The 72089-nt window shown below is 42.1% G+C and overlaps 1 protein-coding gene across 1 annotated transcript; it reads left to right on the forward strand.

The window, feature by feature from the left end:
• Window positions 1-36988: 36988 nt before the first annotated feature.
• Window positions 36989-37863, forward strand: LOC124682702 (heavy metal-associated isoprenylated plant protein 23-like). The gene is made up of 3 exons (XM_047217340.1): window positions 36989-37031; window positions 37107-37309; window positions 37402-37863. The coding sequence occupies exons 2-3, from the start codon at window positions 37144-37146 to the stop codon at window positions 37686-37688; spliced, it is 453 nt and encodes a 150-aa protein (XP_047073296.1). The 5' UTR covers window positions 36989-37031; window positions 37107-37143; the 3' UTR covers window positions 37689-37863.
• The last annotated feature ends 34226 nt before the right edge of the window (window positions 37864-72089 follow it).

Here is a 72089-nt window from a genome sequence, read left to right on the forward strand (position 1 = left end):
TATTTATATTCAAGATTTGCCTCAAGGTTTATCATTGCTTCCCTAAATAAAATAGGACTCTCACCTCTTTAGGTTGGATGTAAAACTATTTGGAGTAGAGAAGAATATATATATTTCTAAAGTTGATCTCCTTGTCATGATTCCATGTTTTAAGTGGAATCAATACCATGAGGTGTATGGTAGGATCATGGATTTGTTTTAAGATATGGGAAAGATAAGTGAAGAATGGTTTCTTCATTTTATTGTTACTTGATTTACCATTGAATTGGTGTTCATATTCTATGACAAGGATTCCCATATTATAATCTTTTATAAGATCAAGCAATTGATCATTAAGTAAATTATTGTTGTGTTGAATATTAATTCCATTTGATCTAACCCCTTAGATCAAATCATCTCTACCCAAAACAAGGTTTTAACAAAGTCACATTGAGGTTTATAGTGCTTGACTTGATGAGCTACTTCAATTCCACCAAAGTCAAGTGAAACTTCAGTTACTGTGACTGTTTTACTTTAAAGCGCGAAAATTCTCCAGATTTTCTATGCATGAATGCAATGCACACATCTGTTTCCTCTATTTTTGTAACCCCAATACCTGGGATATTACATCAACACCGTACGTGTGACCAAGTACGGAGGTGCTGCCCGACTGTGGCACCGTCAAGATCTTCTACGCGCTTTTGAAAGCGGCAAGTGATCGACTACATCAACCACGAGATCTAATCTCGTAGGCTTTGGAATCTTCGAGGGTTAGTCTCACATACATCTCGTTGCTACCATCTACTAGATTAGATCTTGGCTTGTTATTCGTTCTTGCGGTAGGAATTTTTTTGTTTTCTATGCTATGAATCCCATCAGTGGTATCAGAGCCGTGTCTATGCATAGATTGGTTGCACGAGTAGAACACAATGGTTTTTGTGGGCGTTGATGTTTTTGTTGTTTTTAGTTAGTGTACTTTGCAACTTGTGGGATGGTGGGATGAAGCGGCCCGGGCTAACTTTACATGACCGCGTTCATGAGACTTGCTCCACGCTCGACATGTAACTTGTATTGCATAAGTGGCTTTGCGGGTGTCTGTCTCTCTCACCATAGTGAAGATTCAATCTACTCTTTCTATTGACAACACTAGTATCTCTGTTGTGGTTCATGTTCGTAGGTAGATTGGATCTCACTCGAAAACCCTAAACCACGTAAAATGTGCAAACCAAATTAGAGGCGTCTAACTTGTTTTTGCAGGGTTTGGTGTTGTGATATGGCCATGATGTGATGATGAATATGTATGAGATGATCATTATTGTATTGTGACAACCGGCAGGAGCCTTATGTTTGTCTTTATATTTCATGTAGTAGTATTATTTCAAAGTAGTTGTAATAGTTGTTACATGTGGTGAACAACAATGAATACGGTGCCATGGACCTTGATGCTACGCCGACGATGATGGAGATCATGCCCGTTGATGATGGAGATCATGTCCGTGCTTTGGAGATGAAGATCAAAGGCGCAAAGACTAAAGGGCCATATCATATCACATATGAATTGCATGTGATGTTAATCCTTTTATGCATCTTGTATTGCTTAGATCACGACGGTAGCATTATAAGATGATCCCTCTCACTAAATATGAAGATAATAATGTGTTCATCCTTAGTATGCACCGTTTCTAAGACTTGTCGTTTCGAAGCATCACGTGATGATCGGGTGTGATAGATTCTACATGTGCATACAACGGGTGCAAGCCAGATTTGCACACGCGGATACTAAGGTTTCCTTGACGAGCCTAGCATGTACATACATGGTCTCGGAACACGGGAACCGAAAGGTAGAGCATGAGTCATATGAATGATATGATCAACACTTTGAGTGTTTGCCTTTGAAGCTACATCTTTTCTCGTGAAGATCGGACTTGGTGTAGTGGATTTGGTTCGTGTGATCACTAAGACAATGCGAGGGATGTTGTTTTGAGTGGGAGTTCACCTAGTTAATTTAAGAATTAATAGTAAACTCAAATTTATCATGAACAAAGTCTAAATTGTATTTGAATTAAAATTTGTAGAATTGGCATCTGTTTTCTACTTTACGCTAGGCTTGTAATTGAGATAGAAATACTGTTAAATCTGACAAGTAACTTTACGGACTGGTACCGTATTGTTAAAGAATCAAGAAATGATTAAGTCCTATAGCAAACTTTTGGTAATCCTCAAATTGCTGATTTGAAAAGCAATGGTTTCAATTAGTATCTAAAATTATCTTGTCTCCGTAAAACTTGATGTTCAAATCCGTTTGAAAAGTAAGGAGCTGAAAAGTTTGTTTTCAGAAATAAGCAAGGTGTGAGATATATGTGATATCTAAGACCTTATTACAAGATAATAGAATATAATTTAGTGAGACTACATAAACTCATAAGTTTTATGGGAATGTACGAAGGTTGAAGACGCTAGGCGTCCCGATCCTCCAACTAGTTGGGCACTAATGTTATTTGCATATCCATGTAAGCCATAGTAGCTTCATCATGAAGTGTCATGATTTAATGGATAAAATTATGAGTGAAATTGTTCATCACACTAAAATTTACTAATAGTGAAACCCGGAACACTTGTCATGTGATGATCAACTTCAAAGTGCGAACCTCAAGGTTATTGGTATTTACCAACAAGCCTAGAAGTTATTGACGTTGAAGTATTTTCAGAAATATGAGGAAAGTCGAAAGAGAAACTACAAAAGGATTTTGGCATAAAGAAAGAAAAGACTAGAAAGTCTAGCTTAGGTGTATATAGATGATATACATGTTATGAATGTATTCTTTGATTGGTCACACAATAGAATTCTTGGGTATAAGTACCATATTGGTTGGTATGAGATGTCATACAACACAATGCAATACAAGAATACAATGGCCTAAGTGACTGATAAAGAATGTGGTAATAATGCACGTCTGGACAAAATAAAGTGTTATTGTGTTCGTCGTTGGCATTCTACCTAGCCCTTCAGATATATAATAAAGAACTTAATAATTGTTATTTAGCTCTGGTCAAATAAAAACAATGAGTTGTTCAAAGTTATGACCGTACTCCATGTACGATGGATAAGTTATTATAAATCTTAATGGTGAAACACACATGCATAACACTGACGCTAAAATGCCATAAGGCAAATGATTTGAATTCCACTTATTTGTGGAACCGCCATTTAGGTCATGTTAGAAAGGAACGCATGAAGAAACTCCATGCAAATGGATTTTTGGAGTCATTTGATTTTTGAATCGTTTGGCACTTGCAAATCTTTTCTAAAGAAAATGACTGAAATACCGTTCATAGGCCAAGAGTTGAACGGGAAACTAATGGAACATACATGATGATATATGTGGTTCATTGGGCATAGTTGTGAGCGGAAGATTCTTCTACTTCATGAAAATTTCCAACAATGAATTGAGTGTATATATATATGGATATATTTATTCGATGAGGAAGAAGTTTGAAACATTTGAATAGATTCAAATAAATTTCATCATGAAGAGGAAATCATCGTAATAGAAAAGTCAAATATCTATAATTGGATCATGGTGAAAATATTTGAATTGCGATTTTTAGCGAACATCTAAGAGAGTTACGAAATTGTTCCACAACTCACGTCTCTAGGAACATGCTGTTGGCGTGGTAGTTGACACACGTCTGTTGGGAACCCCAAGAGGAAGGTGTGATGCGTACAGCAACGAGTTTTCCCTCAGTATGAAACCAAGGTTATCGAACCAGTAGGAGTCAAGGAACACATGAAGGTTGTTGGTGACGGAGTGTACTGCGGCGCACCACCAGGGATTCCGGCGCCAACGTGGAACCTGCACAACACAATCACAATACTTTGCCCCAACTTAACAGTGAGATTGTCAATCTCACCGGCTTGCTGTAAACAAAGGATTAAACGTATGGTGTGGAAAATGATGTTTGTTTGCGAAGAACAAGAAAGAACGAGTTTGAAGTAGATTGTATTTCAGATGTAAAAGAATGGACCGGGGTCCACAGGTTCACTAGTGGTGTCTCTCCCATAAGATAAATAGCATGTTGGGTGAACAAATTACAGCTTGGGCAATTGACAAATAGAGAGGGCATAACAATGCACATACATATCACGATGACTAATATGAGATTTAATTAGGGCATTACGACAAAGTACATAGACCGCTATCCAAGCATGCATCTATGCCTAAAAAGTCCACCTTCGAGGTTAGCATCCGCACCCTTCCAAGTATTAAGTTGCAAACAACGGACAATTGCATTAAGTATGGTGCGTAATGTAATCAACACAAATATCCTTAGACAAAGCATTGATGTTTTATCCCTAGTGGCAACAACGACATCCACAACCTTAGAACTTTCTCGTCACCGTCCCGCATTCAATGGAGGCATGAACCCACTATCGAGCATAAATACTCCCTCTTGGAGTTACAAGTATCAACTTGGCCGAGCCTCTACTAGCAACGGAGAGCATGCAAGAACATAAACAACACATATATGATAGATTGATAATCAACTTGACATAGTATTCCATATTCATCGGATCCCAACAAACACAACATGTTGCATTACAAATAGATGATCTTGATCATGATAGGCAGCTGATGTCTACGGGAGCTTCTATTCTTGTAGACAGTGTTGGGCCTCCAAGAGCAGAGGTTTGTAGAACAGCAGCAAGTTTCCCTTAAGTGGATCACCCAAGGTTTATCGATCTCAGGGAGGAAGAGGTCAAAGATATCCCTCTCATGCAACCCCGCAACCACAAAGCAAGAAGTCTCTTGTGTCCCCAACACACCTAATAGGTGCACTAGTTCGGCGAAGAGATAGTGAAATACAGTGGTATGAATAAGTAGTAGCAACGGCACCGTAAAAGTGCTTTGCCCAGGACAATAAACAAGCAGTAGTAACGCAGCAGTAGTAACGCACAGAGTAACGCAAGAAACAAGTAAACAAGCAGCGATAGCGTATTTAGGAACAAGGCCTAGGGATTAGACTTTCACTAGTGGACACTCTCAACATTGATCACATAACAGAATAGATAAATGCATACTCTACACTCTTGTTGGATGATGAACACATTGCGTAGGATTACACGAACCCTCAATGCCGGAGTTAACAAGCTCCACAATTCAATGTTCATATTTAAATAACCTTAGAGTGCAAGAAAGATCAACACGACTAAACCAAGTACTAACATAGCATGCACACTCGTCACCTTCACGCCACGTAGGAGGAATAGATCATATCAATACTATCATAGCAATAGTTAACTTCACAATCTACAAGAGATCATGATCATAGCATACGCCAAGTACTAACATGGATGCACACACTGTCACCATTACACCGTGCAGGAGGAATAAAACTACTTTAATAACACATCACTAGAGTAGCACATAGATAAATTGTGATACAAAACACATTGCAATCATAAAGAGATATAAATAAGCACTTCACTACGCCATTCATAACAGTGAGTAAGTATTCTGTGAAATATAGCCTAAGAGACCCACACGGTGCACACACTCGTCACCTTTACACACGTGGGACAAGGAGTCTCCGGAGATCACATAAGTAAAACTCTCTTGACTAGCATAGTGACATCTAGATTACAAGCATCATCATATGAATCTCAATCATGTAAGGCAGCTCATGAGATTATTGTATTGAAGTACATAGGAGAGAGATGAACCACATAGCTACCGGTACAGCCCCGAGCCTCGATGGAGAACTACTCCCTCCTCATGGGAGCAGCAGCGGTGATGAAGATGGCGGTGGAGATGGCAGCGGTGTCGATGGAGAAGCCTTCCGGGGCACTTCCCCGCTCCGGCAGGTGCCGGAACGAGACTCCTGTCCCCCGCATCTTGGCTTCGCGATGGCGGCGGCTCCGGAAGGTTTTCCGTATCGTGGTTCTTCGCATCGTGGTTTTCGCGACGGAGGCTTTAAATAGGCGGAAGGGCGGCGTCGGAGGGTCGAAGAGGCGGCGACACCATAGGGCGGCGCGGCCGTGGCCCGGGCCGCGCCAGCCGTATCGTCCGGGGCCCACAGGCCCCCTCCGGTCGGCTTCTCGGGTGTTCCGGATGCTTCCGGTGAAAATAGGAACCCGGGTCTTGATTTCGTCCGATTCCGAGAATATTTCGTTACTAGGATTTCGAAACCAAAAACAGCAGTAAAACAAGAACCGGCACTTCGGCATCTTGTTAATAGGTTAGTTCCGTAAAATGCACGAATATGACATAAAGTGTGCATAAAACATGTAGGTATCATCAATAATATGGCATGGAACATAAGAAATTATCGATACGTCGGAGACGTATCAAGCATCCCCAAGCTTAGTTCTCGCTCGTCCCGAGCAGGTAAAACGATAACAAAGATAATTTCTGAAGTGACATGCCATCATAACCTTGATCATACTATTTGTAAACATATGTAATGAATGCAGCGATCAAAACAATGGTAATGACATGAGTAAACAAGTGAATCATAAAGCAAAGACTTTTCATGAATAGTACTTCAAGACAAGCATCAATAAGTCTTGCATAAGAGTTAACTCATAAAGCAATAAATCAAAGTAAAGGTATTGAAGCAACACAAAGGAAGATTAAGTTTCAGCGGTTGCTTTCAACTTGTAACATGTATATCTCATGGATAATTGTCAACATAGAGTAATATAACAAGTGCAATATGCAAGTATGTAGGAATCAATGCACAGTTCACACAAGTGTTTGCTTCTTGAGGTGGAGAGAGATAGGTGAACCGACTCAACATAAAAGTAAAAAGAATGGTCCTTCAAAGAGGAAAGCATCGATTGCTATATTTGTGCTAGAGCTTTTATTTTGAAAACATGAAACAATTTTGTCAACGGTAGTAATAAAGCATATGAGTTATGTACATTATATCTTACAAGTTGCAAGCCTCATGCATAGTATACTAATAGTGCCCGCACCTTGTCCTAATTAGCTTGGACTACCGGATCTTTGCAATGCACATGTTTTAACCAAGTGTCACAATGGGGTACCTCCATGCCGCCCGTACAAAGGTCTAAGGAGAAAGCTCGCATTTTGGATTTCTCGCTTTTGATTATTCTCAACTTAGACATCCATACCGGGACAACATGGACAACAGATAATGGACTCCTCTTTAATGCATAAGCATGTGGCAACAATTATTATTCTCATATGAGATTGAGGATATATGTCCAAAACTCGAAACTTCCACCATGAATCATGGCTTTAGTTAGCGGCCCAAAGTTCTTCTCTAACAATATGCATGCTCCAACCATAAAGGTGGTAGATCTCTCTTACTTCGTACAAGACGGACATGCATAGCAACTCACATGATATTCAACAAAGAATAGTTGATGGCGTCCCCGTAAACATGGTTATCGCACAACAAGCAACTTAATAAGAGATAAAGTGCATAAGTACATATTCAATACCACAATAGTTTTTAAGCTATTTGTCCCATGAGCTATATATTGCAAAGGTGAATGATGGAATTTTAAAGGTAGCACTCAAGCAATTTACTTTGGAATGGCGGATAAATACCATGTAGTAGGTAGGTATGGTGGACACAAATGGCATAGTGGTTGGCTCAAGGATTTTGGATGCATGAGAAGTATTCCCTCTCGATACAAGGTTTAGGCTAGCAAGGTTATTTGAAACAAACACAAGGATGAACGGTACAGCAAAACTCACATAAAAGACATATTGTAAACATTATAAGACTCCATACCGTCTTCCTTGTTGTTCAAAACTCAATACTAGATGTTATCTAGACTCTAGAGAAACCAAATATGCAAACCAAATTAGCAAGCTCTAAGTGTTTCTTCATTAATGGGTGCAAAGTATATGATGCAAGAGCTTAAACATGAGCACAACAATTGCCAAGTATCAAATTATCCAAGACATTTTAGAATTACTACATGTAGCATTTTCCAATTCCAACCATATAACAATTTAACGAAGAAGAAACTTCGCCATGAATACTATGAGTAGAGCCTAAGGACATATTTGTCCATATGCTACAGACGGAGCGTGTCTCTCTCCCATAAAGTGAATGCTAGGATCCATTTTATTCAAACAAAACAAAAACAAAAACAAACCGACGCTCCAAGCAAAGTACATAAGATGTGACGGAATAAAAATATAGTTTCAGGGGAGGCACCCGATAATGTTGTCGATGAAGAAGGGGATGCCTTGGGCATCCCCAAGCTTAGACGCTTGAGTCTTCTTAGAATATGCAGGGGTGAACCACCGGGGCATCCCCAAGCTTAGAGCTTTCACTCTCCTTGATCATATTGCATCATACTCCTCTCTTGATCCTTGAAAACTTCCTCCACACCAAACTCGAAACAACTCATTAGAGGGTTAGTGCATAATAAAAATTAACATGTTCAGAGGTGACACAATCATTCTTAACACTTCTGGACATTGCATAAAGCTACTGGACATTAATGGATCAAAGAAATTCATCCAACATAGCAAAAGAGGCAATGCGAAATAAAAGGCAGAATCTGTCAAAACAGAACAGTCCGTAAAGATGGATTTTATTAGGCCACCAGACTTGCTCAAATGAAAATGCTCAAATTGAATGAAAGTTGCGTACATATCTGAGGATCATGCACGTAAATTGGCTTAATTTTCTGAGCTACCTACAGGGAGGTAGACCCAGATTCGTGACAAGCAAAGAAATCTGGAACTGCGCAGTAATCCAAATCTAGTACTCAACCTTTACTATCAAAGACTTTACTTGGCACAACAAAACATAAAACTAAGATAAGGAGAGGTTGCTACAGTAGTAAACAACTTCCAAGACTCAAATATAAAACAAAATACTGTAGCAAAATAACACATGGGTTATCTCCCAAGAAGTTCTTTCTTTATAGCCATTAAGATGGGCTCAGCAGCTTTAATGATGCACTCGCAAGAAGATAGTATGTGAAGCAAAAGAGAGCATCAAGAGGCAAATTCAAAACATATTTAAGTCTAACATGCTTCCTATGCATAGGAATCTTGTAAATAAACAAGTTCATGAAGAGCAAAGTAACAAGCATAGGAAGATAAAACAAGTGTAGCTTCAAAAATTTCAGCACATAGAGAGGCATTTTAGTAACATGAAAATTTCTACAACCATATTTTCCTCTCTCATAATAACTTTCAAGTAGCAACATGAGCAAACTCAACAATATAACTATCACATAAAGCATTCTTATCATGAGTCTCATGCATAAAATTATTACTCTCCACATAAGCATAATCAATTTTATTAGTTGTAGTGGGAGCAAATTCAACAAAGTAGCTATCATTATTATTCTCATCAAGTGTAGGAGGCATAGTATAATCACAATAAAATTTACTCTCCATAGTAGGTTGTACCAAAAGACCACTATTATAATCATCATAAATAGGAGGCAAAGTATCATCAAAGAAAATTTTCTCCTCAATGCTTGGGGGACTAAAAAGATCATGAAAACCAGCTTCCCCAAGCTTAGAACTTTCTATATCATTAGCAACAATGGTGTTCAAAGCGTTCATACTAATATTACTACCAAGCATGCAAATAAGATTTCATAGGTTTTTTAATTTTCGCATCAAACAATCCATGTTTTAAATCAGGAAATAGAATAAGAAGCTCATTGTTGTCCATTATGCCAAACTAGTGTAAACAAGAAACAAAAAGATGCAATTGCAGGATCTAAAGGAAATAGCTTCGAGCACAAACACAACGGCGCCGTAAAAGTACTCGTTACTCGGAACCGGAGTATGAGTGCCTTTTACCTTTCCTCCCCGCAACGGCGCCTGTAAAAGTGCTTGATGTCTACGGGAGCTTCTATTCTTGTAGACAGTGTTGGGCCTCCAAGAGCAGAGGTTTGTAGAACAAGCAAGCAAGTTTCCCTTAAGTGGATCACCCAAGGTTTATCGATCTCAGTGGAGGAAGAGGTCAAAGATATCCCTCTCATGCAACCCCGCAACCACAAAGCAAGAAGTCTCTTGTGTCCCCAACACACCTAATAGGTGCACTAGTTCGGCGAAGAGATAGTGAAATACAGGTGGTATGAATAAGTAGTAGCAACGGCACCGTAAAAGTGCTTTGCCCAGGACAATAAACAAGCAGTAGTAACGCAGCAGAGTAGTAACGCAAGAAAACAAGAAACAAGCAGCGATAGCAGTATTTAGGAACAAGGCCTAGGGATTAGACTTTCACTAGTGGACACTCTCAACATTGATCACATAACGTAATAGATAAATGCATACTCTACACTCTTGTTGGATGATGAACACATTGCGTAGGATTACACGAACCCTCAATGCCGGAGTTAACAAGCTCCACAATTCAATGTTCATATTTAAATAACCTTAGAGTGCAAGAAAGATCAACACGACTAAACCAAGTACTAACATAGCATGCACACTCGTCACCTTCACGCCACGTAGGAGGAATAGATCATATCAATACTATCATAGCAATAGTTAACTTCACAATCTACAAGAGATCATGATCATAGCATACGCCAAGTACTAACACGGATGCACACACCGTCACCATTACACCGTGCAGGAGGAATAAAACTACTTTAATAACACATCACTAGAGTAGCACATAGATAAATTGTGATACAAAACACATTGCAATCATAAAGAGATATAAATAAGCACTTCACTACGCCATTCATAACAAGTGAGTAAGTATTCTCGTGAAATATAGCCTAAGAGACCCACACGGTGCACACACGGTCACCTTTACACACGTGGGACAAGGAGTCTCCGGAGATCACATAAGTAAAACTCTCTTGACTAGCATAGTGACATCTAGATTACAAGCATCATCATATGAATCTCAATCATGTAAGGCAGCTCATGAGATTATTGTATTGAAGTACATAGGAGAGAGATGAACCACATAGCTACCGGTACAGCCCCGAGCCTCGATGGAGAACTACTCCCTCCTCATGGGAGCAGCAGCGGTGATGAAGATGGCGGTGGAGATGGCAGCGGTGTCGATGGAGAAGCCTTCCGGGGCACTTCCCCGCTCCGGCAGGGTGCCGGAACGAGACTCCCGTCCCCCGCATCTTGGCTTCGCGATGGCGGCGGCTCCGGAAGGTTTTCCGTATCGTGGTTCTTCGCATCGTGGGTTTCGCGACGGAGGCTTTAAGTAGGCGAAGGGCAGCGTCGGAGGGTCAAAGAGGCGGCCACACCATAGGCCGGCGCGGCCGTGGCCCGTGCCGCGCCACCCTATGATCCGGGGCCCACAGGCCCCCTCCGGCGGCTCTCGGTGTTCCGGATGCTTCCGGTGAAAATAGGAACCCGGGTCTTGATTTCGTCCGATTCCGAGAATATTTCGTTACTAGGATTTCTGAAACCAAAAACAGCATAAAACAAGAACCGGCACTTCGGCATCTTGTTAATAGGTTAGTTCCAGAAAATGCACGAATATGACATAAAGTGTGCATAAAACATGTAGGTATCATCAATAATATGGCATGGAACATAAGAAATTATCGATACGTCGGAGACGTATCAGCAGCTCACAAGATCTAACATGATAGCACAATGAGGAGAAGACAACCATCTAGCTACTGCTATGGACCCATAGTCCAGGGGTGAACTACTCACACATCAATCCGGAGGCGATCATGGTGATGAAGAGTCCTCCGGGAGATGATTCCCCTCTCCGGCAGGTGCCGGAGGCGATCTCCCGAATCCCCCGAGATGGGATAGGCGGCGGCGGCGTCTCTGGAAGGTTTTCCGTATCGTGGCTCTCGGTACTGGGGTTTTCGCGACGAAGGCTATAAGTAGGCGGAAGGGCAGAGTCGGAGGGCTGACGAGGGGTCCACACCATAGGGCGGTGCGGGCCCCTCTGGCCACGCGGCCCTATGGTGGCGGCGCCTCGTCGCCCCACTTCGTATCCCTTTCGGTCTTCTGGAAGCTTCGTGGAAAAATAAGACCCTGGGCGTTGATTTCGTCCAATTCCGAGAATATTTCCTTTGTAGGATTTCTGAAACCAAGAACAGCAGAAAACAGCAACTGGCTCTTCGGCATCTCGCCAATAGGTTAGTGCCGGAAAATGCTAAATAATGACATAAAGTGTGTATAAAACATGTGAGTATCATCATAAAAGTAGCATGGAACATAAGAAATTATAGATACGTTTGAGACGTATCAAGCATCCCCAAGCTTAGTTCCTACTCGCCCTCGAGTAGGTAAACGATAACAAGGATAATTTCTCGAAGTGACATGCTATCATAATCTTGATCAATACTATTGTAAAGCATATGAGATGAATGCAGCGATTCGAAGCAATGGTAAAGACAATGAATAAACAACTCGAATCATATAGCAAAGACTTTTCATGAATAGTACTTTCAAGACAAGCATCAATAAGACTTGCATAAGAGTTAACTCATAAAGCAATAAATTCTTAGTAGAGAGTTTTGAAGCAACACAAAGGAAGATATAAGTTTCAGCAGCTTGCTTTCAACTTCAACATGTTTATCTCATGGATAATTGTCAACACAAAGTAATATAACAAGTGCAATAGGTAAACATGTAAGAATCAATGCACACAGTTCACACAAGTGTTTGCTTCTAAGATAGAAAGAAGTAGGTAAACTGACTCAACAATAAAGTAGAAGAAAGGCCCTTCGCAGAGGGAAGCATGGATTACTATTTTTGTGCTAGAGCTTTTATTTTGAAAACATAGAAACAATTTCGTCAACGGTAGTAATAAATCATATGTATTATGTATAAGACATCTTATAAGTTGCAAGTCTCATGCATAGATTACCTATAGTGCTCGCACCTTGTCCTAATTAGCTTGGATTTACATGGATTATCATTGCATAACATATGTTTCAACCAAGTGTCACAAAGGGGTACCTCTATGCCGCCTGTACAAAGGTCTAAGGAGAGAGATCGCATTTGATTTCTCGTTTTTGATTATTCTCAACTTAGACATCCATACCGGGACAACATAGACAACAGGTAATGGACTCCTCTTTAATGCATAAGCATTCAACAACAGATAATATTCTCATAAGAGATTGAGGATTGATGTCCAAACCGAAACTTCCACCATGATTCATGGCTTTAGTTAGCGGCCCAATGTTCTTCTCTAACAATATGCATACTCAAACCATTTGACCATGATAAATCACCCTTACTTCAGACAAGACGAACATGCATAGCAACTCACATGATATTCAACAAAGGTATAATAGTTGGTGGCGTCCCCAGAAACATGGTTACCGCTCAACAAGCAACTTATAAGAAATAAGACACATAAGCTACATATTCTTTACCACAATAGTTTTTAAGGCTATTTTCCCATGAGATATATATTGCAAACACAAGGAATGAAATAAAAAAGGTAGCACTCAAGTAATTTACTTAGGAATGGCAGAGAAATACCATGTAGTACGTAGGTATGGTGGACACAAATGGCATAGTTTTTGGCTCAAGGATTTGGATGCACGAGAAGTAATTCCTCTCAATACAAGGCTTAGGCTAGCAAGGTTGTTTGAAGCAAACTCAAGTATAAACCGGTACAGCAAAACTTACATAAGAGCATATTGCAAGCATTATAAGACTCTACGCTGTCTCCTTGTTGTTCAAACACCTCACCAGAAAATATCTAGACTCTAGAGAGACCAATCATGCAAACCAAATTTTAACAAGCTATATGTAGTTCTTCATTAATAGGTGCAAAGTACATGATACAAGAGTTTAAACATAATCTATATGAGCACAACAATTGCCAAGTATCAAATTATTCAAGACATTATACCAATTACCACATGAAGCATTTTCTGTTTCCAACCATATAACAATGAACGAAGCAGTTTCAACCTTCGCCATGAACATTAAAAGTAAAGCTAAGAACACATGTGTTCATATGCAACAACGGAGCGTGTCTCTCTCCCAAACAAAGAATGCTAGGATCCGATTTTATTCAAACAAAAACAAAAACAAAAACATATGGACGTTCCAAGTAAAGCACATAAGATGTGACGGAATAAAAATATAGTTTCACTAGAGGTGACCTGATAAGTTGTCGATGAAGAAGGGATGCCTTGGGCATCCCCAAGCTTAGATGCTTGAGTCTTTTTAAAATATGCAGGGATGAACCACGGGGGCATCCCCAAGCTTAGACTTTTCACTCTTCTTGATCATATTGTATCATCCTCCTCTCTTGACCCTTGAAAACTTCCTCCACACCAAACTCAAAACAAACTCATTAGAGGGTTAGTGCATAATCAAAAATTCACATATTCAGAGATGACATAATCATTCTTAAAACTTCTGGACATTTTACAAAGCTACTGAAAGTTAATGGAACAAAGAAATCCATCAAACATAGCAAAACAGTCAATGCGAAATAAAAGGCAGAATCTGTCAAAACAGAACAGTCCGTAAAAACGAAATTTTCTGGGGAACTTAACTTGCTCAGATGAAAAAGCTCAAATTTAATGAAAGTTGCGTACATATCTGAGGATCACGCACGTAAATTGACAGATTTTTCTGAGTTACCTACAGATGGGGCTGCTAAATTTCGTGATAGTAAGAAATCTGTTTCTGCGCAGTAATCCAAATCTAGTATCAACCCTACTATCAAAGACTTTACTTGGCACAACAATGCAATAAAATAAAGATAAGGAGAGGTTTCTACAGTGGTAACAACTTCCAAGACTCAAATATAAAACAAAAGTGCAGAAGTAAAATAATGGGTTGTCTCCCATAAGCGCTTTTCTTTAACGCCTTTCAGCTAGGCGCAGAAAGTGTGAATCAAGTATTATCGAGAGATGAAGCATTAGCATTCTTACCAAGGGCCTTGCGCCTACCCTTCTTACTCTTTGGTTTAGGGAATATATGAACGCATCCGGGCGTAGAGGTAAAATTTAGAGTGCCTTTCCCCACATCTATGATTGCTCCCACGAGTTTCAGCAGGGACCTTCCAAGTGTGATTTGTCCTGTCCCTACACATTCAACAACGAGATAATCAGTGGATACCGTTCTTCCAAGAAAGGTTATGAACACACCTTCAGCTATACCCTTAGGAATTATAACAGAGTTATCAAGTAAGAGTTATTCCTTCTCCTCCTTCAGTAAGTTCCCAAAGTGTCAAAGATTCATAAATTCTTTTAGGCATAAGGCAAAACTCAGACATAATATCACAACGGGCATGAAAAGTTTCACCACAAATAGCAAATTTAATAGTAGGCACCCACATTGAAGGTTCAAAACTTACTGGAACATAATCATAATATTCGCGAATCTGGTTGTACCCTTCTTTTAAACAAGATATATTTGTCTCGAGGATGTTTAATCTATTATGAATGCTAGCAAGAGATGAATCAAAATTATTAGCGGAGCTAGATGATGTAACCACTTTTCTTATGGCATTAAAAGCTTGATCCCCATCACAGTTGAAGGAAATCTCCTCCTACTACACAGCATCTAAGGCATATCTATAGCGAAGAATAAGCCCAAAATAAAAGTTACTAAGAAGCAAACTTAGAGTCATTTTAGGTTCAGTTTTACTATAAGAATCAAAAATTCTAGACCAAGTTTCTTTAAAACTCTCTTCACCACCTTGTTTAAAAGTAAAGATCGATTCCTCAGGTGATAGAGTAACAACTACATGACTAGTCATGATAATAAAATAAAGTAAATGCGAGCAAACAAAGTAGTAAATAAAGTAAAGTAAAGCAAGACAAAAACAAAGTAAAGAGATTGGATGTGGGAGACTCCCCTTGCAGCGTGTCTTGATCTCCCCGGCAACGGCGCCAGAAAAAATCCTTGTTGTTGGCGTGGTAGTTGACACACGTCTGTTGGGAACCCCAAGAGGAAGGTGTGATGCGTACAGCAGCGAGTTTTCCCTCAGTATGAAACCAAGGTTATCGAACCAGTAGGAATCAAGGAACACGTGAAGGTTGTCGGTGACGGAGTGTAGTGCGGCGCAACACCAGGGATTCCGGCGCCAACGTGGAACCTGCACAACACAATCACAATACTTTGCCCCAACTTAACAGTGAGGTTGTCAATCACACCGGCTTGCTGTAAACAAAGGATTAAATGTATGGTGTGGAAAATGATGTTTGTTTGCGAAGAACAGCACAGAACAGAGTTTGCAGTAGATTGTATTTCAGATGTAAAAGAATGGACCGGGGACCACAGTTCACTAGTGGTGTCTCTCCCATAAGATAAATAGCATGTTGGGTGAACAAATTACACTTGGGCAATTGACAAATAGAGAGGGCATAACAATGCACATACATATCACGATGACTACTATGAGATTTAATCAGGGCATTACGACAAAGTACATAGACCACTATCCAGCATGCATCTATGCCTAAAACGTCCACCTTTAGGTTAGCATCCGCACCCCTTCCAGTATTAAGTTGCAAACAACAGACAATTGCATTAAGTATGGTGCGTAATGTAATCAACACAAATATCCTTAGACAAAGCATTGATGTTTTATCCCTAGTGGCAACAAGACATCCACAACCTTAGAACTTTCCATCACCGTCCTGCATTCAATGGAGGCATGAACCCACTATCGAGCATAAATACTCCCTCTAAGAGTTACAAGTATCAACTTGGCCGCAGCCTCTACTAGCAACGGAGAGCATGCAAGAACATAAACAACACATATATGATAGATTGATAATCAACTTGACATAGTATTCCATATTCATCGGATCCCAACAAACACAACATGTAGCATTACAAATAGATGATCTTGATCATGATAGGCAGCTCACAAGATCTAACATGATAGCACAATGAGGAGAAGACAAACATCTAGCTACTGCTATGGACCCATAGTCCAGGGGTGAACTACTCACACATCAATCCGGAGGCGATCATGGTGATGAAGATTCCTCCGGAGATGATTCCCTCCCGGCAGGGTGCCGGAGGCGATCTCCCGAATCCCCCGAGATGGGATTGGCGGCGGTGGCGTCTCCGGAAGGTTTTCCGTATCGTGGCTCTCGGCATCGGGGTTTTCGCGACGAAGGCTATAAGTAGGCGGAAGGGCAGAGTCGGAGGGCCGACGAGGGGCCCACACCATAGGCGGCGCGGGCCCCCTCTGGCTGCGCGGCCCTATGGTGGCGGCGCCTCATCGCCCCACTTCGTATCCCTTTCGGTCTTCTGGAAGCTTCGTGGAAAAATAAGACCCTGGGCGTTGATTTCGTCCAATTCCGAGAATATTTCCTTTGTAGGATTTCTGAAACCAAAAACAGCAGAAAACAACCAATCGGCTCTTCGGCATCTCGTCAATAGGTTAGTGCCGGAAAATGAATAATAATGACATAAAGTGTGTATAAAACATGTGAGTATCATCATAAAAGTAGCATGGAACATAAGAAATTATAGATACGTTTGAGACGTATCAGAACACCATAGTTATGATGGAGTATTCGAGAGACGTATCCAAACCTTGTTGGATTAATGATGATATAAAATGATGCCATTATATTTTTGTAGATTATGCTTTAGAGACTACCGTTTTTACACTAAATAGAGCGTCATCATAAATCCGTAGAAATGACACCATATGAGTTATGGCATGGGTATAAACCCTAATAGTCCTTTCTTAAATTTTGGTACGCATAGCATAAGTAAATGAGGTTACAACCAAAATTGGATGAATGTCTTTGTTGGTTATCCCAGAGAACAAATTGGGAATTCTTTCCACATGAAGTCAAAGACAAAAGTGTTTGTCGATGTTACTTGCTCATTTCCAAGAAATTGTTTCTAGCGAAGTATTTGAGTGGGAGGACAATGGAAATTGATAAGGTTGACGAACCTGAGCATGATGATCAGAGTAGCGCAACATTGGAAATGGTTCCAGAAGCAGCCACGATGATTATGGCTCCCATGTCTACAAAGTGTTATAGTCATGGAGATCGAAGTACCTAGTGAACCTTGTAGGTATGGTTTACTTTGTGATCAAATAAATGATTTGTGGACAAAGGATTGATTTTGAACAATAATAAACCAACTACATACAAAGAAGCTATGATGGGCCCTGACTCCGTTAAATAGGCTAAAGATCCATGAAATCCAAGATAGTATCTATAATCAAGCTTGGATCTTGGTAAACCTTTTTGAAGGAATAAATACTTTTTGAAAGTAAATAGATCTATAAAATTAATAGACTTGGATATAATATCCTTAAACAAGCTTGACTTGTCGAAATCTTGTTTACGACAAAGTTTAAAGAGTTGACTGCTATAAGATTAGATCTTTCGCAGCAATGCTTGTAGTCTATACGGATTGTTCTAGTAATCGCTACATATTTCTTTTATGAGATATGTTAGTAGGATGTGGCATAATTACATTCATTATCAGAAGTATGTATAAAAGGTGTATACAAGATACAACTGAGAGTTTTGCTAGTCCGTAGAATGCTAGAAAGGTATACAAACTTCACTAGATGAAGTAAGTCTCACGGAGTTGGAATCTTCACCGGATGAAATAATCAAAGAGTTATGATTTCATCATAAACGATGAAGAAGCTTGCATTTGCAAGAAATTAAGTGGGAGCGCTGAGACATAATTATAATACTTTATGTAGATGACATATCGTTGATTATAAATGATGTAATTATATACTTGATGTGATTAAAAGGTTTCATTGAGAAATAACTTCAATGAAAGGATATGGGCTGAAACATATTTAGTGTCAAGATCTATGAAGATAGATTGAAACACATAATAAATTTAAGTTATAGTACATAGAGTGAATATTGAAGTAGTTCAATATAAAAATATTAAGAAGGTGTTCTTTTCCATGTGAAGGTTTAACAAGACTTGAGTGTATTTGACACTCGATGAGTAAAAACACATGAGTGATTTTAGATCACGAATAATATGTACAAAATCAGATGTCCCGTGCTCTAAAGTGTTAAGAGCATATACCAGAATGATTCATGTAATGATCATTGGACAACAGTAAGAATATCCCTGAGTGATTTAGAAGAACCAAGGATATATATATAGTTTTGTATGAATAATGACAAACAAATCGCTGTAAGTTATTGCACCGATATTAGTTTGATCACATATAAAAAAAATTCAATCTCAATTAGGCGAAGTGTTGTTTAAAAGGTAGCACAATGAGCTAGAAGAAGTCTATGCTAGATTTAGATGAGTTCTAAATATTGTGACGGATTCTACAAACGAAGGCAGAGTATGTCATTGTTTTGACAATGACTGAGGAGTTTTAAGTCGAGGAGTTCTTTGAGAACTTGGTGTAGTTCCGATAGTGTTAGAACTTTGAAGCTATATTGTGTGTGACAATATTAGTGACATATTTCAGACCGCGGAATTAAGGTTCCACCAGAAGGCTAAACATATATGATTAATGCCGATCATTTGGATAATGAGTGATGCGTTGAGACTCAAATGAATTGCAAAATACATACGTTTCTGAGCGTATCAGATCCGTTGACTGAAACCTCTCCCGTGAGCAAAACATGATAAGCACCAGAAGGCCAAGGTGTTATATCTTTACAAATGTAAACTAGATTATTGACTCTAGTGCAAGTGGGAGACTGTTGGAGATATGCCCGAGAGGCAATAATAAAATAGTTATTGTTATAACTTAGTGTTCATGATAAATGTTTACACTCCATGCTATAATTGTATTAACCGGAAACATTGATACATGTGTGTTGTGTAAACAACCAGAGTCCCTAGTAAGCCTCTCATTTAACTAGCTTGTTGATTAAATAGATGATCATGGTTTCCTGATCATGAACATCGGATGTTATTAATAACAAGATCATATCATTAGGTGAATGATGTGATGGACACACCCATAGTAAGCATAGCATGAGATCAAGTCATTAAGTTTAACTTGCTATAAGCTTTTGATACATAGTTACCTAGTCCTTCGATCATGAGATCATGTAAATCACTTACAACGGAAGGATGCTTTGATTACATCAAACGCCATTGCGTAAATGGATGGTTATAAAGATGTGATTAAGTATTCGGAAAGTGTGAGTTGAGGCATATGGATCAAGAGTGGGATTTGTCCATCCCGATGACGGATAGATATACTCTGGCCCTCTCGGTGGAATGTCGTCTAATTAGCTTGCAAGCATGTGACTAGGTAACAAGAGATAACATACCACGGTACGAGTAAAGAGTACTTGCCGGTAACGAGGTTGAACTAGGTATGGAGATACCGATGATCGAACCTCGGACAAGTAAAGTATCGCGTGACAAAGGGAATCGGTATCGTATGTGAATGGTTTTTTCGATCACAAAGTCATCGTTGAATATGTGGGAGCTATTATGGATCTCCAGGTCCCGCTATTAGTTATTGATCGGAGAGGAGTCTCGATCATGCCCGCATAGTTCTCGAACCGTAGAGTGACACACTTAAGGTTTGATGTCGTTATAAGTAGATATGGAATATGGAATGGAGTTCGAATGTTGTTTGGAGTCTCGGATGGGATCCAGGACATCACGAGGAGTTCCGGAATGGTCCGGAGAATAAGATTCATATATAGGAAGTCACTTTCCAAGTTTGGAAATGATCCGGTGCATTTATGGAAGGCACTAGAATGTTCTAGAACCTTCCGGAAGAAATCACCATGGAAGGTGGAGTCCCGGATGGACTCCACCAACCCTAGCCGGCCAACAAAAGGGGAAGGTGGAGTCCATGGTGGACTCCACCTCCATGGCCGGCCATATGTGAAGGAAAGGGAGCAATCCCACTTCCCCTAGGTTTCACCCATATGGAAGTTTTTGAGTTGAACTCTTATTCGGATTTTGGGCAAACCCTTGGGGGTTCCACCTATATAAAGAGAGGGAGAGGGAGAGGGCTGGCTACACTTGGCCGCACCACCAAGGGGTTCCCTGGCCGGCGCCCCAACCCCCTCTCTCCCAAACCCTAGCTACTCCCTCCTCCTTCTTCTCCCGCAACGCTTATGGTGAAGCCCTGCCGGAGATCTCCACCACCACCGTCACCACGCCGTCGTGCTGGCGGGATTCCGAGGAGGATGTACTACATCCGATGCCCGCTGGAACGGGGAGAAGGACATCGTCGTAAACACCGTACGTGTGACCGAGTACGGAGGTGCTGCCCGACTGTGGCACCGTCAAGATCTTATACGCGCTTTTGAAAGCGGCAACTGATCGACTACATCAACCACGAGATATAATCTCGTAGGCTTTGAAATCTTTGAGGGTTAGTCTCACATACATGTCGTTGCTACCATCTACTAGATTAGATCTTGGCTTGTTATTAGTTCTTGCGGTAGGAATTTTTTTGTTTTCTATGCTACGAATCTCATCAGTGATATCAGAGCCGTGTCTATGCATCGATTGGTTGCACGAGTAGAACACAATGGTTTTTGTGGGCGTTGATGTTTTTGTTGTTTTTAGTTAGTGTACTTTGCAACTTGCGGGATGGTGGGATGAAGCGGCCCCGGCTAACTTTACATGACCGCGTTCATGAGACTTGCTCCACGCTCGACATGCAACTTGTATTGCATAGTGGCTTTGCGGGTGTCTGTCTCTCTCACCATAGTGAAGATTCAATCTACTCTTTCTATTGACAACAATAGTATCACCGTTGTGGTTCATGGTCGTAGGTAGATTGGATCTCACTCGAAAACCCTAAACCACGTAAAATATGCAAACCAAATTAGAGGCGTCTAACTTGTTTTTGCAGGGTTTGGTGATGTGATATGGCCATGATGTGATGATGAATATGTATGAGATGATCATTATTGTATTGTGACAACCGGCAGGAGCCTTATGTTTGTCTTTATATTTCATGTAGTAGTATTATTTCAAAGTAGTTGTAATAGTTGTTACATGTGGTGAACAACCATGAATACAGCGCCATGGACCTTGATGCTACACCGACGATGATGGAGACCATGCCCGTTGATGATGGAGATCATGTCCGTGCTTTGGAGATGAAGATCAAAGGCGCAAAGACTAAAGGGCCATATCATATCACATATGAATTGCATGTGATGTTAATCCTTTTATGCATCTTGTATTGCTTAGATCGCGACGGTAGCATTATAAGATGATCCCTCTCACTAAATATCAAGATAATAAAGTGTTCATCCTTAGTATGCACCGTTGCTAAGACTTGTTGTTTCGAAGCATCACGTGATGATCGGGTGTGATAGATTCTACATGTGCATACAACGGGTGCAAGCCAGATTGCACACGCGGATACTAAGGTTTCCATGACGAGCCTAGCATGTACATACATGGTCTCGGAACACGGGATACCGAAAGGTAGAGCATGAGTCATATGAATGATATGATGAACACTTTGAGTGTTTTCCTTTGAAGCTACATCTTTTCTCGTGAAGATCGGACTTGGTGTAGTGGATTTGGTCCGTGTGATCACTAAGACAATGTGAGGGATGTTGTTTTGAGTGGGAGTTCACCTAGTTAATTTAAGAATTAATAGTAAACTCAAATTTATCATGAATAAAGTCTAAATTTTATTTGAATTAAATTTTGTAGAATTGGCATCCGTTTTCTACTTTACGCTAGGCTTTTAATTGAGATAGAAATATTGTTAAATCTGACAAGTAACTTTACAGACTGGTACCGTATTGTTAAAGAATCAAGAACTGATTAAGTCCTATAGCAAACTTTTGGTAATCCTCATATTGCTGATTCGAAAAGCAATGGTTTCAATTAGTATCTAAAATTATCTTGTCTCCGTAAAACTTGATGTTCAAATCCGTTTGAAAAGTAAGGAGCTGAAAAGTTTGTTTTCGTAAATAAGCAAGGTGTGAGATATATGTGATATCTAAGACCTTATTACAAGATAATAGAATATAATTTAGTGAGACTACATAAACTCATAAGTTTTATGGAAATGTACGAAGGTTGAAGACGCTAGGCGTCCCGATCCTCCAACTAGTTGGGCACTAATGTTATTTGCATATCCATGTAAGCCATAGTAGCTTCATCATGAAGTTCCATGATTTAATGGATAATATTATGAGTGAAATTGTTGATCACATTAAAATTTACTAATAGTGAAACCCGGAACACTTGTCATGTGATGATCAACTTCAAAGTGCGAACCTCAAGGTTATTGGTATTTGACCAACAAGCCTAGAAGTTATTGACGTTGAAGTGTTTTCAGAAATATGAGGAAAGTCGAAAGAGAAACTACAAAAGGATTTTGGCATAAAGAAAGAAAAGACTAGAAATTCTAGCTTAGGTGTATATAGATGATATACATGTTATGAATGTATTCTTTGATTGGTCACACAATAGATATCTTGGGTATATGTACCATATTTGTTGGTATGAGATGTCATACAACACAACGCAATACAAGAATACAATGGCCTAAGTGACTGATAAAGAATGTGGTAATAATGCACGTCTGGACAAAATAAAGTGTTATTATGTTTGTCGTTGGCATTCTACCTAGCCCTTCAGATATATAATAAAGAACTTAATAATTGTTATTTAGCTCTGGTCAAATAAAAACAATGAGTTCTTCAAAGTTATGACCGTACTCCATGTACGATGGATAAGTTATTATAAATCTTAATGGTGAAACACACATGCATAACACTGATGCTAAAATGCCATAAGGAAAATGATTTGAATTCCACTTATTTGTGGAACCGCCATTTAGGTCATGTTAGAAAGGAACGCATGAAGAAACTCCATGCAAATGGATTTTTGGAGTCATTTGATTTTTGAATCGTTTGGCACTTGCAAATCTTTTCTAAAGAAAATGACTGAAATACCGTTCATAGGCCAAGAGTTGAACGGGCTACTAACTTAGTGGAAACATACATGATGATATATGTGGTTCATTGGGCATAGTTGTGAGCGGAAGATTCTTCTACTTGATGAAAACTTCCAACAATGAATTGAGTGTATATATATGGATATATTTATTCGATGAGGAAGAAGTTTGAAACATTTGAATAGATTCAAATAAATTTCATCATGAAGAGGAAATCATCATAATGGAAAATTCAAATATCTATGATTGGATCATGGTGAAAATATTTGAATTGCGATTTTTAGCGAACATCTAAGAGAGTTACGAAATTGTTCCACAACTCACGTCTCTAGGAACACCATAGTTATGATGGAGTATTCGAGAGACGTATCCAAATATTGTTGGATTAATGATGATATAAAATGATGCCATTATATTTTTTGTAGATTATGCTTTAGAGACTACCGCTTTTACACTAAATAGAGCGTCATCATAAATCCGTTGAAATGACACCATATGAGTTATGGCATGGGTATAAACCCTAATATTCCTTTCTTAAATTTTGGTATGCATAGCATAAGTAAATGAGGTTACAACCAAAATCGGATGAATGTCTTTGTTGGTTATCCCAGAGAACAAATTGGGATTTCTTTCCACTATGAAGTCAAAGACAAAAGTGTTTGTCGATGTTACTTGCTCATTTCCAAGAAATTGTTTCTAGCGAAGAGTGGGAGGACAATGGAACTTGATAAGGTTGATGAACCTGAGCATGATGATCAGAGTAGCGCAACATTGGAAATGGTTCCAGAAGCAGCCACGATGATCATGGCTCCCATGTCTACAAAGTGTTATAGTCATGGAGATCGAAGTACCTATTGAACCTTGTAGGTATGGTTTACTTTGTGATCAAATAAATGATTTGTGGACAAAGGATTGATTTTGAACAATAATAAACCAACTACATACAAAGAAGCTATGATGGGCCCTGACTACGCTAAAATGGCTAAAGAGCCATGAAATCCAAGATAGTATCTATAATCAAGCTTGGAGCTTGATAAACCTTTTTGAAGGAATAAATACTTTTTGAAAGTAAATAAATCTATAAAATTAATAGACTTGGATATAATATCCTTAAACAAGCTTGACTTGTCGAAAGCTTGTTTACGACAAAGTTTAAAGAGTTGACTGCTATAAGATTAGATCTTTCGCAGCAATGCTTGTAGTCTATACGGATTGTTCTAGTAATCGCTACATATTTATTTTATGACATATGTTAGTAGGATGGCAGAATTACATTCCTTATCAGAAGTATGTATAAAAGATGTATACAAGATACAACTGAGAGTTTTGCTAGTCTGTCGAATGCTAGAAAGGTATACAAACTTCACTGGATGAAGTAAGTATCACAGAGTTGGAATCTTCACCGGATGAAATAATCAAAGAGTTATGATTTCATCATAAACGATGAAGAAGCTTGAATTTGCAAGAAATTAAGTGGGAGCGCTGAGACATAATTATAATACTTTATGTAGATGACATATCGTTGATTATAAATGATGTAATTATATACTTGATGTGATTAAAAGGTTTCATTGAGAATTAACTTCAATAAAAGGATATGGACTGAAACATATTTAGTGTCATCTATGAAGATAGATTGAAACACATAATAAATTTAAGTTATAGTACATAGAATGAATATTGAAGTAGTTCAATATAAAAATATTAAGAAGGTGTTCTTTTCCATGTGAAGGTTTAACAAGACTTGAGTGTATTTGACACTCGATGAGTAAAAACACATGAGTGATTTTAGATCACGAATAATATGTACAAAATCAGATATCTTGTGCTCTAAAGTGTTAAGAGCATATACCAGAATGATTCATGTAATGATCATTGGATAACAGTAAGAATATCTCTGAGTGCTTTAGAAGAACCAAGGATATATATATAGTTTTGTATGAGTAATGACAAACAAATCGCTGTAAGTTGTTGCACCGATATTAGTTTGATCACATATTAAAAAAAATCAATCTCAGTTAGGCGAAGTGTTGTTTAAAAGGTAGCACAATGAGCTAAAAGAAGTCTATGCTAGATTTAGATGAGTTCTAAATATTATGACAGATTCTACAAACGAAGGCGGAGTATGTCATTGTTTTGACAATGACTGAGGAGTTTTAAGTCGAGGAGTTCTTTGAGAACTTGGTGTAGTTCCGATAGTGTCAGAACTTTGAAGCTATATTGTGTGTGACAATATTAGTGACATATTTCAGACCACGGAATTAAGGTTCCACCAGAAGACTGAACATATATGATTAATGCCGACTCATTTGGAAAATAAGTGATGCGTTGAGACGCAAATGAATTGCAAAATACATACGTTTCTGAGCGTGTCAGATCCATTGACTGAAACCTCTCCCGTGAGCAAAACATGATAAGCACCAGAAGGCCAAGGTGTTATATCTTTACAAATGTAAACTAGATTATTGACTCTAGTGCAAGTGGGAGACTGTTGAAGATATGCCCGAGAGGCAATAATAAAATAGTTATAGTTATATCTTAGTGTTCATGATAAATGTTTACACTCCATGCTATAATTGTATTAACCGGACACATTGATACATGTGTGTTGCAACCAGAGTCCCTGGTAAGCCTCTCATTTAACTAGCTTGTTGATTAAATAGATGATCATGGTTTCCTGATCATGAACATTGGATGTTATTAATAACAAGATCATATCATTAGGTGAATGATGTGATGGACACACCCATAGTAAGCATAGCATGAGATCAAGTCATTAAGTTTAACTTGCTATAAGCTTTCGATACATAGTTACCTAGTCCTTCGATCATGAGATCATGTAAATCACTTACAATAGAAGGATGCTTTGATTACATCAAACGCCATTGCGTAAATGGATGGTTATAAACATGGGATTAAGTATTCAGAAAGTGTGAGTTGAGGCATATGGATCAAGAGTGGGATTTGTCCATCCCGACGACGGATAGATATACTCTGGGCCCTCTCGGTGGGATGTCGTCTAATTAGCTTGCAAACATGTGACTAGGTCACAAGAGATAACATACCACGGTACGAGTAAAGAGTACTTGTCGGTAACGAGGTTGAACTAGGTATGGAGATACCGATTTATAGGGAAAAGGTGGCCGATCTTTCGATGAGACGTAGAAAGATCGATTTGTTGGTGGAGTTCGTGCTTGACGATCCGGCTACACGTGCAAAGCTCGTGCGCCAATGCAATCGCTAGGACAATCTCCGGGAGTTACTGATCTTGCGGAAGCACGATCTTGCGGAAGCACGATCAGCCTGACCAGCGAGGGTCTTAATTCCTACCTGATATCGAGAACACGTAAGAACTAATATTGCAATCAAAATATTGCGGATGAAAGATGAAAGCTTTATTGAAAAAGGTGGGATTCCGAATAGTCGGTCTTGTTCTGGGCGTTGGCCTCAAAAGAAGTACATGAGAGTTGCTGCAATGGCTAACTTTTAGTCTAATCAAAATCCGAGTCTAAACGTGACGGCTATTGGGGTATTTAAAGGAGGAAAAGGTGGGGTTTCGGCCAGCCATACATATGGTGGCCGAACCAAACCCTAAAAGGCCTTTCCCCCTTCAATACGGACTCTAAAAAGTGGCTGACTTAATTCCCCATGAAAATGACATGGGCCTGGCCCAAAACTAAAGGTGACGCAGCACCATAACATGCTATGGACGAAATTATGAAGTGGGAAACTCTATATTTCGTCCATGTCTTCATCTCTTCTTATGGTGGCTTCAAAGTTCTGAAATCTCCACTTGCAGCGTCATCTTCAATCCTCAAATGCTTGCTGCCATCTCCTCCATGTGTGATCATGCTCCAATGCTTGTCTTCCTCATCCATGCTAGGTCCATCATTCCTAAGAGTAACAAACATAACTGATTTAGGCAGCATCATATTCTCATGTATATGAGGAATAGTTCCAAGAAACGAAAGTACCTGATAGTTAAGTTGTTTGGCACGAGCTCGAGTGATTGGTCCTTTTATTTGTGTGGCTGTAGGTACAGCGGTTGTATCAATAGATGGGATGTCCTCATCACCGATGATCGAACCTCGGACAAGTAAAGTATCGCGTGACAAAGGGAATCAGTATCCTATGTGAATGGTTTTTTCGATCACGAAGTCATCGTTGAATATGTGGGAGCTATTATGGATCTCCAGGTCCCGCTATTAGTTATTGATCGGAGAGGAGTCTCGATCATGTCCGCATAGTTCTCGAACCGTAGGGTGACACACTTAACGTTTGATGTCATTATAAGTAGATATGGAATGTGGAATGTAGTTCGAATGTTGTTCGGAGTCTCGGATGGGATCCAGGACATCACGAGGAGTTCCGGAATGGTCCGGAGAATAAGATTCATATATAGGAAGTCACTTTCCAAGTTTGGAAATGATCCGGTGCATTTATGGAAGGCGCTAGAATGTTCTAGAACCTTCCAGAAGAAATCACCATGGAAGGTGGAGTCCCGGATGGACTCCACCAACCCTAGCTGGCCAACCAAAGGGGAAGGTGGAGTCCATGGTGGACTCCACTGTAATATCCCAGGATTGGGGGTTACAAAAAGAGAGGAAACAGATGTGTGCATTGCATTCATGCATAGAAAATCCGGGGAATTTTTGCGCTTTTATATAAAACACAAAGAGATCAAGGTTTCGCTTGTGTTGATGGGAATTGACTAAGGTCAGCGACTCGAGTGCGATAAACATTGACATAACCTTTGTTGATTTCAGAAGTTGTGAGAAAGGCAAGTGAAACTTGACTGAAATATAAATGACAACTATGCAAACAATAATTGGAATTTGGGTTCCAAACAATCATATACAATAAAATATAAAAGAAATTCAAATAAGTATTTGAATTCAAATTTGAATTCAGATTATAACTTTCCAATTATAATTCAAACAATGTTGAATTAAGAATAGGGAAATTACATTTTATTAATTGAATACATATTTACAAAGTCATTACAATATCCAATATTAATACAACTTACAAATATTACAAGAATAAAATACAGAAAGGAAAACTAAGCTAATCCTATCTAAATATCTTCTATTCTTCTTTTGTCTTGTACCTGCAAAACAACCAAAGAAAAACCCAACAGAGAAGTAATGCCAAGTGGCTATGTTAAAAATAAAGAGAAATGGAAGGGGTAGATATTTTCTCAGCAATGCCTATCCCAGGGGGAGATGCATCTACCCAGGAGACGCAGTAGGCAAGCAAGCAGCACACACACAAAGTTGCATGTGTGTGCTGTCGACCACAGAGAGCATAGGGGCAGAGTATTTAGTGCCTGTGCTTACAGCACACAGCTGCCCAAGCACCTCATTTCTCTCATCCCCATCGACCAACCAAGAACAACATATGTTCTTCATCTAGACCACCAGATCATCCTCAGGTAATAAACCAGGAAAATAGTATCAAGATCATAAGGGTATAACAGAAGCTGGGAGGAGCAGGCTAACCACAAGAAGGAAAGTATTTCAGTATTCCAGAGACCAAGCTACCAAGGACAACAGGTAGAAACTCATAGGCTTGAGCATACATCTGTTCTTAGATTTGCATAATCACATGTGAGGAAATCTAGAGAAAACACCCAAACCAGCAGATCCATCTACCCTTCAACCAGGTTTTCACCTAGGAGGATTAGAAGGAGCTATTTCTCTCAGTCTTGCATAGTGGTGCTATGCTAAGTCATCACAGAGAATTAAAAATCAAGTCATAGTATCTGTTCTTCTCCAATATAGGCCTCAGTCTTTGCATCATTGGCAAGACTACAAAACTCAAGCAAGATCTGTCCTTATCAGTTTATATCTAGAAATAGGGGACATCAAGATCCAACTGTAAAATCCAACAATTGGAAAAATCATCTCTTGGCTACTAATCAGCAACCAGATCATATTCAAGAATCTACAGAAGCATCACCTTGTGCACTACAACACAATTTTGACCAGAATCATATATGCATATGCTTTAGTCATCATCGTAAGCAAACCAGTAAAGCCATCAGCGCTTAATCAACATACTACATGCATCAACTTGGGGTCCAGGAAATAATCTCAGGCCAACCAAGTAGCATACAGACACAACCAAGTAGTCCCCTAGCAGTAGCAAAGCCACTAGCAGGTAACCAGCTCACATAAACCACAAATAGTTTTACAGTAGCATAATATAGATGGCTAGCAGTCATTTAATTTAAGCCATCTTGAATCAGCACACTAGCCCACAAGGACACATCAAGTAAATAATATGGCTATAAACATCAGTTCTTGTATCTTGGAATATCTCAACTCATCGATGAGGTAAACAGAGACATAATTGGACTCTCTAATTAGCAAATCAACCACATATGTCATGGATGAGAATATCATCCAAATTAAAGCACCACACTGATTGGTATATATAAATTGCAGTAGAGTTATCTAGCCAAGCCAACATCAACATAGATGCTTGGATGAATTCATCATCCAAACAGGAGCATCTCAATATCACATATCAGACACATATAGTAGGAGAGTGAGGCGGTTTAACTCACATAGTAGCATAGTAGTAGAGGCTGCAGAGAGGTGAGGACACCGGGGTTGCAGTCGTGAGACGCCATCCCACCGGCGTCGAGGATAAAGTAGACGCCGCAGCACCAATTCACCGCTAAGGTAGACATCACGAGCAGACACCCCAACACGAACACCACCAAGTACACCCACCACGTCAAACCCGAGCAGCGAATCACCACCAGTTCATCAGACATCACAGAAGCAGCAGCCATAACGCACCACAACGGACACTCGGTGCAGACCATGTCGAGCCAGGAAGGGCGCCAGGGTTGCAGCCACAGCTGCCGTCCAACTAGCGCCAGAAAGGGCAGTAGAAGGGGCTCGTACATGAGGTGCAGGTGGGGGAGCGATGGAGGACAACCACAGCCAGCTGTTAGGCTCGGCCGAGGGCAGGGCCACGCGCGAGCGTCGGGCGGCGTCGAAGCAGCAGGCGCCGGTGGTGGATACCGTGGTGGCGACACGCCAGTGAGAGATGGCGCCGGAATCAGCCGGTGACTGCCGGAATAGGAGGCGGTTAGGGTTTGTCTGAGGGGCGCAAACCTCGGTGTAAAGGGTGTTTCGGCGAGGGGAATTTGATGGAGGAGAAGGGCGAGCTGGTGGTGGAACAGCTCCAGCGAGCAGCGGCGTCGGATGCGGCCAACATCGGCCGGAGCGGCGCCGGGGAGCATCTAGGGTTCTCTGGTTGGGGGCGGCTGATTAAGACCTTGAGGATCAAATCGACCAGGAGGAGGCGGTAGAGAGCAGCATGGCGGAGCAAAGCCCCATCACGCCGGCGGTGGAGAGGGCCGGAGGCGGCCAGGAGAGAGCGGCGGCGCGGCCAGGCCATGGAGAGCTCGGGGTTCGCGTGTGTGAGGAAGAACGAGAGAAAGGAGAGGAGTGGACGCGAGGAGTTGGTCGGGTCTGGTTCTTGACCCGACCTAGGGCAGGCCGACCAAGCCAGTTGGGCCTGGTCTGGTTGGACCAGTTGGGCTCAGCCCAAATAGCCATTTAGTCCAATTTTTCTTTTTATTAGTCAAAATATTATAGAGTAAAATAACTTCCTAAAGCTAAAATAATAATAACAAAATGGTAAGACCATTATTAACTTATTTCCAAGTAATTAATAACTTTAACTCTATTGCCAATTATTGTTTTAGGAATTATATCACAAATAGGAAAAACTTAGTTCCATTATGAAATCATAACTTCATAATTTCCTGAGAATCATAAACCCTAAATCCTATTTAAAACCCTAACTCTATGATCTTATGTGAAATCTAATTTACTTCTAACCCTAAAACCTTAGGATGATAAAGTATGATCATGTTAAATTCCTTTGACTTATAGAGCCATAATTAGCAACTAAGTACTTGTTCTTGTTTCCATAAAATAATAGAAGCCATAGAACTAATAAATTGGTAGTTTAAGTGTTCATACTAAATATAATCCAGTCAATCAAGTAAGTTCAACCAAGTGTAAACCCTAGTTCCTATTACCAAAGCCATCACCCTTATCTAACCATATTTAGTAGGGAAAATTTGCTACAGGACACCGTTATTTTCTGGCGTTTGCCAAAACACACTGCTCGATTGTGTCTTTGCCAGAACACACCACCTGACCGAAAACGGAAAGTTATGCATTTTGTCTTCAAAACCAGTCATCCCAGGTAAAAGTGTAAAACTTTCCGTTTTCGGCTAGGTGGTGTGTTCTGGCAAATTTGCCACGAAATTGTAATGGTACCTGGCAAAGACACAATCGAGTAGTGTGTTTTGGCAAACGCCAGAAAATAACGATGTCCTATAGCAAATTTTCCCTATTTAGTATCACACCAGGGTAATGAACCCTAATGGCAACCATACCTACTATTTTTGCACTACATAAACCTGTTCCGCTAAACCCTACTAGTATTAGATAATTATGAATCATCCTATTTAGGAACCAACCATTCCTTACTTAGTGAATTCAAATGTAAACCCTAGGAAACCTCAACCTTAATTGTAATACTTCTTATTACTTAAGAAGTATGTTCTTCAAAAGTTATTCTTTTGAAGAAAATAAGGAATCATCATCAATTCTGCCTAATAGGACCTATAGCCAATAACCAGCTATCACCAGCAAGGTATACCAACCTTGATAACAATTATTTATAATAAATTGCTCAAGATGCTTAGGCTCAACTCAAACCCACAAGCTCTAGCTATTGATGAAACCAACATGGTTGGGATCCATCTAATACTGACCCTAGAAACTAGTTGAAAACCATAGTAAACCCTAGAACCCACAAACCTAATTATTATACTTGTTCTTCATTAAAGGACATGTTCTTCAAAAGTTATTCTTTTAAAGTATAGGATAATCAATCATTAACCATGCCATATAGTACTAAAACTGACCACTGTTCCTTACTTGTTAACATTATGCCAATCATCATTCTTTGTGTGCTCAATTGAATATTATGCTTTATTATCTACCTGTTTATAATACCAAGTAAATCACACCTGAATAAGAACCTTGTATGTGAATCACTCTAAAAGTGCAACACACCCTAAACCAATCATTACAACTCACTGATCCTAAATCATCGGGGTTAGGTCACGCTTAGAGCGATTGCATCTCATTCTTATGCATTATAGCATCTTGCCAGTTCTTTAAACATTGTCCTTACCGGACGATGATGCTATTTCAGAATTTGGAGTTATTACGTATCGAAGACTTTGACTGCATAATCGTACAGTCAAGAAAGGCAAGTTCATCACTTGCTCATGTCATTTGAGTATTTCTATCAAATTACTTGCAAAGTACTATGGTTATCAGTATTGCATAAAAACCAAAACCACTACTTTCATAACTATGAATATGACTATGTGGTGGGAAATGGAACCATGGATTGTGTTGATATGGTGGAGGTTCCATTGCAAGGGTTTATATCCATCTAGGATTAAACAACAAATATCGCCGATGATTCTTGTGCCGTAATACCCGTGTTAACCATAAGATCCGGAGTGGGACGGAATAGTCAATTGTATTTCCACCTCTTGTACATCAACGGATGCGCTTTACCGTAGACCCTTGATCCAAGAGAGGACAAGTGGTACCCTTGATCCAAGAGAGGACAAGTGGTAGGGTGGGGGTCCCGATGAAGTCCCCACGGTAATTGCGGTCTATGATGGGTTGCAGCTGCCGGCGAAGGAGTTCATGGTAGAGACCTGAACTCGTTGTCGTGGTCGGGGCCGTCCTTAATTGGTATAAGAGCACCGGCGAGGACCCGGGGTCGGAGTTTGCATCAACGGGTGGGTGTATGAGGTAGCGGAGGAATATGATTGGCTATGACCTTATACCGGGCCTCACACCAAAGGAAGTGTGGACGAGAACTATAGACTCGGTTGGCATCAAGGTTAAGATCTCTTATGGGTAAAGCAACACACCTCTCGCAGAGTGTAAAGAACCGTGACCTGTCACTCCCTGTTCCGGGATATGGAACTGCGAACGCGGCCGGAAAGGAGCTCCATGAAGTTCTAGTAAACCGGTGAAGGCTGACGGACATAGTTCTTCTGAATAAAAGCAACCTTTTTTAAGAAATGGTTATGAAAACCTGCATTGGTATTAGACTTTCTGGTCTAATGCCGTAGCTAGTGCATTAAACACCTCTTTCCTATAATGAACTTGTTGAGTACGCTCGTACTCATCCCACTCTTAAATCCCCGCTTAGGTATGGAGGCATCGAAGGAGGATCTACGGTGCAACTCAAAGGCCGAGGAGTCAACAACTACTTCAAGAGACGAGGACCCCGTCGATGGAGTCGGATATCACATCCAACGAGGAGAAAACATAGATTAGCCATAGAAGGGAACTAGCTTCCTAAACCTAGCTCCTATTTAGCTAGAATCTATTCATAGCCCTATAGCTAGTCAAATACTCTACAAATAGAGTTCGTGATAGGATTAGACTACGAGTAGTTCTTCTGGAGTTTATTTGCAGTTTTCCCTCATTGTAAAGTAGGAGGCTGTGAGGATCTTATGTAACAGAGTCAATGTTGTAATTCTATAGACATGCCTTGGACCCGCATATGTTTCTGTTGTACCACTCTGAGCGATATAATACTAGTGGAACGGTGTTTCATTGGTGTTATATCAGACTTGCATACTACACCATGCAGTGGTATGCCGGGTCACCACACTCCATGGCCGGCCATAGGGGAAGGAAAGGGAGCAATCCCACTTCCCCTAGGTTTCACCCATATGGAAGTTTTTGAGTTGGACTCTTATTCGGATTTTGGGCAGACCCTTGGGGGTTCCACCTATATAAAGAGAGTGAGAGGGAGAGGGCTGGCTACACTTGGCCGCACCACCAAGGGGCTCCCTGGCCGGCGCCCCAACCCCCTCTCTCCCAAACCCTAGCTACTCCCTCCTCCTTCTTCTCCCGCAGCGCTTACGGCGAAGCCCTGCCGGAGATCTCCACCACCACCGTCACCACGCCGTCGTGCTGGCGGGATTCCGAGGAGGATCTACTACATCCGCTGCCCGCTGGAATGGGAAGAAGGACGTCGTGATCAACACCGTACGTGTGACCGAGTACGAAGGTGCTGCCCGACTGTGGCACCGTCAAGATCTTCTACGCGCTTTTGAAAGCGGCAAGTGATCGACTACATCAACCACGAGATCTAATCTCGTAGGCTTTGGAATCTTCGAGGGTTAGTCTCAAATACATCTCGTTGCTACCATCTACTAGATTAGATCTTGGCTTGTTATTCGTTCTTGCGGTAGGAAATTTTTAGTTTTCTATCATACGAATCCCATCAGCTCTCGGACATGAAACTTGAAGCATACCACTACGGGAATCAATCAAAGTGCCGATAGCCAGAAGCCGTCAGCATAGGCTAATTTGGCCGTCAGTATAGGTGTCGGCACAATATGGCATCGACATAGGCCCATTTGCCGTTGGCATAGAGCTAACGGCCGTTTGGTAATTCTGGCTTGATTTTTTTAAAAAAAAACTTCAATTTTTTTAGTCTCTCACATGGATCATTTTAACTCTAACTACAATTAATCTTAGGTCAAATTACACTCATGTTCAAACTTTCCAATTAGTCACCCACCCTCACACTACTCCAGCACTAGCATGCTTAACTTCTCTGTTCCTTCCAGTTCAGCTTCCATGAAAAAAAGAAACCTTATTGATAATACTATCGTATCAATTGTATTAACCATTAGACCGTGATATCACAACACTTTATTATTTTGAATTTAAAAAATTATTTCAATAAACATAAATGAGACACTAATAATAATATTTATGCAGAATAAATTATTATTTTTTAAAAATATAAAATAAATAATTTTTGGCAAAAATAAAAATCTTCCTGCTTTCATATTTCCCTTTGAAATTTCGACAACCTTAATAAATAGCAAGCAGCCGAAGGCCATTGAAATCGGATGTAACTTTTGGGACGATCATTTTAATATGGTATACGTTGTTTTCGCAAAAGATAATGCCATTTTACCGAGACTTAAACTTTTTTGTAAAAAATTCAAAATTCGAATTTGTTAATTTCCCCTAATAGTAGGTTGCGTAGCATACATGAATCTCAAAGGATTTTATTATTTTTAATTTTTAATCCAAGAGGGGGGTGGGTGGGGGTGTACGTGGACGGAACAAATCACGACGTCGCCTCACCGTCATGGCGGAGACCCATGTGCCGACGGCTAGAGCAAGCCTGTGCCGACGGTCTTTTGCACAAACTTTCCTGTGCCGATGGCCGTCTTTGCGGCCTGCCCTATTCAGGACCTGTGCCGACGGACCCCATAAAAAGCCGTTGGCACATGTTTTGACCATCGACACCTTGACTATTTCATGTAGTGTATCCATTTGCCTGAATCCATATACATATGCTTACTTTGCAAAAAAAGAAAATCCTAAGTAAGTAAGGAATTTAGCCAAGTCATATGGCTTTTCGCTAGCTTAACAACGGGGAAGATATGATCTAGCACGAGTGACATAGGCATACCCAATGGGCCTGCCGAAGAAGGTACCCGAGGTTTACTGAAGGGTCATGACTCGAAGAATATAAAGCCCGAAAGCCCCATAAGGTGTCGATATGGAAGATAAAGATATATTAGGAATAAAGACTTGTAACTATACGGGACGAACTCAAAGAGTCTCCCGTTGTTTGTAACTTGTACATCACGAAACCCTCGACTCCGCCTCCTATATAAGGGGGAGTCGAGGGAGAAAGAAAGCATTGATTTTATTGTTAACACAGCCCTAGTTTTCTAGCACCTTCGAGATCTACTTGCCCTCTATTTTCCACGAAACCCTAGTCTACAACTTGTAGAAATTGACAAGTCGATACCTTATCAACGAGAAATACAATTCCTTATTAAACAACGATGTTTCATCCCTTTATCAATTCGGGAGCTGGAACTCTAATTCCGAAAGCCCCAAAGATACATCATACATGTAAGAAGGGTTTGAATCGAATGAAAAGCTGATCTATGTACAAGAGCATATAGCTGTCCTCACATGCATGAGGAAAGCCAGAGGTTGGAAGGAATAACCGAATAAGGCATCTTGGGAAAGAAAGCTTCTTGCCAACAACCAAATATAGCTGTATAAATCCCCGTCTTCGTTGTCAACGTGCATATATATTGTGCAAGCTTTAGCTAGTTATATAAGGCACCCAATTAAGTAAGCATCTCCTTGCGGTCTCCCTCGTGTGTTCTCTCGATCTCCATAACATAAAACAATTTGCTTTGGGGGCAGGACGTACTGTACGTGGTGATCGAGCGAGGTGAGTGCCATGGGAGGCACCCTGCGCTTCCTGTCTGATGTACTGCTGGGACCTGGCAACAGCCTGAGGCGGCACAACAAGAAGAGGAGGCAGTTCAACACGGTGGAGCTCAAGGTGCGGATGGACTGCGACGGCTGCGAGCTCAAGGTCCGCAACGCCCTCGCGACCATGAAAGGTGCGTCACTTAATTTGAGCTCAGCCATGAAATTAAGGTCTGCTGCCTGCTTCGTCATGGTTAATGGGATGGTCGTATGCGCATTTATGCAGGTGCTCAGTCGGTGGAGATCAACCGGAAGCAGCAGAAGGTGACGGTGAAGGGGTTCGTGGAGCCGCAGCGGGTGCTGCGGCGGGCTCAGTCGACGGGGAAGCGGGCGGAGCTGTGGCCGTACGTGCCCTACACCAACCCCTACATGGCGCCGCCGGCGTACGACAAGAGGGCTCCAGCAGGGCACGTGCGCAAGGTCGACGCCGTCATGCCGGTCACCGCCGGACAGGAGGAGCGCCTCGCCACGCTCTTCAGCGACGACAACCCAAACGCCTGCTCCGTCATGTAGCAACGCCTTCCCTACGGCAGTACTAATTTGAGCTGCCTCGGTTCTACTACCGCTCTCGTGATAGTATTCTTTTTACGCGCACGCACTGGGTTGCTGGAAATTAATTAAGCGGGTCCAGTTCATTTCCACAATTTTTGAGGATCTAATAAGAAATCATATTTAGAACCAGTCTTAATAACGGAAATCTGTTTCGGCTCCCAGGACCAGATGGTCATATTATCTAGACCGACAAAGTTCCTCGTGATCGCCCCCACCCCGTGTATTCTGTAGTGTATTCAGTTAGTATGCTGCTTTCTAAACAGTGCCTGGGCCCACAATCGCAGAGCCTTTCATGAACCAGGACACCGTTTGCCCACACAGTACATGACGGAAAGCATTTTTCTTGTACCGTGTTCGTGTGGAAAACGATCATGGACCAGCACCGCAATCTGTTAGTGTAAGTTAAGTATAGGGTAATTGACAGCGCTTGCATGCGGCTGTGGCAGACCAAATATTAAGTGAAGAAGGGTTGTGTTGGTGTACATAATTATTTTGTGTGTGTAACCTAATATGAAGGGAAGAAGGATTGTTCCGACGGTGACGTGGTCGCCCAGAGTATTCCTGGCAGATGTCATCTATTTTGTAGAACAATGGAGAGAGATTGGCGGAATATGGTGGATGTTGTATTGAGCCATTCGGACCAATATATATAGTGGTACAAATTTGGAGACCAAGAAGATTCTCCTAGAGATAAGGTAGGTTGAGATTACAAAACTTATACAACCTAATATACATATACCAAATATATCTCTAATACCCCCCGCAGTCGTAGCGGTAGTGACGTGAATAATGGAAGCGTCGCAGGTTAGACTGGAGAGAAACCGAAGGTAGGAACCAACGGGCTGACATAATCCCCCGTAGTCGTAGCAGGAGCATCGTGGACAATGTCGCGTCGCGGATGCTCTATAGGAAGCCGAGGTACTCATGCGAGATGATAGCCCTTCGTGCCGATGTCGAGGTAGTCGAGAGCGTAGGTGCGACAACCTTTGTCGAGATAGCAGCACGGGGCAATGTCGTGGTCGATGTCATAGTCGGGTGCCAGTGTCGAGGTAGCCGCACATGAAGCCGCATGCGCATAGTGCGCGAGGAGAGTGATGGAGACGCGTCGAGGCAGTCGTCGAAGAGGGTGTCGATGCCAAGGTCGATGCAGTCGAAGCCGTCGGAGACAAGGTGCTGCCCTAGTTTTGCCAAAACCAGGCGCACATCAGGGACGACGACATACTCCGGGTTTGCCAGAACCGAATGTGCGTAGAAGTAGGTGACGCGGTTGAGGCAGTCGTAGATGAGGCGGTGCCGAGGAAGAAGTTGTCGAAGCCGAGGAGGGCGAGGCGCCGATCCGAATTTGCTAGGCCCGGGTGCGCGTCGGGGACAAAGGTACGAGCGGTGTTGCCAGTACCGGGCGTGTGAGGGAAGGGACCATCATGAACCTTGCGCCTGTTTCAAGGGGGCCAGCAGAGGAGGCCTCCAGAATTGTGGCGAGTCGCAGAGCCGTGAAGTGGGAGAGGTGTCAATGCAGTCCGCGGTTGTTGGAATAGACGAAGTAGTCGGGGACGAGACGATGACGCTCGCGACGAGGTCGTGGTGGAAGGAGACTAGAAAGGCGGCAAAACCAGCGGCGGCCAGGTGTGGCCATACAGGATGCTTAGACTGTAGAGGTAGTCAGTGAGGCCTGCGATGACCCGAAGTGGTCATGCAGGTTACCTGTGGAGGTGCGGCGGCGGTACTCGGAGTAGGTGAGGAAGAACCCAACGGCGTGACGTAGACCTTGCGCTGACGGTGGAGACCTGGGTCGATGGGGCGGCACGGTAGTAGCCTGGAATGTCAGTGTGCGGGAAACGATGAAGGTGACTGCGTGCAGCGATGCCGTCGCCCGAGGGCGCGGTGATGAAGGGCGCAAGTCAGTGCAGTGGCGGGAGGCCACTAGCTATGTACACGCCTTGGAAGGCACGTCAGATGCTAGTAGCGTGGACCAAAGGCGGCGGCGCTGTGGCCTGAAGGGGCGACACAGCGGCAAACGGTAGCTCAATCGGTGGTAGGCGCGTGCTTGGGGAGGTGTTTGGCGGAGACATGCTCGCTATCGGTTGATCATACCGATAGCGGCGCTGTACGCGCCATGGCGTGGAAGACGCGTAGATCGAAGGCGATGGCGACGTTATCAATGATGTCCCGGGCGATGGCAGCGAAGACGAACCGGTGATTTGGACCATGCAAACAAGAACAACCTGTTGCGGCTCACATAGGGGCACCCTGTGTGCGGCACGTGCAGTTGTGTCGTGAGATTGATGAAGATGGCGGAGTAGAGGCGCATGATGACGGCGACGGTGGGCGACTCAATCCGATCTCCGATCAGTAAAACAAAAAAAGAAAAACATCGGTCGAGCGAGTGGCGAAAAAAAAGAACCAACCTATAGATCGGGAAAAAAAGACACGAGCGCAGTCGATCAACTGATCGGTGGACGAACCCTCGTACAGGTTGCGCGGCCCCCGGCGGAGATCATGGAATCGACCTCCCCGGGGGCGGCACGGGCGGAAGCGCGTACATCGGTGGCTAGATCTAGGATCTTGCGGCTGATACCATGTAGAACGATAAAGAGAGATTGACAAAATAGAGGTCAAGAAGGCTCTCTTAAAGATAAGATATAGATTACAAATCATATACTACCTAATATACCCATACCAAATATATCTCTAACATATTCCCCTCTCACCGGACGTGATGTTTTGGCTTATAGGTATAAATGCACCCACTAAAAAAATGCATTGTAAGTTTATTTTAAACTGTTAAAAAATAAAGAAGAAAAATCTCGAATATACATTTAGGCATTCCATGTTCACTCACAAAAGTTTGAGGAAAAAAAGACATTATGTGTGGCCTACGTAAAAAAAGATAAAAACATGTCACTAGAAAGCTATTTTAAATCGCTGCAGATATTTTTTTGCACAACCTATAAAAAATTTCATTTGTTTGTGAAACTTAGTGTGTGAGCATAGAATATCAATATGTACACCTATAATTTTTATTTGGATTTTTAGACATTTTAAAATATTTTTTTTAGATGACGGTGCGTCTACACCTATGGGACAAAGATAATTTCCCTCTCACCATTTCAGAAAACTTATCACACGCGGCACGATTGCTGTGAAGTTTGCAAACGGAAGCTACAAAAATTATGTTCTAACAGTACAAACTATTATACATTTTCTTGTTCTACCGGTACAAGAAATGCGTCGTCAGATCTAACCATGTGAGAAAACCTACTACATTAATTACTCTACGCTGCATCAATATGGTGGGCACAATACGATAATTTCTGAACGAATGTATCTCCTGCCAAAGCCTGACATGCACAGATCTTCATGTTACATGGATGATCTAGATAATGTGACCATCTGGGCGTACGAGCCAAAACGCTGTGTCCTCTTAATAAGGAATTTTCTCCACGATAATAGTACCGAGCAGAGCTAGATGTGGGGCAGTTGCTCCCCTACCCCACATTTGAAAGTGAAGGCCTTAACTCGGCTTTATTAATAAAACACCAACTGGCACCATACAACTTATACAACCAATAATTTAGCTTATAACACACATGGTGGAAAAAGAACAAAGTCGTGAAACGCACATAAAATAAGTACATAAGAACAACAAGAACATTAATGTTCTCTCAACCTCGTATAGAGGCTCCGATCCCATCACATCACAAAGAGCTTGCTTGTCTCCTAGCCTGCTAAGCAGCCTCCAATCCGGTAAATAGTCAATCTGAAGATATAGTCAGCTGGCCAGGAGATGAATTTCCTTTCAATAGTTATCTTATTTCTAACGGTTCATAACGTCTAGCACATCGCCGCGACACACACCCAGACGATTATGTGCGTGCGGCCCACAAGGCTTTGTGAAATAGTCGTAAGGTTCCCAATCACGCCCCAACAGATCCCTAACACAAGCCCACATAAATTTAGCTAGGGCGCACTAGAAGAAAATGTGGTTCAAGTCCCCCCACTCGCCGCGCATTGCACACAATCCATTCAAGGGGTCGTGCCTCTTCCAGATTTGGTCACTCGACGGAAGCTTTCCCCTAAGCAACATCCACATGAGAATTTCGATCTTTGTTGGAATTTTGGACCGCCAGACTTCCTTAAAGTGGATCGTGGAAACCCCTGATACGTCTCAAACGTATCTATAATTTCTTATGTTCCATGCTAGTTTTATGACAATACCTACATGTTTTGCTCACACTTTATATCATTTTGATGCATTTTCCGGAACTAACCTATTAACAAGATGCCACAGTGCCAGTTCCTGTTTTCTGTTGTTTTTTGGTTCCAGAAAGGCTGTTCGGGCAATATTCTCGGAATTGGACGAAACAAAAGCCCACGATCTTATATTTCACGGAAGGTTCCAGAAGTCCGAAGGGGAGACGAGGAAGGGCAGCAGGGGACCCACACCATAAGGCGGCGCGGGTGGCCCCCTGGCCGTGCCAGCCTATGGGGAGGGGGCCCCCTGGCTCTCGGACTCCGCCTCTTCGCCTATAAAACCCCTCGTGACCTAAAAACCCGACACCAATTGACGAAACTCCAGAAAGACTCCAGGGACGCCGCCGCCATCGCGAAACTCCATTTCGGGGGACAGAAGTCTGTTCCGGCACGCCGCCGGGACGGGGAATTTCCCCCGGAGTCATCTCCATCGACATCACCGCCATCTTCATCGCCGTTGCTGTCTCCCATGATGAGGAGGGAGTAGTTCTCCCCCGAGGCTAAGGGCTTGATGTCTACGCACACTTCTATTCCTGTAGACAGTGTTGAGCCTCCAAGAGCAGAGGTTTGTAGAACAGCAGAAAGTTTCCCTTAAGTGAATCACCCAAGGTTTATCGAACTCAGGGAGGTAGAGGTCAAAGATATCCCTCTCAAGCAACCCTGCAATTACGATACAAGAAGTCTCTTGTGTCCCCAACTCACCTAATACATTTGTCAGATGTATAGGTGCACTAGTTCGGCGAAGAGATACTGAGATGCAAGTGATATGGATGAATATGAGTGGTAATAGCAATCTGAAATAAAGATGGCAGCAAGTAAACATGCAATGGAACAGTAAGTAAACGGTGATTCAATGCTTGGAAACAAGGCCTAGGGATCATACTTTCACTAGTGGACACTCTCAACAATGATCACATAAATAAATAAGTTCTCTTCTCTTATGCTACTTTCAAAGACTCTATTGTTGGATAACAAACACCATTCATTGTGTAGGGCTACGAGAGCACCCTCAAGCCGGAGTAAACAAGCTCCACAACGTCATAAAGGAATCACACAAGATGCAAACGCTGTCACTATCACACCATAGAGAGTAATTCCAGAGTTCATATAATGTAACTCTAGAGTGCATAGTAATAGTTAACTTCACAATCTACAAGAGATCACGATCATAACCTACGCCAAGTACTACATGATGCACACACTGTCAACATTACATCATGAAGGAGGAATAGACTACTTTAATAACATCACTAGAGTAGCACATAGATTAATTGTGATACAAAGCTCATGATCACATAAAGATCACATGGGGGAGAGAGATGAACCACATAGCTACCGGTACAGCCCTTAGCCTCGGGGGAGAACTACTCCCTCCTCATCATAGGAGACAACAATGGCGATGAAGATGGCGGTGATGTCGATGGAGATGACTCCGGGGGCAATTCCCCGTCCCGGCGGCGTGCAGGAACAGAGACTTTTGTCCCCCGAAACGGAGTTTCGCGATGGCGGCGGCGTCCCTGGAGTCTTTCTGGAGTTTCGTCAATTGGTGTAGGGTTTTTAGGTCGCGAGGGATTATATAGGCGAAGAGGCGGCGTCGGGGGAGCCAGGGGCTCCCTCCCCACATCTGGGCGCGGCCAGGGGGCCACCCACGCCGCCTTATGGTGTGGGGGACCTGGGCCTCCTCTCCGGCTCCCCTTCGGTGTTCTGGTCCGTCTCGGTGAAATAAGATGTTTGGCTTTTGTTTCGTCGAATTCCGAGAATATTGCCCGAACAGCCTCTTCGGGAACCAAAAACAGCAGAAAACGTGAACCGGCACCTCGGCATCTTGTTAATAGGTTAGTTCCGGAAAATGCATAAAATCATTATAAAGTGTGAGCAAAACATGTAGGTATTGTCATAAAACTAGCATGGAACATCGGAAATTATAGATACGTTGGAGACATATCAAGCATCCCCAAGCTTAGTTCCTACTCGCCCTCGAGTAGGTAAACGATAACAAGGATAATTTCGAAGTGACATGCTACTATCATAATCTTGATCAATACTATTGTAAAGCATATGAGATGAATGAAGTGATTCGAAGCAATGGTAAAGACAATGACTAAACAACTGAATCATATAGCGAAGACTTTTCATGAATAGTACTTTCAAGACAAGCATCAATAAGACTTGCATAGGAGTTAACTCATAAAGCAATAAATTCTTAGTAGAAAGTTTTGAAGCAACACAAAGGAAGATATAAGTTTCAGTAGTTGCTTTCAACTTCAACATGTATATCTCATGGATAATTGTCAACACAAAGTAATATGATGAGTGCAAATAAGCAAGTATGTAGGAATCAATGCACACAGTTGACACAAGTGTTTGCTTCTAAAATATAAGGAAGTAGGTAAACTGACTCAACATAAAGTAAAAGAAAGGCCCTTCGCAGAGGGAAGCATGGATTACTATTTTTGTGCTAGAGCTTTTATTTTGAAAACATAGAAACAATTTTGTCAACGGTAGTAATAATTCATATGTGTTATGCATAAGACATCCTATAAGTTGCAAGCCTCATGCATAGAATACCAATAGTACTCGCACCTTGTCCTAATTAGCTTGGATTTACATGGACTATCATTGCATTACATATGTTTCAACCAAGTGTCACAAAGGGGTACCTCTATGCCGCCAGTACAAAGGTCCAAGGAGATAGATCGCATTTGATTTCTCGTTTTTGATAGATCTCAACTAAGGACATCCATACCGGGACAACATAGAAAATAGATAATGGACTCCTCGTCAATGCATAAGCATTCAACAACAGATAATATTCTCATAAGAGATTGAGGATTAATGTCCAAACTGAAACTTCCACCATGATACATGGCTTCGGTTAGCGGCCCAATGTTCTTCTCTAACAATATGCATACTCAAACCATTTGATCATGACAAATCACCCTTACTTCAGACAAGACGAACATGCATAGCAACTCACATGATATTCAACAAAAGTGTAATAGTTGATGGCGTCCCCAGAAACATGGTTACCGCTCAACAAGCAACTTATAAGAAATAAGATACATAGCAACATATTCAATACCACAATAGTTTTTAAGGCTATTTTCCCATGAACTATGTATTGCAAAGACAAGGAATGAATTTTTTTTAAAGGTAGCACGCAAGCAATTTACTTGGAATGGCAGAAAAATACCACATAGTAGGTAGTTATGGTGGATACAAATGGCATAGGTTTTGGCTCAAGGTTTTGGATGCACGAGAAGAATTCCCTCTCAGTACAAGGCTTTGGCTAGCAAGGTTGTTTGAAGCAAACACAAGTATGAACCGGTACAGCAAAACTTACATAAGAACATATTGCAAGCATTATAAGACTCTACACTGTCTTCCTTGTTGTTCAAACACTTTTACCAGAAAAATATCTAGACCTTAGAGAGACCAATCATGCAAACCAAATTTCAACAAGCTCTATGGTAGTTCTTCATTAATAGGTGCAAAGTACATGATGCAACAGCTTAAACATGATCTATTGAGCAAAAAAATTGCCAAGTATCAAATTATTCAAGACCATATACCAATTACCACATGAAGAATTTCCCGTTTCCAACCAAATAGCAATAAATGCAGCAGCTTTTAACTTTCGCCATGAACATTAAAAGTAAAACTAAGAACACAAGTGTTCAAATGAAAAAGAGGAGTGTGTCTCTCCCACGCAAGGAATGCTAGGATCCGATTTTTTTCAAACAAAAACAAAAATAAAAGCAAACAGACGCTCCAAGTAAAGCACATAAGATGTGACGGAATAAAAATATAGTTTCACTAGAGGTGACCTGATAAGTTGTCGATGAAGAAGGGGATGCCTTGGGCATCCCCAAGCTTAGAAGCTTGGGTCTTCTTGAAATATGCAGGGATGAACCACGGGGGCATCCCCAAGCTTAGACTCTTCACTCTTCTTGATCATATTGTATCATCCTCCTCTCTTGATCCTTGAAAACTTCCTCCACACCAAACTCAAAACAAACTCATTAGAGGGTTAGTGCATAATCAAAAATTCACATGTTCAGAGGTAACACAATCATTCTTAACACTTCTGGACATTGCCCAAAGCTACTGGAAGTTAATGGAACAAAGAAATCCATTCAACACAGCAAAAGAGGCAATGCGAAATAAAAGGCAGAATCTGTCAAAACAGAACAGTACGTAAATACGAATTTTTTAGAGGCACTTAACAGGCTCAGATGAAAAAGCTCAAATTGAATGAAAGTTGCGTACGTATCTGAGGATCACGCATGTAAATTGGCAGATTTTTCTGAGTTACCTACAGAGAATTCTACTCAAATTCGTGACAGCAAGAAATCTGTTTCTGCGCAGCAATCCAAATCTAGTATCAACCTTACTATCAAAGACTTTACTTGGCACAACAATGCAATAAAATAAAGATGAGGAGAGGTTGCTACAGTAGTAACAACTTCCAAGACGCAACAAAACAGTAGCAAAATAAAAACATGGGTTATCTCCCAAGAAGTGCTTTCTTTTTAGCCATTAAGATGGGCGCAGTGATTTTAATGATGCTCGCGCAAGAAATAAGAGTTGAAGTAAAAGAGAGCATCAAGAAGCAAATTCAAAACACATTTAAGCCTAACCCACTTCCTATGAAAAGGAATCTTGTAAATAAACAAGTCATGTAAGCATAATGCAACAAGCATAGAAAGGCTACACAAGCGCAACTTCAAGACTCTCAACATAAAGAGGGGAAACTTAATACTATTAAGATGCATATAACCATGTTTCCCTCTCTCATAATAACTTTCAGTAGCATCATGAACAAACTCAACAATATAATTATCACATGAAAGATTCTTATCATGAGCTACATGCATAAAATAAATTACTCTCCACATAAGCATAGTCATTACTATTAATTGTAGTGGGAGCAAATTCAATAAGATAGCTATCATTATTATTCTCATCACCATAATCATCATATATAGGAGGCATATTGTAATCATAATTAATTTTCTCCTCAATAGTAGGTGGACTGAAAATATGATAGTCATCATTGTAATCATCATATATAGGAGGTAAAGTATCATCAAAGTAAATTTTCTCATCCATGCTTGGGGGACTAAAAATATCATGCTCCTCAAAACCAGCTTCCCCAATCTTAGAATTTTCCATAGCATTAGCAACAATGGTGTTCAAAGCATTCATACTAATAACATTGCCAGTAGCATGCATATAAAGTTCCATAGGTGTTTTAATTTTCTCTTCAAACACCTCATGTCCTAACTCAAGATAAATACTATAAAGATCTCTAATATTTTTGTTGTTTTCCATTAAGCCTAACTAGTGAAAATAAAAACAAGAAACAAAAAGATATAATTGCAGGATCTAAAGGAAATACCTTCGAGCACTCACACACCGGCAACAGTGCTAGGAAATAGCTTAGTAGTCGGAGGATGTGAATACCTTTTACCTTACCTCCCCGGCAACGGCGCCAGAAAACAGCATGTTGCCGTGGGAGGCAATTCTCTGTGGTGTAACTTTTCTTCAGATCCCCGTCAACGGCGCCAGAAAAAAGCTTGATGTCTACGCACGCTTCTATTCCTGTAGACAGTGTTGGGCCTCCAAGAGCAGAGGTTTGTAGAACAGCAGCAAGTTTCCCTTAAGTGAATCACCCAAGGTTTATCGAACTCAGGGAGGTAGAGGTCAAAGATATCCCTCTCAAGCAACCCTGCAATTACGATACAAGAAGTCTCTTGTGTCCCCAACACACCTAATACACTTGTCAGATGTATAGGTGCACTAGTTCGGCGAAGAGATACTGAGATGCAAGTGATATGGATGAATATGAGTGGTAATAGCAATCTGAAATAAAGATGGCAGCAAGTAAACATGCAATGGAACAGTAAGTAAATGGTGATTCGATGCTTGGAAACAAGGCCTAGGGATCATACTTTCACTAGTGGACACTCTCAACCAATGATCACATAAATAAATAAGTTCTCTTCTCTTATGCTACTTTCAAAGACTCTATTGTTGGATAACAAACACCATTCATTGTGTAGGGCTACGAGAGCACCCTCAAGCCGGAGTAAACAAGCTCCACAACGTCATAAAGGAATCACACAAGATGCAAACACCGTCACCTGTCACACCATAGAGAGTAATTCCGGAGTTCATATAAAGTAACTCTAGAGTGCATAGTAATAGTTAACTTCACAATCTACAAGAGATCACGATCATAACCTACGCCAAGTACTACATGATGCACACACTGTCAACATTACATCATGAAGGAGGAATAGACTACTTTAATAGCATCACTAGAGTAGCACATAGATTAATAGTGATACAAAGCTCATGATCACATAAAGATCACATGGGGGAGAGAGATGAACCACATAGCTACCGGTACAGCTCTTAGCCTCGGGGGAGAACTACTCCCTCCTCATCATAGGAGACAGCAATGGCGATGAAGATGGCGGTGATGTCGATGGAGATGACTCCGGGGGCAATTCCCCGTCCCGGCGGCGTGCCGGAACAGAGACTTCTGTCCCCCGAAACGGAGTTTCGCGATGGCGGCGGCGTCTCTGGAGTCTTTTTGGAGTTTCGTCAATTGGTGTAGGGTTTTTAGGTCGCGATGGATTATATAGGCGAAGAGGCGGCGTCAGGGGAGCCAGGGGGCTCCCTCCCCACATCTGGGCGCGGCCAGGGGGCCACCCGCGCCGCCTTATGGTGTGGGGGCCCTGGGCCTCCTCTCCGGCTCCCCTTCGGTGTTCTGGTCCGTCTCGGTGAAATAAGATGTTTGGCTTTTGTTTCGTCGAATTCCGAGAATATTGCCCGAACAGCCTTTCTGGAACCAAAAACAGCAGAAAACAGGAACTGGCACCTCGGCATCTTGTTAATAGGTTAGTTCCGGAAAATGCATAAAATCATTATAAAGTGTGAGCAAAACATGTAGGTATTGTCATAAAACTAGCATGGAACATCAGAAATTATAGATACGTTGGAGACGTATCAGGGCTCTACCGGTAGCTATGTGGTTCATCTCTCTCTCCCATGTGATATTTATGTGATCATGACCTTTGTAATCTAGTTGAATATGTAGATGTTACTCTTGTCTACTATGCACTCTAGAGGTTACTTTAATATGAACTCCGAATTCACTCTCCACGGTGTGACGGTGACAGTGTGCGCATCGTGTGTGATTCCTTTATGACGTTGTGGAGCTTGTTTACTCCGGCTTGAGGGTGCTCTTGTAGCCCTACGCAATGAATGGTGTTTGTCATCCAACAAGAGAGTGTTTGAGAGTAGCATTTATTTATTTAATTATGTGATCATTGTTGAGAGTGTCCACTAGCGAAAGTATGATCCCTAGGCCTTGTTTCTAAGCATTGAAACACTGTTTCCAACAAGTTCTGCTACATGTTTACTTGCTGCCATATTTATTTCAGATTGCTATTACCACTCATATTCATCCATATCACTTGCATCTTACTATCTCTTCGCCGAACTAGTGCACCTATACATCTGACAAGTGTATTAGGTGTGTTGGGGTGATGTCTACGGGAGCTTCTATTCTTGTAGACAGTGTTGGGCCTCCAAGAGCAGAGGTTTGTAGAACAGCAGCAAGTTTCCCTTAAGTGGATCACCCAAGGTTTATCGATCTCAGGGAGGAAGAGGTCAAAGATATCCCTCTCAAGCAACCCCGCAACCACAAAGCAAGAAGTCTCTTGTGTCCCCAACACACCCAATAGGTGCACTAGTTCGGCGAAGAGATAGTGAAATACAGGTGGTATGAATAAGTAGTAGCAACGGCACCGAGAAAAGTTCTTTGCCCAGGACGAGTAAACAAGCGAGTAGTAACGCAGCGAGTAGTAACACAGCAGTAGTAACGCAAGTAAAACAAGTAAACAAGCAAGCAATAGCAGTATTTAGGAACAAGGCCTAGGGATTAGACTTTCACTAGTGGACACTCTCAACTTTGATCACATAATCAGAATAGATAAATGCATACTCTACACTCTTTTGTTGGATGATGAACACATTGCGTAGGATTACACGAACCCTCAATACCGGAGTTAGCAAGCTCCACAATAATGCTCATATTTTAGTAACCTTTAGTGTAAGATAGATCAAAAGACTAAACCAAGTACTAGCATAGCATGCACACTGTCACCTTCATGCATATGTAGGAGGAATAGATCACATCAATATTATCATAGCAATAGTTAACTTCGCAATCTACAAGAGATCATGATCATAGCATAAACCAAGTACTAACACGGTGCACACACTCGTCACCTTTGCACACATGCGGGAGGAATAGAACTACTTTAATAACTTTGCTAGAGTAGCACATAGATAAATTGTGATACAAACACATTGCAATCATAAAGAGATATAAATAAGCACCTCACTATGCCATTCATCGGTGAATAAGTATTCTGTGAAATATAGCCTAAGAGACCCACACGGTGCACACACTGTCACCTTTACACACGTGGGACAAGGAGTCTCCGGAGATCACATAAGTAAAACTCACTTGACTAGCAGAGTGACATCTAGATTACAAGCATCATCATGTGAATCTCAATCATGTAAGGCAGCTCATGAGATTATTGTATTGAAGCACATAGGAGAGAGATGAACCACATAGCTACCGGTACATGCCCCGAGCCTCGATGGAGAACTACTCCCCTCATGGGAGCAGCAGCGGTGATGAAGATGGCGGTGGAGATGGCAGCGGTGTCGATGGAGAAGCCTTCCGGGGCACTTCCCGCTCCGGCAGGTGCCGGAACAGAGACTCCTGTCCCCGCATCTTGGCTTCGCGATGGCGGCGGCTGCGGAAGGTTTTCCGTATCGTGGTTTTTCGCCTCGGGGTTTTCGCGACGGAGGCTTTAAATACGCGGAAGGGCAGCCTCGGAGGGGGCTCGGGGGCCCACACCATAGGGCGGCGCGGCCCCCTCCGGCCGCGCCGCGGTGTGGTGTGGGGCCCCCGTGGCTCCCTCCGGCGGCTCTCGGGTGTTCTGGATGGTTCCGGGAAAAATAGGAACTTGGGTCTTGATTTCGTCCGATTCCGAGAATATTTCGTTACTAGGATTTCTGAAACCAAAAACAGCAGAAAAAAAACAACTGGCACTTCGGCATCTTGTTAATAGGTTAGTTCCAGAAAATGCACGAATATGACATAAAGTCTGCATAAAACATGTAGGTATCATCAATAATATGGCATGGAACATAAGAAATTATCGATACGTCGGAGACGTATCAAGCATCCCCAAGCTTAGTTCTGCTCGTCCCGAGCAGGTAAAACGATAACAAGATAATTTCTGAAGTGACATGCCATCATAACCTTGATCATACTATTTGTAAACATATGTAGTGAATGCAGCTATCAAAACAATGGTAATGACATGAGTAAACAAGTGAATCATAAAGCAAAGACTTTTCATGAATAGTACTTCAAGACAAGTATTAATAAGTCTTGCATAAGAGTTAACTCATAAAGCAATAAAGCAAAGTAAAGGTATTGAAGCAACACAAAGGAATATTAAGCTTCAGTGGTTGCTTTCAACTTGTAACATGTATATCTCATGGATAATTGTCAACATAGAGTAATATAACAAGTACAATATGCAAGTATGTAGGAATCAATGCATAGTTCACACAAGTGTTTGCTTCTTGAGGTGGAGAGAGATAGGTGAACCGACTCAACATAAAAGTAAAGAGAATGGTCCTTCAAAGAGGAAAAGCATCGATTGCTATATTTGTGCTAGAGCTTTTATTTTGAAAACATGAAACAATTTTGTCAACGGTAGTAATAAAGCATATGAGTTATGAAAATTATATCTTACAAGTTGCAAGCCTCATGCATAGTATACTAATAGTGCCCGCACCTTGTCCTAATTAGCTTGGACTACCGGATCTTTGCAATGCACATGTTTTAACCAAGTGTCACAATGGGGTACCTCCATGCCGCCTGTACAAAGGTCTAAGGAGAAAGCTCGCATTTTGGATTTCTCGCTTTTGATTATTCTCAACTTAGACATCCATACCGGGACAACATGGACAACAGATAATGGACTCCTCTTTAATGCATAAGCATGTGGCAACAATTAGTGTTCTCATATGAGATTGAGGATATATGTCCAAAACTGAAACTTCCACCATGAATCATGGCTTTAGTTAGCGGCCCAATGTTCTTCTCTAACAATATGCATGCTCCAACCATTAAGGTGGTAGATCTCTCTTACTTCGTACAAGACGGACATGAATAGCAACTCACATGATATTCAACAAAGAATAGTTGATGGCGTCCCCGTAAGCATGGTTATCGCACAACAAGCAACTTAATAAGAGATAAAGTGCATAAGTACATATCCAATACCACAATAGTTTTTAAGCTATTTGTCCCATGAGCTATATATTGCAAAGGTGAATGATGGATTTTTAAAGGTAGCACTCAAGCAATTTACTTTGGAATGGCGGATAAATACCATGTAGTAGGTAGGTATGGTGGACACAAATGGCATAGTGGTTGGCTCAAGGATTTTGGATGCATGAGAAGTATTCCCTCTCGATACAAGGTTTAGGCTAGCAAGGTTATTTGAAACAAACACAAGGATGAACGGTGCAGCAAAACTCACATAAAAGACATATTGTAAACATTATAAGACTCTACACCGTCTTCCTTGTTGTTCAAAACTCAATACTAGATGTTATCTAGACTCTAGAGAAACCAAATATGCAAACCAAATTAGCAAGCTCTAAGTATTTCTTCATTAATGGGTGCAAAGTATATGATGCAAGAGCTTAAACATGAGCACAACAATTGCCAAGTATCAAATTATCCAAGACATTTTAGAATTACTACATGTAGCATTTTTCAATTCCAACCATATAACAATTTAACGAAGAAGAAACTTCGCCATGAATACTATGAGTAGAGCCTAAGGACATACTTGTCCATATGCTACAGCGGAGCGTGTCTCTCTCCCACAAGGTGAATGCTAGGATCCATTTTATTCAAACAAAACAAAAACAAAAACAAACCGACGCTCCAAGCAAAGTGCATAAGATGTGACGGAATAAAAATATAGTTTCGGGGAGGAACCCGATAATGTTGTCGATGAAGAAGGGGATGCCTTGGGCATCCCCAAGCTTAGACGCTTGAGTCTTCTTATAATATGCAGGGGTGAACCACCGGGGCATCCCCAAGCTTAGAGCTTTCACTCTCCTTGATCATATTGCATCATACTCCTCTCTTGATCCTTGAAAACTTCCTCCACACCAAACTCGAAACAACTCATTAGAGGGTTAGTGCATAATAAAAATTCACATGTTCAGAGGTGACACAATCATTCTTAACACTTCTGGACATTGCATAAAGCTACTGGACATTAATGGATCAAAGAAATTCATCCAACATAGCAAAAGAGGCAATGCGAAATAAAAGGCAGAATCCGTCAAAACAGTAACAGTCCGTAAAGATGGATTTTATTAGGCCACCAGACTTGCTCAAATGAAAATGCTCAAATTGAATGAAAGTTGCGTACATATCTGCGGATCATGCACGTAAATTGGCTTAATTTTCCGAGCTACCTACAGGGAGGTAGACCCAGCATTCGTGACAGACAAAGAAATCTGGAACTCGCGCAGTAATCCAAATCTAGTACTTACTTTACTATCAAAGACTTTACTTGGCACAACAAAACATAAAACTAAGATAAGAAGAGGTTGCTACAGTAGTAAAAAACTTCCAAGACACAAATATAAAACAAAGTACTCGTAGCAAAATAACACATGGGTTATCTCCCAAGAAGTTCTTTCTTTATAGCCATTAAGATGGGCTCAGCAGTTTTAATGATGCACTCGCAAAAGATAGTATGTGAAGCAAAAGAGAGCATCAAGAGGCAAATTCAAAACATATTTAAGTCTAACATGCTTCCTATGCATAGGAATCTTGTAAATAAACAAGTTCATGAAGAGCAAAGTAACAAGCATAGGAATATAAAACAAGTGTAGCATCAAAAATTTCAGCACATAGAGAGGCATTTTAGTAACATGAAAATTTCTACAACCATATTTTCCTCTCTCATAATAACTTTCAGTAGCAACATGAGAAAACTCAACAATATAACTATCACATAAAGCATTCTTATCATGAGTCTCATGCATAAAATTATTACTCTCCACATAGGCATAATCAATTTTATTAGTTGTAGTGGGAGCAAATTCAACAAAGTAGCTATCATCATTATTCTCATCATCAAGTATAGGAGGCATATTGTAATCATAATCAAATTTATCCTCCATAACAGGCGGTACTAAAAGACCAATATCATTATAATCATCATAAATAGGAGGCAAAGTATCATCAAAGTAAATTTTCTCCTCAATGCTTGGGGGACTAAAAAGATCATGAAAACCAGCTTCCCCAAGCTTAGAAATTTCTATATTATTATCAACAATGGTGTTCAAAGCGTTCATACTAATATTACTACCAGCATGCAAATAAGATTCCATAGGTTTTTTAATTTTTGCATCAAACAATCCATGTTTTAAGTCAGGAAATAGAATAAGAAGCTCATTGTTGTCCATTATGCCAAACTAGTGTAAACAAGAAACAAAAAGATGCAACTGCAGGATCTAAAGGAAATAGCTTCGAGCACACACACGACGGCGCCAGAAAAGTACTTTACCTGAGACCGGAGTATGAGTGCCTTTTACCTTTCCTCCCCGGCAACGGCGCCAGAAAAGTGCTTGATGTCTACGGGAGCTTCTATTCTTGTAGACAGTGTTGGGCCTCCAAGAGCAGAGGTTTGTAGAACAAGCAGCAAGTTTCCCTTAAGTGGATCACCCAAGGTTTATCGAACTCGGGGAGGAAGAGGTCAAAGATATCCCTCTCAAGCAACCCCGCAACCACAAAGCAAGAAGTCTCTTGTGTCCCCAACACACCCAATAGGTGCACTAGTTCGGCGAAGAGATAGTGAAATACAGGTGGTATGAATAAGTAGTAGCAACGGCACCAGAAAAGTGCTTTGCCCAGGACAGTAAACAAGCAGTAGTAACGCAGCAGTAGTAACACAGCAGTAGTAACGCAGTAAAACAGTAAACAAGCAGCAATAGCAGTATTTAGGAACAAGGCCTAGGGATTAGACTTTCACTAGTGGACACTCTCAACTTTGATCACATAATCAGAATAGATAAATGCATACTCTACACTCTTTTGTTGGATGATGAACACATTGCGTAGGATTACACGAACCTCAATGCCGGAGTTAACAAGCTCCACAATAATGCTCATATTTTAGTAACCTTTAGTGTAAGATAGATCAAAAGACTAAACCAAGTACTAGCATAGCATGCACACTGTCACCTTCATGCATATGTAGGAGGAATAGATCACATCAATATTATCATAGCAATAGTTAACTTCGCAATCTACAAGAGATCATGATCATAGCATAAACCAAGTACTAACACGGTGCACACACTGTCACCTTTGCACACATGCAGGAGGAATAGAACTACTTTAATAACTTTGCTAGAGTAGCACATAGATAAATTGTGATACAAACACATTGCAATCATAAAGAGATATAAATAAGCACCTCACTATGCCATTCATCAGTGAATAAGTATTCTGTGAAATATAGCCTAAGAGACCCACACGGTGCACACACTGTCACCTTTACACACGTGGGACAAGGAGTCTCCGGAGATCACATAAGTAAAACTCACTTGACTAGCAGAGTGACATCTAGATTACAAGCATCATCATGTGAATCTCAATCATGTAAGGCAGCTCATGAGATTATTGTATTGAAGCACATAGGAGAGAGATGAACCACATAGCTACCGGTACAGCCCCGAGCCTCGATGGAGAACTACTCCCTCCTCATGGGAGCAGCAGCGGTGATGAAGATGGCGGTGGAGATGGCAGCGGTGTCGATGGAGAAGCCTTCCGGGGCACTTCCCCGCTCCGGCAGGTGCCGGAACAGAGACTCCTCGTCCCCCGGATCTTGGCTTCGCGATGGCGGCGGCTCCGGAAGGTTTTCCGTATCGTGGTTTTTCGCCTCGTGGTTTTCGCGACGGAGGCTTTAAATACGCGGAAGGGCAGCCTCGGAGGGGCCCGGGGGCCCACACCATAGGGCGGCGCAGCCCCCCTCCGGCCGCGCCGGGTGTGGTGTGGGGCCCCCGGGCCTCGCTCCGGCGGCTCTCGGGTGTTCTGGATGGTTCCGGGAAAAATAGGAACTTGGGTCTTGATTTCGTCCGATTCCGAGAATATTTCGTTACTAGGATTTCTAAAACCAAAAACAGCAGAAAACAGCAACTGGCACTTCGGCATCTTATTAATAGGTTAGTTCCAGAAAATGCACGAATATGACATAAAGTGTGCATAAAACATGTAGGTATCATCAATAATATGACATGGAACATAAGAAATTATCGATACGTCGGAGACGTATCATGGGGACACAAGAGACTTCTTGTATCTTAATTGCAGGGTTGCTTGAGAGGGATATCTTTGACCTCTACCTCCCTGAGTTCGATAAACCTTGGGTGATTCACTTAAGGGAAACTTGCTGCTGTTCTACAAACCTCTGCTCTTGGAGGCCCAACACTGTCTACAGGAATAGAAGCGTGCGTATACATCACCCCCCTACATAACTTGTTGTACATGGAGCTTGTTGAGAAGCACCCCAATGTTTCCAACTTCCATGCAACCTGGTCCCTCTCCTCATTCAGGTGGACAGAGACAATCTCCCATGTAAGGTTATCCCAGTTAATGGTCTTTGTTGTCCCAAAGGTTCCGCGAAACTGTGGAGCCAACTAGAACTAGAGTCTACCCAAGCCTCCGCCACCCTAATAGCTGGGCTCAAAAAATGTCGAAGAGCCCTGGCTATTTTTCACATAGAGGACCCCTATCTATGCATGTGCCAGTCCAAAAACGAGTCAAGTTCCCATTGGTTACTCGATACACTGCCCCTAAATTGAACATGTGCTTAATCTTTAGGATGTTGGACCAAACCTGCGGCCCCTTCCTGGTCGGGGCAGCAAACAAGTCACCATCAAGGCAATACTTCGCGTTCAGGAGGTCAACCTAGAGCCAATCCTCATTTTGGTCGAGCTTCCAGATCCATTTGGTGAGAAGAGCCACGTTCATGATCTTTATGTTGGTCATTCCAAGACCATCCCGGTTCTTTGGTTTGCACACCGTTGTCCAGTTCACCATGTGGTATTTGTGCCAGCCCCCACCCCTTTTCAGAAGAATCTGCATCTAGGCTTGTCCATCACGGTGTGCGTACCATCAAGCAACAGGTACATACACATCGCAAAGGTTGGAAGTGAAAGGACACGGATGTCGCCTAGAGGGGGGTGAATAGGCGATTTAAACTTTTACGAGATGGGCATAACAAATGCGGAATAAAACTAGTGTTTAGTTTTTCAAGACCAAAGCCTATATACTATGGTTCACCTATGTGCACCAACAACTTATGCTAAGCAATATAAGCAACTAGGTGATAGCAAGATATATAACTTCAAGCACGATGGCTATCACAAAGTAAAGTGCATAAGTAAAGAGCTCGGGTATAGAGATAATCGAGGCACGCGGGAGACGATGATTTATCCCGAAGTTCACACTCTTGCGAGTGCTAATCTCCGTTGGAGAGGTGCGGTGGCTTAGTGTTCCCGAACGCCACAAGAGGCCTCACCTTGAGGTGGGGTTGCTCGATGCACACCAACGCCACAAAGGCCTCACCCCAAGATGTGGTACTCACACCACACACCGAGCGCCACGAAGGCGCCTCACCTTATTCTCCGGTGACCCTTGCCACAAAGGCCTAGGTCACGGTTCCACTAAGGGATTTCCTTCGAGGCGGAAACCGGGCCTTACACAAAGCTTGGGGAACACATCCACAACTTAATTGGAGGCTCCCAACAAATCTCCACAAAGGCCTAGAATCCGTCTAGGGTTCCAAGAACCCAAGAGTAACAACCTTCTTGCTTTCACTTCCACAAATCACTGTGGAGAACTCAAACCTATGAACCAAATGCAATGGCAAGAACACCACAAAGATGCTCAAGTCCTTCTCTCTCAAATTCCAACAAAGCTACAAAAGCTATTGGGGGAATAAGAGAGGAAGAACAAAGAGGAGAACACAAAATTCTCCAAGATCTAGATCCCAAAGATTCACTCACAAAGAGATGATATGGTTTGGGCAAAGTGTGGATCTAGATCTCCTCTCTCTTTTCCCTCAAAAGGGGGCAAGAATCATGGAGGGATAGAGAGACAGGACAAGCTTCTCAAGATCAACAATGGAGGGGAGAGAGATAGTAGAAGAAGCACCAGACCAAGGAGGAAGAAGGGGGGTATTTATACCCCCGAGAAAATCGAACCGTTGGGGATATTTGGGGGCGGATAATCCGGTCTAAGTAGGGGCCGGATTATCCGCCCCCACCCCCCCGGAAAATCCGGCTCCTGGGAAAATCCGGGCAAAAGTCCGGCCCTAGATCCAGGCTACTACTGAGCCGCTCGTCAAAAAGTCCTTAGCCGATTTTTGGGGGCCGGATATTTTGGAAATATCCGGCCCGGATTATCCGGCCTAGCAAACTTGTAAAATCAATATGTGAAGATTGGTAGCTCCGAATAGAGTGAACACAAATTTGTTGGAAAGAGGACGACAAGAGCTACCCAATTTTGTTGGAAACCAGTGGGGGTGATTTTATATTATTTTTAGAGGTGCAACACCTCAACATGAGAAACCGAGAAAATCACCAAACTCGATAATGCAACAAGTGATCTATGCGAAATCCGTTTTCGATGAACTAGAACTTGTCATGAGAATAAGCACAAGCTCTAAAACATCACATGGATAAGATCCAAATAACAACCAAGAAAGATGATGCAAGGATGCAAAGGTTTGAGCTCTCCAAAGGATACGATCGAGTTACTCACTCGAGAGCCCTCTTGATAGTACGACAACTAAACTATAAACCGGTCTCCAACTACACCATGAGACCGGTGAGAAAGAAACCCTATCAAGAGCAAACCTTATCCTTGCGCATTCCACTTGAGCTTTATGATGACGGTCTTGACCGCAACAAGATGGAATGTCTTTCTTGATTGTGCTTGCTTGATGAAGTCATGCGAAATGCTCCCCCATACTCCACTATGGGAGAGCTTCTTCTTCGGTGCATCTTCACATATCCATGATCACCATATGGATGGCAAGCTTCAAGCATATGATCTCTTCGAGTTTGCCTCCCCCATACTCCACTATGGGAGAGCTTCTTCTTCGGCGCATCTTCATATATCCATGAACACCATATCGATGGCAAGCTTCAAGAATATGACCTCTTCGAGTTGGCTCATCTTGAACTTGCACTTCATTTCATGTTGATGTCTTGAAGTAACATGAGGGCTCACTTCATCTTCATCTTCAAGACATACTTGCCACTTGATATCCTTCATCAATTTCTTGTTATTGCAACCTTGAAGCCAACATATGGTTCAAGCATTGACTTGCCTATGGACAACTCCTACAAATATAACTCAATGCAAACATTAGTCCATAGGGATTGTCATTAATTACCAAAACCACACATGGGGGCTCCATGCACTTTCAGGAAGGCTCGATAGGAAGGCATTGGTCATTTCCAGTCTAGCCGCGGACGACATGAATTTCCCTTGCCAAGGTTCAACCCTATTACCCACCCCCTCGGTCAAAGGCATCGAGTCTCGGAGAGAGAGATGCCTATCACTTACCAGTAACCCTAGGTAGGTGATGGGAAAATCTCCAAGCTTACAGTTAAGTAAGTTGGCAACCCTTCTCTGCTCCTCCTGGTCGACCCCCAGGACAACCACCTCACTCTTCGAGAAAATAATCTTAAGGCCTGCCATATTCTCAAACCAAAGGAGCATAAATTTGTGGTTGACAATGCCCTCCCCAGTTGGCTCAATCATGACCATAGTATCATCCGCGCAGTCGAGGTGAGAGACCCCGCCCGGAATGAGGTGCGGTACTTGATGGCATTCGTAGCATAGAAAACAAAAAATTTCCTACCGCAAGAACGAAAACCAAGCCAAGATGCAATCTAGAATATGGTAGCAACGAGGGGATCACGAGACTAACCCTTGAAGATTTCCAAAGCCTACGAGATTAGATCTCGTTGTTGCAGAAGATGATCACTTGCCGCTTTCAAAAGCGCGTAGAAGATCTTGACGGTGCCACAGTCGGGCATCACCTCCGTACTCGGTCACACGTTCGGTGTTGATGAAGACGTCCTTCTCCCCGTTCCAGTGGGCAGCGGAAATAGTAGATCCTCCTCGGAATCCCGGCAGTACAACGGCGTGGTGGCGGTGGTGGTTGAGATCTCCGACAGGGCTTCGCCAAAGCGTATGCGGGAGAGGTGGAGGAGGAGAGGCGGCTAGGGTTTGGGGAGAGGGGGGCGCCGGCTACTATGGGGTGCGGCCAAGGAGGCTTTTGTGTGGCCGGTCCCCTCCCCTTGCTCCTCATTATATAGGTGGAACTCCCAAGAGTTTGACTCAAAGTCTTCGAATAAGACCCCAACTCAAAACTTTCCATAAGGACGAAACCTACCCAAGGTGGGACTCCTACTTAAGGTGGGACTCCCACCCCTTCCTTGGGGGGGGGGGGGTAGCCGGCCACCTTTGGTGGAGTCCACCTGGGACTCATCCACCCTTTGGTTGGCCGGCCATGCTAGGTGGAGTCCGGAGGGACTCCACCTTCCATGGTGATTTCTTCCGGACTTTTCTAGAACCTTCTAGAACCTTCCATAAATGCACCGGATCATTTTCAAACTTAGAAAATGACTTCCTATATATGAATCTTATTCTCCGGACCATTCCGGAACTCCTCGTGATGTCCTTGATCCCATCCGAGACTCCGAACAAAACTTCGAACTCCATCCCATATTCCATATCTACTTAAACGACATCAAACCTTAAGTGTGTCACCCTACGGTTCGTGAACTATGCAGACATGGTTGAGACTTCTCTCCGACCAATAACCAATAGCGGGATCTGGAGATCCATAATGGCTCCCACATATTCAACGATGACTTAGTGATCGATTGAACCATTTACATACGATACCGATTCCCTTTGTCACGCGATATTTTACTTGTCCGAGGTTTGATCATCGGTATCTCTATACCTCGTTCAACCTCGTCTCCGACAAGTACTCTTTACTCGTACCGTGGTATGTCATCTATTATGAACCATTCATATGCTTGCAAGCTAATTAGACGACATTCCACCGAGAGGGCCCGTGAGTATATCTATCCGTCATCGGGATGGACAATATCCCACTCTTGATCCATATGCCTCAACTTATACTTTCCGAATACTTAATCCCACCTTTATAACCACCCATTTACGCAGTGGGCGTTTGATGTAATCAAAGTACCCTTCCGGCATAAGTGATTTACATGATCTCATGGTCGAAGGACTAGGTAACTATGTATCGAAAGCTTATAGCAAATGAACTTAATGACGTGATCTTATGCTACGCTTAATTGGGTGTGTCCATTACATCATTCATAAATGACATAACCTTGTTATTAAGAACATCCAATGTTCATGATCACGAAACTATGATCATCTATTAATCAACAAGCTAGTTATACAAGAGGCTTACTAGGGACTCCTTGTTGTTTACATAACACACATGTATCAATGTTTCGGTTAATACAATTATAGCATGGTATGCAAACATTTATCATAAACATAAAGATATATAATAACCACTTTATTATTGCCTCTTGGGCATATCTCCAACAGCTCTCCCACTTGCACTAGAGTCAATAATCTAGATTACATTGTAAGGTACCTAACACCCATGGCATTCTGGTGTTGGTCATGCTTTGCCCTAGGGAGAGCTTTAGTCAACGGATCTGCCACATTCAGATCAGTGTGTACTTTGCACATCTTTACTTCTCCATCTTCGATGTACTCGCGAATCGAATGAAAACGCAGCTTGATATGCTTCAGCCTTCTTGTGTGACCTTGGTTCTTGTGCATTGGCGATGGCACCCATGTTGTCACAATAGATGACTAGTGGGTCCAATGCACTAGGAACCACACCAAGCTCAACAATGAACCTCTTCATCCATACCGCTTCCGATGAAGCCTCCAAGCCGCTATGTATTCCGATTATGTTGAAGACTTCGCCACCGTGCACTGCTTGGAGCTGCACCAGCTTACTGTAGCACCATTCAATATAAACAGGTACCCGTGACCGAGACTTAGAGTCATCGAGATCGTTGTTCCAACTTCAATCGGTGTAACTCGGTTACAACGAGCTCTTGGTCACCGCCATAACAAAGAAACATATCCTTAGTCCTTTTCAAGTACTTCGGGATATTCTTGACCGCTGTCCAGATGTTCCATTCCCGGATCACTTTGATATCTCGCTGGTCAAACTAACAAGCATGTGCGATATCCGGTCTAGTACATAGCATGGCATACATGATAGAGCCTATCGCCGAGGCATAGGGGATCTTGTTCATCCTCTCTCTTCTTCTACCGTAGGCCGGACCTTGAGTCTTACTCAAGACCTTACTTGGCAACATAGGCAAGAACCCTTTCGTGCTTTCATCCATTCTAAACTTCTTTAGAATCTTGTCCAGGTATGTACTCTGTGAAAGCCCTATTAGGCGTCTTGATCTATCTCTATAAATCTTGATGCCTAAAATGTACGCTGCTTCACCAAGGTCTTTCATTGAAAAACATTTATTCAAATAACCTTTTACACTTCTTAATAGTTCTATATCATTCCCAATAAATAATATGTCATCTACATATAATATCAGGAATGCTACAGAGCTCCCACTCACTTTCTTGTAAATACAGTCCTCTCCATGACACTGTATAAACCCGAAGTCTTTGATCACCTTATCAAAGCGTCGGTTCCAACTCTTGGATGCTTGCTTCAGTCCATAAATAGAACGCTGAAGTTTGCATACCTTGTCAGCATTTTTAGGATCGACAAAACCTTTGGGTTGTACCATATACAACTCTTCCTCAATGTCACCATTAAGGAACGCCGTTTTGACATCCATCTCGCCAAATCTCATAATCGAAAAATGCAGCTATTGCTAAAAAAATCCTTACGTACTTTAGCTTCGCTACAGTGAGAAGGTCTCATCGTAGTCAACTCCTTGAATTTGTCGGAAACCCTTTGCGACAAGTCGAGCTTTATAGACAGTAACATTACCATCAGCATCTGTTTTTCTCTTGAAGATCCATTTATTCTCGACAGCCTTGCGGCTATCAGGTAAGTCTACCAAAGTCCACACTTTGTTATCATACATGGATCCACATTCGGATTTCATGGCTTCTTGCCATTTGTTGGAATCTGGGCTCATCATTGCTTCTTCATACGTCGCAGGGTCTTCATCATTGTTGTCCACAATCATGACATTTAGACAAGGATCATACCAATCAGGAGTGGTACGCTCCCTTGTCGATCTGCGAGGTTCAGTAGTTACCTCGTTCGAAGTTTCATGATCATTATCATTTGCTTCCTCTGTTATTGGTGTAGGCTGTACAGGAACATCTTCTGGCACTGCGCTACTCTGATCTATGAGAGAAGGTTCAACAACCTCGTCGAGTTCTACTTTTCTTCCAGTCACTTCTTTAGTGAGAAACTCCTTCTCAAGAAAGGTTCCGTTCTTAGCAACAAAGATTTTTCCTTCGGATCTGTGATAGAAAGTATACCCAATAGTTTCTTTAGGGTATCCTATGAAGACGCATTTCTCCGCTTTGGGTTCTAGCTTGTCAGGTTGTAACTTTTTTACATAAGCTTCGCAACCCCAAACTTTAAGGAACGACAGCTTAGGTTTCTTCTTAAACCATAATTCATACGGTGTCGTTTCTACGGATTTAGATGGTTCCCTATTTAAAGTGAATGCAGTTGTCTCTAATGCATAACCCAAAAACGATAACGGCAAATCAGTAAGAGACATCATAGAACGAACCATATCGAATAGAGTTCCATTACGACGTTCGGACACACCATTGCGCTGTGGTGTTCCCGGCGGTGTCAATTGTGAAAGTATTCCGCATTTCTTTAAATGCATGCCAAACTCATAACTCGTATATTCGCCTCCGCGATCGTAACGCGTAAACATAATCTTCTTGTTACGTTGATTTTCTACTTCACTTTGGAATTCCTTAAACTTCTCGAAAGTTTCGGACTTATGTTTCATGAAATAGATATACCCATATCTACTCGCATCATCTCGTGAAGGTTAGAACATAACGATAACCACCGCGCGAGGCTACACTCATTGGTCCGCACACATCGGTATGTATGATTTCCAATAAGTCTGTAGCTCGCTCCATTATACTAGAGAATGGAGTCTTAGTCATTTTTCCCATTAGACATGCTTCGCATCTATCAAGTGACTCAAAGTCAAGTGACTCAAGAAGTCCATCCAAATGGAGTTTCTTCATGCGCTTCACTCCAGTATGACCAAGACGACAGTGCCACATATAAGTAGAATTATCATTCAATTTTATTCGCTTAGCATCAATGTTATGAACATGTGTATCACTACTATCGAGATTTAACAAGAATAAATCACTCATCTCAGGCGCTTGACCATAAAATATATTATTCATAAGAATAGAACAACCATTATTCTCAGACTTAAATGAATAACCGGCTTGCATTAAACAAGATCCAGATATAATGTTCATGCTCAACGCAGGCACCAAATAACAATTATTGTGGTTTAAAAATAATCCCGAAGGTAGATGTAGAGGGAGCGTGCCGACAGCGATCACATCGACCTTGGATCCATTTCCAACGCGCATCGTCACTTCGTCCCTCGCCAGGCTTCGTTTATTCCGTAGTTCCTGTTTCGAGTTACAAATGTGAGCAACCGAACCAGTATCAAATACCCAGGCACTAGTACGAGAACTAGTATGATAGACATCTATAACATGTATATCAGATATACCTTTCTTCTTCTTGACAAGGCCGCTCTTCAGATCAGCCAAGTACTTGGGGCAATTACGCTTCCAGTGTCCCTTCCCATTGCAGTAATAGCACCCAGTATCAGGTTTAGGGCCACCTTTAGGCTTCTCAGGAGGCGCGGCAGCTTTCTTGCCGCCCTTCTTGACGTTGCCCTTCTTAGGTTTGCCTTGCTTCTTGAAACTGGTGGTCTTGTTGACCATCAACACTTGATGTTCTTTCTGTATCTCAATCTCAGCAGATTTTAGCATGGAGAAGAGTTCAGGTAACTCCTTGTTCATGTTCTGCATGTTGTAGTTCATCACGAAGTTCTTGTAACTTGGTGGCAGTGATTGGAGGACACGATGAATACCCAACTGGTTAGGAATCACTATCCCCAAGTCACTGAGCTTCTTCGCATGCCCGGACATAGCGAGCACGTGCTCACTAACGGAGCTGCCCTCTTCCATCATACAGCCAAAGAAGTGCTTCGGAGCCTCATAGCTTTCCACGGCCGCATGAGTTTGAAATATCGTTTTCAACTCATTGACCAGCTCATAAGGGTCATGGTGCTCAAAACGCTTTTGGAGCTCCGCCTCTAGGCTGCATAGGATGGCACACTGAACTTGAGAGTACCGAATCACCCGAGTCTCGTAAACATTCTTTTCTTCCTCGGATACTGCAGGTGGTCGTGGGGGACCTAGCGGTGCATCAAGCACATATTGCAGATTTCCGCCATTGAGGAAGATCCTCACATGACGCAACCAGTCGGTGAAGTTGCTACCATTGCTTTTAAGCTTTTCTTTCTCTAGGAACTGGTTAAAATTGATTGATGGGGACGCCATGATCTACAACATATATTTGCAAAGAGTTTAGACTAAGTATAGGACAAATTGAGTTCAAATTTTAATTCTACAAAATTAAACTAGGTGAACTCCCACTCAAAACAATATCCCTCGCATTGTCTTAGTGATCACACGAACCAAATCCACTACACCAAGTCCGATCATCACGAGACAAGATGTAACTTCAATGGCGAACACTCAAAGTGTTCATCATATCAATCATATGACTCATGCTCTACCTTTCGGTATCCCGTGTTCCGAGACCATGTCTGTACATGCTAGGCTCGTCAAGGCAACCTTAGTATCCGCGTGTGCAAATCTGCTTGCACCCGTTGTATGCACATGTAGAATCTATCACACCCGATCATCACGTGATGCTTCGAAATGACAAGTCTTAGCAACGGTGCATACTAAGGATGAACACTTTATTATCTTGATATTTAGTGAGAGGAATCATCTTATAATGCTACCGTCGCGATCTAAGCAATATAAGATGCATAAAAGGATTAACATCACATGCAATTCCTATGTGATATGATATGGCCCCTTTGTCTTTGCACCTTTGATCTTCATCTCCAAAGCACGGACATGATCTCCATCATCAACGGGCATGATCTCCATCATCGGCGGCGTAGCGTCAAGGTCAATGGCGCCGTCTTCATGGTTGTTCCTCCATGTAGCAACTATTACAACTACTTTGAAATAATACAACAACATGAAATTTAAAGACAACCATAAGGCTCCTGCCGGTTGCCACAATACAATAATGATCATCTCATACATATTCATCATCACATCATGGCCATATCACATCACCAAACCCCTGCAAAAACAAGTTAGACGGTTCTAATTTGGTTTGCATATTTTACGTGGTTTAGGGTTTTCGAGTAAGATCCAATCTACCTACGAACATGAACCACAACGGTGATACTAGTGTTGTCAATAGAAATAGTAAATTGGATCTTCACTATGGTGGGAGAGACAGACACCCGCAAAGCCACTTATGCAATACAAGTTGCATGTCGAGCGTGGAGCAAATCTCATGAACGCGGTCATGTAAAGTTAGCCCGAGCCGCTTCATCCCACCATGCCGCAAGATGCAAATAACACGAACTAAAGACAACAAAGCATCAACGCCCACAAAACAATTGTGTTCTACTCGTGCAACCAATCTATGCATAGACACGGCTCTGGTACCACTGATGGGATTCGTAGCATAGAAAACAAAAAAATTCCTACCGCAAGAACGAAAACCAAGCCAAGATGCAATCTAGAATATGGTAGCAACGAGGGGATCACGAGACTAACCCTTGAAGATTTCCAAAGGCTACGAGATTAGATCTCGTTGTTGCAGAAGATGATCACTTGCCGCTTTCAAAAGCGCATAGAAGATCTTGACGGTGCCACAGTCGGGCATCACCTCCGTACTCGGTCACACGTTCGGTGTTGATGAAGATGTCCTTCTCCCCGTTCCAGCGGGCAGCGGAAGAAGTAGATCCTCCTCGGAATCCAGGCAGCACGACGGCGTGGTGGCGGTGGTGGTGGAGATCTCTGGAAGGGCTTGGCCAAAGCGTATGCAGGAGAGGTGGAGGAGGAGAGGTGGCTAGGGTTTGGGGAGAGGGGGGGGGCGACCACTATGGGGTGCGGCCAAGGAGGCTTTTGTGTGGCCGGCCCCCTCCCCTTGCTCCTCATTATATAGGTGGAACCCCCAAGAGTTTGACTCAAAGTCTTCGAATAAGACCCCAACTCAAAACTTGTCATAAGGACGAAACCTACCCAAGGTGGGACTCCCACCCCTTCCTTAGGGGGGGGGGGGGGGGGGGCCGGCCACCTTTGGTGGAGTCCACATGGGACTCATCCACCCTTTGGTTGGCCGGCCATGCTAGGTGGAGTCCGGAGGGACTCGACCTTCCATGGTGATTTCTTCTGGACTTTTCTAGAACCTTCTAGAACCTTCCATAAATGCACCGGATCATTTTCGAACTTAGAAAATGACTTCCTATATATGAATCTTTTTCTCCGGGCCATTCCGGAACTCCTCGTGATGTCCTGGATCCCATCCGAGACTCCGAACAAAACTTCGAACTCCATTCCATATTCCATATCTACTTAAACGACATCAAACCTTAAGTGTGTCAACCTACGGTTCGTGAACTATGCAGACATGGTTGAGACTTCTCTCCGACCAATAACCAATAGCGGGATCTGGAGATCCATAATGGCTCCCACATATTCAACGATGACTTAGTGATCGATTGAACCATTTACATACAATACCGATTCCCTTTTTCACGCGATATTTTACTTGTCCGAGGTTTGATCATCGGTATCTCTATACCTCGTTCAACCTCGTCTCCGACAAGTACTCTTTACTCGTACCGTGGTATGTCATCTCTTATGAACCATTCATATGCTTGCAAGCTAATTAGACGACATTCCACCGAGAGGGCCCAGAGTATATCTATCCGTCATCGGGATGGACAATATCCCACTCTTGATCCATATTCCTCAACTCATACTTTCCGAATACTTAATCACACCTTTATAACCACCCATTTACGCAGTGGCGTTTGATGTAATCAAAATATCCTTCCGGCATAAGTGATTTACATGATCTCATGGTCGAAGGACTAGGTAACTATGTATCGAAAGCTTATAGCAAATGAACTTAATGACGTGATCTTATGCTACGCTTAATTGGGTGTGTCCATTACATCATTCATCAATGACATAACCTTGTTATTAATAACATCCAATGTTCATGATCACGAAACTATGGTCATCTATTAATCAACAAGCTAGTTATACAAGAGGCTTACTAGGGACTCCTTGTTGTTTACATAACACACATGTATCAATGTTTCGGTTAATACAATTATAGCATGGTATGCAAACATTTATCATAAACATAAAGATATATAATAACCACTTTATTATTGCCTCTTGGGCATATCTCCAACAGTACTAACCCTTGGACTTGGCATGCCACCCTAGCATACTCCAGAATCCTAACCACTGCACCCTCCATCATATCAGATAGCAACGGGGAGATGGGGTCACCCTACCTCACCCCATGGCATTCCTGAAGTATTGTCCCACAACGTCGTTAATATTAATCGATGTTGTCCCCCGGTAACAAGCTGCATGAGGCGATGAACCACCCCTGGTTCAAAATCTTTTCCGAGAAGGACAGTGTGGAGGAACTCCCAGTTCACTCTATCACAAGCCTTTTCAAAGTTCAGTTTGAGGAAGATTCCCCACGACTTCTTCACCCGGACATCATGGATAATTTTATGGAGGGCTAACACCCCCTCATGCAGACCTCTACCCTTAATGAAAGTTGTTTGGCACGTATCGATCGTTCCATTAGAAATTGGAGCAAGCCTAATCGCATAGGCATTAGCAAATAACTTAAAAGTAACATTGATAAGGGCAATAGGTCTATATTGTTTGACCGTATCCGCCCCTACCACCTTTGGAATGAGAGTCAGAATCCCAAACTTAAGTGTCGACACATCCGCCCTTCCCATGGCGAAGTCATTAAGGATATGGATAATTGGCCCCTTAAGAATTTCCCAAAATTTCTTAAAGAAGGTTACATGTAATCCATTAGAGCCTGGTGCTGAATCAACCTTCATGCTGGCCAACACCTCGTCCAGCTCCAGAGAACTGAGTGTGACCGCCATACCATTATTCTTCTGCGCAGCCACTTGCCTACCCATCGGCCAATGTCACGGCTTAGCGAGAACACCCTGTTCTCTCCCACAAAGACCATTAGATCAATATAGAACTGGTATATATGAGCCCGCAAATCCCACTGGTCCTCAAGCACCTCATTAATATAAACCAGGCAAGAGATGGAACACTTCCTGCATCTTCGATTTGCAATCACATGGAAGTAGGCTGTATTGGCGTCCCTGATACGTCTCAAACGTATCTATAATTTCTTATGTTCCATGCTACTTTTATGATGATACTCACATGTTTTATACACACTTTACATCATTTATATGCATTTTCTGGCACTAACCTATTAACGAGATGCCGAAGAGCCGATTCTTTGTTTTCTCGCTGTTTTTGGTTTCAGAAATCCTACAAAGGAAATATTCTCGGAATTGGACGAAATCAACGCCCAGGGTCTTATTTTTCCATGGAGCTTCCAGAAGACCGAAGGGGATACGAAGTGGGGCGACGAGGCGCCCAGACCACAGGGCCGCGCGGCCTGGGTGGGGCCCGCGCCGCCCTATGGTGTGGGGCCCTCGTGCCTCCACCGACGCTGCCCTTCCGCCTATTTATTCCCTCCGTCGCGAAAACCCTATCACCGAGAGCCACGATACGGAAAACCTTCCAGAGACGCCGCCGCCGCCAATCCCATCTCGGGGGATTCAGGAGATCGCCTCCGGCACCCTGCCGGAGAGGGGAATCATCTCCCGGAGGACTCTTCATCACCATGATCGCCTCCGGATTGATGTGTGAGTAGTTCACCCCTGGACTATGGGTCCATAGCAGTAGCTAGATGGTTGTCTTCTCCTCATTGTGCTATCATGTTAGATCTTGTGAGCTGCCTATCATGATCAAGATCATCTATTTGTAAAGCTACATGTTGTGTTTGTTGGGATCCGATGAATATGGAATACTATGTCAAGTTGATTATCAATCTATCATATATGTGTTGTTTATGTTCTTGCATGCTCTCCGTTTCTAGTAGAGGCTCTGGCCAAGTTGATACTTGTAACTCCAAGAGGGAGTATTTATGCTCGATAATGGGTTCATGCCTCCATTGAATGCGGGACGAGTGATGTGAAAGTTCTAAGGTTGTGGATGTGCTTGTTGCCACTAGGGATAAAACATCAATTCTTTGTCTAAGGATATTTGTGTTGATTACATTACACACCATACTTAATGCAATTGTCTCGTTGTTTGCAACTTAATACTGGAAGGGGTGCGGATGCTAACCCGAAGGTGGACTTTTTAGGCATAGATGCATGCTTGGATAGCGGTCTATGTACTTTGTCGTAATGCCCCGATTAAATCTCATAGTAGTCATCGTGATATGTATGTGCATTGTTATGCCCTCTCTATTTGTCAATTGCCCAACCGTAATTTGTTCACCCAACATGTTATTTCTTATCGGAGAGACACCACTAGTGAACTCGTGGACCCCGGTCCATTCTTTTACATCTGAAATACAATCTATCGCAAACTCTATTCTCTACTCGTTCTTCGCAAACAAACATCATTTTCCACACCATACGTTTAATCCTTTGTTTACAGCAAGCCGGTGAGATTGACAACCTCACTGTTAAGTTGGGGTAAAGTATTGTGATTGTGTTGTGCAGGTTCCACGTTGGCGCCGGAATCCCTGGTGTTGCGCCGCACTACACTCCATCACCAACAACCTTCACGTGGCCCTTGACTCCTACTGGTTCGATAACCTTGGTTTTTTACTGAGGGAAAACTTGCTGCTGTACGCATCACACCTTCCTCTTGGGGTTCCCAACAGACGTGTGTCAACTACACGCCAGAAAAGATATTTTCTGGCGCCGTTGCCGGGGAGATCAAGACACGCTGCAAGGGGAGTCTCTCACATCCAATCTCTTTACTTTGTTTTTGTCTTGCTTTGCTTTATTTTATTTTCTGCTTTGTTTGCTTTCTTATATCAAAAATACAAAAAATTAGTTACTTGCATTACTTTATTTACTGTCTTGTTTGCTTTCTTTATATCAAAAACACAAAAAAAATAGTTGCTTTATTTTATTTCATTTGTCTTGTTTGCGTTCTCTATATTAAAAACACAAAAAAAATAGTTACTTGCATTTAATTTATTTACCTTTTGTTTATTTCATCATGTTTCCTCCTAAGTTCACTCTGAAGGATATACCGGTAGGGCAAGGGTCTATCATTGGAAGAGATAATATATAAGAATTTTTCACTCATGTTAGTATGGTTGAATATTTTGAAGATAGACACTTGGTAAAAGTTGTCCCTACTTATGAAAGTGCTACTGCCTCTTTAGTACACATGTTGGAAACTAGATTCGTTAATCTTAATCCTATAATTCAACATATGTTTCTTACACTCTCTGATATGGAAAGGGGAGAAAAGAGAGATTTTGTTTTAGAGGTCCTTCTTAGAGAATTTGGTGATACAGCTAAAGAAGCTAGAAAAGTTTTTATTAAGCATAAGAGGCTTGGCTTTTATACCAATTTTGCAAAAAAACTTGAAAAAGGGACATGGATAGACTAAAGTACACTAATAAAACCAATTGTGAGGGG

The sequence above is a fragment of the Lolium rigidum genome, chromosome 1 (assembly GCF_022539505.1).
Source record: "Lolium rigidum isolate FL_2022 chromosome 1, APGP_CSIRO_Lrig_0.1, whole genome shotgun sequence".
NCBI lineage: Eukaryota > Viridiplantae > Streptophyta > Magnoliopsida > Poales > Poaceae > Lolium > Lolium rigidum.

Excerpts from the sequence above, each read along its gene's own strand:
- LOC124682702 (XM_047217340.1), top strand. The coding sequence starts at position 37,144 with ATGGGAGGCACCCTGCGCTTCCTGTCTGATGTACTGCTGGGACCTGGC. Across the intron at positions 37,310-37,401 it reads CGCCCTCGCGACCATGAAAG|GTGCTCAGTCGGTGGAGATC; the intron begins GTGCGTCACTTA and ends GCATTTATGCAG.